The sequence below is a fragment of the Pinus tabuliformis genome, chromosome 9 (assembly GCF_031772625.1).
Source record: "Pinus tabuliformis cultivar Carrire ecotype Pingquan chromosome 9, CPIR1, whole genome shotgun sequence".
NCBI classification, from domain to species: Eukaryota; Viridiplantae; Streptophyta; class Pinopsida; order Pinales; family Pinaceae; genus Pinus; species Pinus tabuliformis.
The window spans coordinates 461,632,750-461,704,838 of NC_142307.1; the positions used below are offsets into that span (position 1 = coordinate 461,632,750).

The 72,089-nt window shown below is 35.7% G+C and overlaps 1 long non-coding RNA gene and 1 pseudogene across 1 annotated transcript; one reads left to right on the top strand and one right to left on the bottom strand.

Annotated features, from left to right (window-relative positions):
* Window positions 1-28,849: 28,849 nt before the first annotated feature.
* On the top strand, window positions 28,850-29,203 carry LOC149149192 (nitrate reductase [NADH] 1 pseudogene; annotated as a pseudogene).
* A 17,163-nt stretch (window positions 29,204-46,366) lies between these two features.
* On the bottom strand, window positions 46,367-47,585 carry LOC149149193 (uncharacterized). The gene is made up of 2 exons (XR_016263675.1): window positions 47,473-47,585; window positions 46,367-47,341 (listed from the first exon to the last, which is right to left on the bottom strand). It is a non-coding gene; the product is annotated as an uncharacterized LOC149149193 (long non-coding RNA).
* Between the last annotated feature and the right edge of the window lie 24,504 nt (window positions 47,586-72,089).

Consider the following 72,089-nt stretch of genomic DNA (forward strand, 5'->3'; position numbering starts at 1 on the left):
GCACTTGATACATGGTTATCAACCATTTTAATAAGTAATGTTAACATTTATTGTAACCACAATATGGGATAAGTGAAGTTTTCTCTTGATATCCTCCAGCATGAGTGCGTGCGCATCTTTATACTTCGATTTGTTTTTAGAAAATTCCATTATTGAAGACATATTAAATTTAACTTCACTTTACATTTACTAGAGAGAAAAATCCTTTTTTTGGGGGGGATTTTAACTTCTCTTTACATTTATTAGAGAGCCAATTTTTTTACTACATTTAATAGTATGTTGTTTGGCATATTGAAGACCGACATTGAGTGCAAGAGAAATAGATTGTTCAGAATTGACAAGTTTTTGGTGTCAATGATGTGTTAAGAGACTATTTCTTCTTTAGATTTGTTAACAATATTGTTAATTTGTTTAGGGGCTCATTTTACTAAACTTAGGGAGCTTGCATTGGATTTTACTTAATCAACAAACCTAAATGGATTATTACTGAAAATGTATGCTCCTCATATTCTTACATATCAGTCCCTCTATATGACACTCTTGGTAACTATCAAAGTTTGTTTTCAACATATTAGTTTGATCTTATGTCATAAGTTCATCTTTGGTGTAGTTAAATGCCATTAGTCTTGATTTTTCTTGCCACTGACTTCTACAGGTCCAGATTTTGTAAAGTACATTACAAATCATGCTAATATATCTGATGTATTTTGTGTTCAAGAGTCGTCAAGAATTGTAAGTAGCTACTTTGATGAATGAGAACCTAAATATTGAAATATTGTTGATCGATTATGCAAAAATTCAATGGAGTTGTTTTTTGGTGGTTTATTTTCACTGACTTCCTGAAACCTTCTAATTTTGTACAATTATATGTTGTTTTTGTTTTATCTATCACAATTTTACATGGGAATCTCTTGTCACTTTACCCTTAAAAGTAACTAAATTCTTCTTTCTAATTGAAACAATAGAGAACCCATTTTTGTGTAATGTAGGAAGGTAATAGATTTTTAGCAAATATTATCTTGATGGATATCTCTCTAACTTTTCAGAGACTATCTTGTTGAACCTCTTAACCAACATCTTCCTTGCCTAATATTTTCATCCTATTATTTACCAAGTTTTGTATTCTAGCTGGGCTTCAAATAACTAGAAAAAATTTATAAGAAAAATGATTTATTGATATGGGCATCCTAGTTGTTTCAAATCTTAGATAGAACATGTTCAAGCATATCCAAATTCTACATATTTTTAAAAATGTTTGTTAAAAACTTGTCAACTGGAAATCAAGACAATGGTAAGTTGTCCTCTGTATTTGAAGTGCTTCTCGGCAGTGTTTTCCATGTTCTGGCATTAGGTTATATTATTTTGTTAGCAAAGAGAATATGAATATGTTGTATCACCACTTTAATCCTAAAGCAATTATGGAAGGGATAAGTGTCGATATATCCTTGATTGTGCTATGTTGATGAAAAGGAAAGATTAACCATGAAATATTGGCATGGACATGTAGTTTCAGAACTCGTCTTGTTGTATTGGTAATGTTATCACACTATTTTCTCTTCATATTATTTTTTGAGCATTTTAAAATTTCATCTAAAATTATGAATAAAATATTGCAGTCGTACATTAATAATTTTAATGCTAATTTGTTTATTTTTGCATAGTTTCTTTTTTTTTTGTAGGTAAGAATCCAAGGGGATTTGAACCAGTGCCTATCGCAACGAGCGCCTTAACAGTGCACCCATTCACTATCAATACAAAGCCTCATGGGCTATTTTTGCATGGTATCATTTTGATAATATTTTATATTTAAATTATATATCTCTTACATGTGAAACTCACTTTTAAATAATTTATTCTAATTTTGTTTTTAGGTTATTAGATAAATATTTTATTCCATAATAAATTAAATAAAAATGAAGTAAATAAATAAATTTGTAAATTTAATTAAATTGTAATTTTTAATTGTTCAATTTGTATTTTAAAATGTATAAATAAATATAAAATTTGAAAAAAAAATATTATAATTATTAAGATTATACAATTTTAACAAATTCATCCCAAATAATATTAATCAATAAATATATTTAAAAATATAAAACTATAAAACAATTAAACAATACTAAAACTTAATCCTTTATTTATTTAATTAATTTAATTTAATTTTTTATTTTTAATTATATTTAAACCTATTACCATATAATTAATGAATAAATAAAAATTAATATCATTTAATTGAAAAAAAACCAACAAGTAATTTCCATTATCTAACTTTTCTTAACTAATTAATGATAACACACCTAATTATTAAATAATGACATATAGTTCTTTAACCTTGTCCACACACTCCACAAGGAACAAAATAAAAATGACACTTTCAGGAAAACCTTACATTCAATTTATTTTGAACCTCAAAAACTTTAACAATGAAAACTCAAAGCACAAATGAGAGACCATAACATCATCTAGATTGATGCAAATAGAATCAAGGTTCCCATGCAAATAAAAGACACAACCTAAAAAAAATTGGTAACAGTATTTCCAGGTCAGATGTGTATCTAATTTGTCAAATATTCTCAAGGATTGTGCAATTTTATGTAGTACTGTCACGTCAGAAGAGTATTTGTTTGAGACTCACTCTATGAGAGTGGTACAGACCATGGTCTATGACTTGGCACTCAACAACTTCACCAGTAAACAAATGACTCATTGGCTCAATCCTCTTTTTAGGGTTTAGTTTATTTTCTTATCAATTTTGATGAACTTGTGCGGTCTAACTTAAAGATAATAATTTAAATTTATTATTTCAAAAAGGCGCAACCTAATTTTTCTATGTTTTGGTTTTTTTGGTGGGAATCTAGTAATAATTTTTTTTATGAAATCTTGTTTTTTTTTTTTTTCTTTTTCTTTGGCTAGTCACATAAGGCTAGACCAATGATCCAAAATGGATCCTAGAAAACCCTCTAGGTCTTCAAATTCTTCTAAAGATCAAAACTATCACAAAATAAGAACTCTTAGAAAACGCAAAAAACACTATCGGGAGTGAAAACACGAAGAAATGACCAAAAATAGAGCTATCGGAGGCTTGGACAGTGATGCATAGGAGCCGTTGGATTTGGAAGATCAATGGTCTAGATCCGATCGGCATATCACAATCGGTGGAGGCTATCAGAGGCTACCACATAAATATTGTGATAGCAATCAACGCGGTCAATGACGACCGTCGATGAAGTGCACAGATAGACGGCTCGGGTTAACTTGTGATATCACGTCGGAGAAACACAAGGGAGTGCTTACCAACGACCTGGGGCTTATGCGATATGCGATTGCGACAAGTCGCATCATAAAATCGCATCGGAGTAATACAAAGGAGTGGGGCCATATCTATAAGCGACTTGCGATAGCCAGACCCGACGGGGTTATGGACCAAATATAATATATTTTGAGATCCAGAAAACAACATTTTTCTATGTATTTTCACGTTTTCATTATATAAAGGAAATGCAAAGGGAATGCGGCAATGCAATGAAACCAGACTCGAAACGGTTTGTAAATGCCACTGCATAATTATTTGAAGTTCGCTATAAAGCCCTTCGTTAGATTTTCAGTTTTTTTAATGTATTTTTACAAATACAAAGGAAACCACGACACATGGGCATTGCAACTTGCGATAGTGATTATAGGGGGACCCGATAGGAGTATAGGGTACAATTAATGATTTTTGAAGTCCTAAAAATAGTAGATTGGTGAATTTTCGCGTGTTTTATAGTTTTTCTCTATGTGAACAAAGAATGCTATTTTTGGGGATTTCAAAGGCTCGATGGTACCTTCCATTGCAAAACAGGTGGCCACCTCCCCTGAATATGTTATGCCATCATTGCTAATGCTCAGAAGGGGATTCGAGCAGACAGAGGCCGGGAGCTAGAGAGCCCGAGAAGGGGAAACAAATAGACAGTGCCGATTGGCTTTAAAGCCACAGACTGACAGAGACACAGGGGAACAATATTGAGACACAGAGAAAACAGAGATAGAGAGTGAAAGAAAGAGTCTGTGTACTCAGAGAGGATTGAGGGATTCAAGAAAAACTCCTGCTGTTTGTATCTATTGTGTTGAGACTCAGTTTGAGCTCACACTTTGTAAAATGCTACTCTTGAAGACATAATAGAGAGGTCACCACTAAACGTTGGACCAGGAGACGTAGCCCAAGAGTGTTGGGTGAACTCCATATTAAACTTGCTGTGTTATGTGTGTTTGTCTATTATGTTTCTCTAACTGCTCAATTGTCTATATTATTCTCAATCTTATCGATCCGTTGCACTAAGTAATATAGGAAAATCCATGCACATGAGTTTATAATAACTTAAAATTAATCTAAGATCTTAATTTTCAGATGAAGTGGTATCAAAGCTTTAGGATTGGTAAGGTTAGACAAGTTGGTGCTAGATTGTTGAATGCTAACTAGGTCAAAGCTCAAATTAGGAGAAGGAGAACTAGTTGAGGCTAATATAGAAATTGGAAGAGTCTATCCTAGGAGGAGAATGGTAGAACAAGTCCCATTGGAATTAGAATCTCAGTTCATGGACAATTTCATGACCATGAGAACAATGGTGGAAGAGATGTATAGAGAGTTCAAGAAAGGTCGAGGTGAAAGTACTTCAACCCCCAAACAAGATATAGGAGTATAGGAGCCTTCTTAGATGCCCCAGAGGGCAAAGGGAAAGGGGAAAAGCTTCCTCCATCATCTCCTCCACCATCACCTCCATCATCCTCATCTCCTAGCCCTGAAAAGAAAAAGAAGAAAACATCTTTGATTAAATTAAATGTAAAGTTTGCTTTGCCAATCTATGATGGAGAATTAAATGCAGAAAAACTAGATAACTGGATTAGATAGATTGATGTCGATTGCAGGGTGAAAAACATCAATTTAGAAAGGAGAAAGATTTAGTTGGCTATCCTTCGCACTGGAGGAATTTCCCTAGTGTAGTGGGAAGGCAGGACACAATTTGATTTGAAGAAGCGTGGTAAAATTATTTCTACCTAGAATGAATTTGTTTCTACCATTAAAAACCAATTCTATCCACTAGCTTATATGCAGCAAGCAATGATGAGTTGAAAAAGTCTTCACCAATTAAAGGGGCAAAGTGTACAAAGCTATACCCAGGAATTTAGAAAAAGAACTTTAATTCTAGGCATTTCTCTAGACTCACCTGAAACTTTATTGAAGTATATAGGTGGTCTGCATAGTTATTTGAGGCACACCATTCTCATGTTTAACCCTACTAGCATAGATGAGGTATCAATTCAGGCTACACATTTAGAGGCTAGAGGCAAGAATGTGAACCCAGAGATTGGGGGATCATCAAAACCCACTGCAAGAAAGAACAAGGAAAAGAAGAAGTAGAAATGGAAAGAGAGGAAGGAAAATGCTATACAGAAAGACAAGCCTTCATGCACTCACTGCAAGAAGGATGGACATGATGATGCACATTGCTGGTCTTTGCATTCAGAGCTGAAACCAAAGAAGTTCGATGGCAAGAAGAAGAAGACTACTACTGTTATTTAGAAAGATTTGGGGCCAGACTCAGGTGATGAAACAACAGTCACAGCCACAGGTATAAAAGGTAAAAATTCTGAAGCATCTACTAGTAATTTTGCACAATCTACTGATAATGAAGAAAATGAGAGGAAAAGACATGAGCTTTTTCATATTAGAGTTATTTCCAAGCATAAAAATATTGATACCTTATTTGATAGTGGTTCAATGTAAACTTGATTTTTGAAGCAATTGTAAAGAAGTTGGGCTTACTAAAAACACCTCACAAGAAGCCATATCCATTAGGTTGGGTATGTGATAAAGTAAATCTACAAGTGACTAGACAATGTAAACTTAGGTTTGCTATTGGGTCAACATTTGTAGATGAGGTTGAGTTAGATATAGTTCCCTTGGATATATGTGGTATTGTTTTAGGAAGTCCTTAATTGTATGATAGAAAAGCCATTTTCTATAGAGTTGAAAATAAGTATCAACTCACCAAAGATGGAATAGAATATATTGTAAGAGCTCATAAACTCAAAAATAATTACACTCTCATAAAATTAGGGCTGATGAAATTTTACTGATGGTTGTAAAGGAAAATAACCCTGATGAAACCAATATCTTTGAAGGCTATGATGCTAAATAGAAAGTTGATTTAGAAAAAGTTGTTTCAGAATATGATATCCTATTTCAAGAACCTAAACGTCTGCAACCCAAAAGGGAAATTGTACATGATATTCATTTGCAGTAAGATGCTCCATTTCCTAACATCAGCATGTACATGTTATCTGCTTTAGAGAATGCAGAGATCAAGAAGTAGGTACAAGAGCTTCTCAAGAAAGTGTTCATAAGACCAAGCACATCACCATGCGGATCTCCAATCATGTTGGTGAGGAAGAAAGATGGTTCGTGGAGGATGTGCATTGATTACAGAGCACTGAATAAAATAATGATTAAGAATCGTTATCCCCTTCCTCGCATTGATGATCTATTAGATCAACTGAAAGAAGCAGTTTACTTTTCCAAGATGGACTTGCGTAGTGGCTATCATTAGGTCAGAGTAGCAGAACAAGATGCATGGAAGACTGCTTTCAAAACAAAGAAAGGGTTGTATGAATGGCTGGTTATGCCTTTTGGCTTAACTAATGCTCCTTCCAATTTCATGAGAGTTATGAATGATGTACTCAGGCCTTTTATTGATGATTTTGTAATTGTATATTTAGATGAAATTCTTGTTTTCAATAAAACATGGGAACAACATTTGAAGCATGTAAAGTAGACTCTAGATGTTTTGAAATGAGAAAATCTCTATGTTAAGTTATCAAAATGTGAATTTGGCGAAACATCTTTAAATTATTTGGGTCATATTGTAGGGGGTGATGAATTGAAGATAAATCCCTCTAAGGTTGAAGTCATTGTGAACTAGCCTAAACCCAATTCTGCTATAGAAGTTAGGAGCTTCCTAGGAGCAGCACAATATTGGAGAAAGTTCATTGCTAACTTTTCCTTGATTGCAACCCCCTTACATGCTTTAATAGGATTGAACAAGGTGTTTCAGTGGGGAGGAAAATAGCAGAAAGCCTTCGACACCTTAAAAGAATAAAATTAGTACAACACTAGTACTAGCATTGCTAGATCTTCAATGACCATTTGAGATTGAAACAGATACCAGTGACTATTCCATGGGAGCAGTGTTGATGCAACATGGTAAACCCATATGCTATCATTATGAGACATTTAATTCTGTAGTAGTTAATTATCCCACATATGATAAAGAATTGTATGCATTAGTACAGAGTGTGAAAAAGTGGAAACATTACTTAATGGGCAAAGAAACAATTATACATACTGATAATCAACGACTTCAATATTTGCACACAAACTAAATTGCAGCAATTAAGACACTATAGGTGGATTGGTTTTCTACAGCAGTTTCATCTAGTCATAAGATATAAGAAGGGCATACACAATAAAGTTGCAAATATGTTGTCCAAACCAATCATAAATGCATCTACTATACTTAAGCATAACTCAATAATGCATGAAAGCTACATTGAACAATATGCTCAAGATATAGATTTTGAAGATGTATATGCAACTTTAAGTCATGGCAAACAAGTAGAAGAATTGGATTATTATGTTAAGGACCAAATCTTGTATCATTTGGGAACGTTATGCATTCCACAAACTAAAAGAGTTAACATAATCCGAGAAGCACATACTTCTCTTATATCAGGTCATTTTGGTGTAAGTAAAACAATTGCACAGCTGCAAAGTTTCTGTTATTGGCCAAGAATGCATGAAACAACTTCTAGATATATTAAAGGGTGTACCATGTGTGCTAAAAGCAAGCCTAGCAATAGAAAATTAGGCTTGAACACTCCACTACCAGTTCCTTCTCGTCCTTGGGAAAGTGTTTCCATGGAATTTGTTGGGGGATTGCCAAAATCTAGAAAAGGTCATGACTATTTATATTTTATTGTGGACATGTTCAGCAAAATGTGTATTTTAATACCTTGCAACAAGAAGATTATAGCTGAACAAACAACGAAGTTGTTCTTTCAGCATGTCTGGGTTCATTTTGGGTTACCCACTTCCATTGTATTTGATCGAGATTCCCGATTTGTAGGGAAGTTTGGTCAAGTATATGGGAATTGATGGAAACCAGACTGAAGAAGAGCACAACGTTTCATCCACAAACAGATGGCCAAACAGAGGTGGTCAACAAGACAGTAATCCAGTTGCTCAGAGACTATTGCGGCAAACATCCCAAGCTTTGGGATGAACATTTGTGTTATGTGCAACATGCTTACAACCATGCTAAACACTCTTCTACACAAAGATCTCCTTTGAGACTTGTTTTGGTTTTACACCAAAGTATCCCTTGGATTTTGTCTTTGGAAAAGATATAACAGTTGATGGACACAATGATGTGGACAAAACAACCAAGTTCATTGAACAGATCCAAGAAATTCACTAGGCAGCGAAGGAATAGTTGGAAAAGAGCCAGGCCAAGTACAAGCAAGGCATGATAAGCATCGAATTGAACATAGCTTCCAATTTGGTGATAAAGTTTGGTTGTACATCAACAAAGACAAAATGCAAGGTGAAGGAAAGAAATTGAAACCAATAAGGTATGGGCCTTTTCAAGATACTTGAGAAAATTGGTGAAAAATCTTTTCGCCTTGATTTGCTAGCTTACATGCATATCTATTCAGTAGTTAATGTAGAGAACTTGAGACTATTTGAACCTTGATTGATTGAATATCCCGAAGAGCAAATTTAGTTGCATTCTATTGATGATTTGTTGCCTGAATATCTCAATGAGTTGCAGGAAGATAGAGTTCTGGACAGGAAGGTGAGAACTATGTGCAGAGGGGATGTTGAGTACCTCAGAATTAGACTCAAAGGTTCAAAACCAAGTAGTGCATGATGAATAGAAGTTGGACAAGTGAGGAAGCCGTATTCTCACTTGATCGATGCTTAAAAACAAACTTTTGGTGGTCCAAAAGCCGTTTCAGTGGGAAGGTGTGATCCAAAATGGATCCTAGAAAACCCTCTAAGTCTTCAATGTCTTCTAAAGATAAAAACTATCACAAAAGAAGAATTCTTAGAAAAGGCAGAAAACACTATCGAGAGTGAAAAACACGAAGAAATGACCAAAAACATAGCTATCGGAGGTTTGGATAGTGATGCACAGGCGCCATCAGATCTGGCCGATCAACGGTCCAGATCCGATCAACATATCACAATTAGTGGAGGCTACCACATAAATATTGCAACAATGATCAGCGCGGTCAACGAGGACTGTCGATCAAGCGCACAGATCAACGACCCAGGTTAAATCGCGATATCACGTCAGAGAAACACAAGGGAGCTCTTATCAATGGCCCGGGGCTTATGCGATATGCGATTGCGACAAGTCGCATCAAAAAATCGCGATGGAGTAATACAAAGGAGCGAGGCCATATGTATAAGCGAATTGTGATAGTCGGACCACACAGGGTTATGGACCAAATATAATATATTTTGAGATCCGAAAAATGACATTTTTCTATGTATTTTCACGTTTTCGTTAAATAAACAAAATGCGAAGGGAATGCGCCAATGCGATGAAACTAGACCCGAAAGGGTTTGTAAATGTCGTTGCATAATTATTTGAAGTCCGCCATAAAGCCCTTCGTCGGATTTTTGGTGTTCTTAATGTATTTTTACAAATAGAAAGGGAACCGCAGCACAGGGGCGTTGCGACTTGCGATAGTGATTACAGGTGGACCCGATAGGAGTATAGGGTAGAATTAATGATTTTTTAAGTCTGAAAAATGGCAGATTAGTGAATTTTCCTGTGTTTTACAGTGTTTGTTTGTGTAAATGGAGAACGTTATTTTTGGGGATTTCAAAGGCCCGATGGTCCCTTCTATTGCAGAACAGGTGGCTACCTCCCATGAAGATGTTATGCCATGATTTCTAACGCTCAGAAGGGGATTCGAGCGGATAGAGGCTAGGAGCCAGAGAGCCCGAGAAGGGGAAACGAACAGAAAACACTGATTAGCTTTAAAGCCATAGATTGATAGAGACATAGGGGAGTAGTACAAAGACAGAGAGTGAAAGAAGGAGTCTGTGTACTCAGAGAGGCTTGAGGGATTCAAGAAAAACTCTTGCTGTTTGTATCTAGAACAGGAGACATAGCCCAAGAATGTTGGGTGAACTCCATATTAAACTTATTGCGTTATGTGTGTTTGTCTATTATGTTTCTCTAACTTCTCAATTGTCTATATTATTCGCAATCTTATCGATCCAATGCACTAAGTAATATAGGAAAATCCATGCACATGAGTCTGTAATACCTTAAAATTAATCTAAGATCTTCATTTTCAGATCAACCAGAAAGAGATTTATTTCAATAAGTTAACTTTCAAGGACTTGTTTAATTTGTACAATGAAAAATAATGGTCAAAGAAATGACCAATTCATAACTATGAATGCTATGCAATGGGAATTTTCAAAATCATTGAGGACATTAATTTGTACATTGAAAACTAATGGTCAAATAAAGGACCAATTAATAAATATGAATGCTATGAAATAGGGATTTTCCTCAAAATTGAGGACCTTCCAAGCTATAGCTTTGTCATAGGAAGCATACATGTCCATGCTAGAAACACGCACTCCAATAGGTATATAGAAAATCCCTATAAAAATTCATATTACCATGATAAGGTAAGATGAAAGGAAAACTAACAAAGAATTGAAGCACTTGTAGTTACAACTATGAAACATTAAGCAGATCATTATTAATTTATTAGGTTCTTCACTGGTTGTGTTCTCTCTACATCTCCATCTACATCTGTCTACACTCTCTAATGCTGATTAGCACATCTCCCTTTTCTAGGGTTAACACACGTGGATCACCCTTTCTTAGGGTATTCCCTCATGTTTTCACTTGTATCCCATAACTTGTAACTTAGGCTTGTTAACATGGTTTTCTAGCCCCTGGCCTCATTCACTTGTTTTCCTTGTGACAAATTTTTCTTTATCAATAACAAAAATAATAGTGTGAGAGTTTCTTACTGGGTCCAAATCCACACACCTTCACCTATCTCTAAAGATATGCCTTTGGTAGTTATCTACCTGGATCTTCTTATGTGAGTCTGCCTTTGTTAATCGTCTACATGGGTCTTCTTATGCAAGTGTGACTTATAATCTAATATTGTTTCATTCCAGTGTGAGGTAGGGAAATTTTCCTTAATATTACATATTTAAATATTTAATAAAGGTAATTCTTAGTTTAATGTTATCACAATAGCTCATTAACTCTTAATTGAGAGGTAAACCATATAGAATACAAAACAATAATAGTAAATGTAGAGAGACATTCGAATAAATAGGCCTCTGTTTTCCAATTTACAGCTCCCAAAATCTGTTGTGACAACTCACATAACCAATGGTAATTTGTGAATTTTCCCCCATAGATTTAAATATGAATGATTGTTCATGAGCGCCCATGCTCATGTCTTAGCATTTGATGCTAAAAGTACACAATGGTGTGTTGGTTATTAACTTCAGAAACAAAGCACACACTTTTCCTAAAACAACAAATCCCACATGAATATATATGAACTGTAGGTATAATATTCCAGTGAATTTATAGGTATGAGATCATTGAAATGATGCCTATAGTAGTAAGTGAACCAACCAAAATATTTTAGTTTTATATTAAATGATTTACAACTATTACTCAGAGGAATTTTCAGGCCAGGAGGTAACTCCTAAAATGAATTGTGTTTCTTTATTTAGATTGTTCATAGTTATATACATGATGGAGTGACTCTTGGGATTCACCTCCGGATGACTCTTCCTTTTCCATTATTTATTATTTACATTATTTACATATGTTCACCAAATCCCCATGATTAGGTTTCAACATTCCCCCCCTTAATCTGAAGGGATGTTGGTGAGTCCAAGCATTGTTCTGAATCTTTCAAGCTTTTCTCTTCCAAGTGCTTTGGTGAAGATGTCTGCAATCTGCTCATTAGTGGAACAATGGCATAGATGGATTGTCTTGACCTCAACATGATGTTGAATCAGATGATATTTTGTATTGATATGCTTCATTTGATCATGAAACTTTGGGTTATTGGCCAACTTTATTGCAGAGGTGTTATCAATGATGAGTGGAGTTGAATGTACTTGTTTTACCTGCAAATCTTCCAAAATTTTCCTGAGACACACAAGTTATTTTGTTTCCTCAATTGCTACCACATATTCTACCTCTGTTGTGGAATCTGGTGGAACTGATTGTTTGCGTGATCTCTAGGAGACATCTCTTGATCAAGGAGTCATAACCTAACTAGAAGTAGATACCCCAGTTTCTTTGTCTCCATCAAAGTCTCAATTAGAGTATTCAATCAAGCTGAAGTCGCCCACCTGTGTATACTTAAGTCCAAATCTTGAGTTCCCTTAAAGTAATTTAGAACTCTTTTTGTAGCAGACCAATGTCCCTCACAAGGCTTTTGCATAAAAATAGAGAGGATTCCAACAACAAACGAAATGTCTGGTCTAGTAATAGTCAGGTAGTTGAGACTTCCTACGAGTTGTCTATACTTTATTACATCCTTGAATTATTTTCCTTCAATGGATCTGAGCTTTAACTTTTGTTCCATTGGGGTAATTAGAGGATTGCACTCAGCCATGCCAAACCTATTGACTTCAGATGTTGAGTTACTTCAATACCAAGACATTAATGAACATAGCCCGAATCAATCATTTAAAAACCTTTCCTCAATTTCTTCTTTATGGATGCAATGTAGCTCTCATTGTTCCTTGTCATCAAAAGACCATATACATATACCACAAGATATACAACTATTTTTCCAACTTTCTTGACAAAAAGGGTTGCATAATCAAGATCATAATGTTTGAAATTGAGTTTTAGAAGATGCTTAGTTAACTTTTCATACGAGGCTCGCAGTGGTTGCTTGAGGCCATACAAGGATTTCACAAGTTTTCATACTTTATGTTCATGTCCTTTCACAGCAAAGCCTTCAAGTTGGGACTTAAAAACATTTTCTTTTAGATCTCCATTCAAGAAAGCAATTTTTACATCCATTTGATGGACTTTCCAACTGTTCTAAGCTGCTAGGGAAAAGAGTGTCCTGATGGTAGCCCATTTTGTTGTGGGGGAAAATGTATACTCATAATCGACCCATTCCTTTTGTACAAAACCTCTTTCCACAATCCTGGATTTGTGCTTTTCAAGTGAGGCATCAACTTTATACTTGTTCTTGTAGACCCACTTGCAGCCAATTGATTTGGTTCCCAATGGAGGATCAACCAGCTTCCAAGTGTCATTCTTTATCAAGGCATCATACTCCTTTTGCATCGCTTCTTTCCATTCATCATGAGAAGTGACTTATTTGAAGGAATTTGGTTCAAAATCAATAGACAAATTCAGTTCACAATCATAAGAAACATCCATATCAAAAGGTGAATAAGAATCATGTACATCACCTCCATTTTTCCTGGTTGAATTTCTTACTCCTATCTTTCCAACTTCATCAGGATAAACACTTTCAAGTGTCTTTTTCAACCACTTTGAGGGACCTTTCTTAGATGGTCCAGGCTACTCAATTTATTGAGTTGGGACTAAATCAAGATTGACTTGCCCAATTCTGTCAATCAAATCACTCAAAGTAACATAAGTGGTTGGAGTTTCATGTGGGGGAGAGAGTGCTTCAGAAGGAGATTCCACAGATTGATCCAGTATAGGAATCCCCCCTTCCAGATGTGGAATCGGATTATCAAATTCTTGAAATGATTTTGAATTTGCAAATCTATCCAAGCAATCAAGTTTCCACTCAACAACGTTGTCGGCTTTGGAAGATTCAAGAAAGATTACATCTCTAGATACAACAAACTTTTTATGAACATCATAGAGATGATATGCTTTGGAGGTGTTTGAATACCCCAAGAAGATACACTTGCGACTCCTTGCACCAAGTTTGTTTCTATGTACCTTTGGTATCAAGGCATAACAAGTGGAACCAAAGACCCTGAGATGATTTACCGAAGGAATGTGGCCATACCACATTTCATAAGGAGTCTTGTTTCTAATAGCATTAGATGGACATCTATTCTTTACATATACAATACATAGAACTACATCAACCCAAAACATCAATTTTACATTCTTGAAAAACATCATGGAACATACCATATTTAAGATTGTCTTATTCATTATTTCAGCTACTCTGTTTTGTTGGGGATTATAAGGCACGATTGTTTAATGTTTGATCCCATGTTGGTGAAGATAGTTTTCAAATTCATTTTAAGTGTATTCTTTTTCATTATTAGTGCGAATATAGCCAATATGAGATTGTGCATCATTTTCAATCCATGTATGAAAGTTCTTGAATGTTTGAAAAACATTAGATTTGTTCTTCAATAAATAAACCCAACACATTCTGGTGTAGTCATTAAGAAATGTCATCATATATTTATTTCCATTTGCAGAAGGAACAGGCATTGGACCACATAAATATGAATGAATGAGTTTAAGTTTTCTATGTGCTCTGGAATGTGAATCATGAAAAGGCTGCTTGCTATGCTTTCCTAGAATGCAAGCATCACATTGCTTAAGTTTCCTAGGAATTGTAGGCAAACCAATAACACCATTGTTCTTCAACAAGTGAAGACTTGTTAGGAATTATATATTACAGAGCAATGGAACACAAAAAATATATTGCAGAAATATAAACACAGAAAACACATAAAAGAAGAGAGACATAGATATATGTGGTTCACCCAATTTGGGCTACGTACACGGAAAAACATCCAGTCCTTTATTTTATTTTATCCAGCAAACTGAAGACATACAACCTACAATAGATCCACTGTAATTCCCTCTTCACTCTCACACAATATCCTCTCTCTTTTTCACTCAAAATACAGATCAACCTAGACGCAATACAATTCCCTCATATCTAGCAAGGGGTTGCCTTCTAGGGAAAAAAACCCTAAATTAAACATAACTTCTACCGTCACATCTCTAACTAATGAACAACCCAGATTGACTACGAAATTACAACATTTTACAAGGAAATTTTACATCTATTTTTAGCTTCGGGGCTGCTTCCCCTAATCCTCTGCCAGTGGGGTTCTCCAAAAGATCACAGCGCCCCCCCTGGACCCCCCTTGCAGTGTACATTTTACGGGAGGCATTTCCGCCACATTACGAACTGGGGTTTAATGTGGCAATACCTCTAAATGAAGAAGATAATAATGCTCCACACCCAACAAGGCTATCATAGTTCAAGTGTCCAAATATAGCATTCCATAATAGACTTGATGGAAATGTACCTTCATCATAATGAGAATTGTATGAAAAATTTTGTGCCTGAGCAGAGGTACCTTGCAGCTTGAGAAACCTTTCTTATTCTTTCCCCATCATGAAAAATGAGTGATATGATGCTTTTCTCACCTTAACCTTTCCATCAAACATATGAATGGAGTGTTCTTGCTAGTGGATGTGGACCAAGGACAACAAGTTTCTCCTCAGCTGTGGGAGATATAAAACATGATGCAAAAGAAACTGTGGAAGACCAAGCAATTTGAGCCTGATTGTGCCAAGCCGTGATGGCTTGAGTTTTGATTTGTCCACAAAGTATACTGATCCATCAACATTTTTAGTAAATTCTTCAAAAAGTTCTCTTCTAAAAGTCATGTGGCAAGTTTCTCCTGAATCAAGCAACCGATAATTTTTCCAAGAAGCAAGTGAAGCATTAAACAAGTCTTTAGTTACTCCAATATTACAATGTTCCACAACCTAGTGAATGGATTCAGGTGCTTTACCTTTCTCTTTTTCAATGGTTTTACCTTTGGGTTGATTTCTTTCTTGCTCAATTTTTTCCCAATGCAACTTGCTTGTGGATGCATCATGTGATCCATCTCTATTGCAACGTATGCAATGAAAATCAGACTTTTCTCCTTGAGAGTGTATGCTCCCTACCTCTGAAATTTCTTCTTCCTCTTCCTCTTTTACCACCACTTCCTTTGGAATAATATTGAGCAAGATTCTTCTTTGTATGTACAAGACAAGCAACTTCTTCAGAAGACTGAGGAGCTGTCTTCTTCCCAAAAGCTTTCTCTCTCTCAACAAATTTATTCACAAGGGAGTCAAAGGTAATTTCTTTGAGGTTTGCATTTTCTTGCAATGACTCAAGATAATTTGAATAAGTAGGATAAATTGCCTTGACAAAAGCTATTAGAGGAATGTCTAGTTCAACATTAGTGACTTTGATATCATGCATAATAGATTTTACTTTTGATGCAAGAGCAAGAGGATCATGAGTTGAACAACTTCAAGGCTAAACAATTTAATCACGAGTTGAACAACTTCAAGTGCAAAATATGAGTCATCATTTTGTAATTCGACAAAATTCATAATCCTATGATGCAATTATGTCATGCTTAAACAAAAAAGGTAGAAAAAATTCCTAGGTTGATTAATTCAAAAGAAAAGCCTATAGGCCTAATTAAACTTCAAGTAAAAAAAATGTTATAAATTCTTGTGTCCATATTGAAATGTTAATCGAATAGCTACAACAGTTTTGTAATGTTCCTAATGGAAATTTTACAATGATAAAAAATACATGCAAAAATAAATGACACAGAAATTTCCATAAATGCATACAAATAAACTAGAAATTTCTGCAAATCCCCAAACTGGTGAAATTTTATTAATAATATCTGTTGTGGTACAAATGCGTTGGAGAAAGTGCACTTGGGCTTGCACAAGGAAATCTACAAGCACCAGATGATGAGTACAATAATTCCTAATGACTGTAATAACCAGCTCCTCTAGAAAACTGTGTTGCTGCTCCAAAACTACACTGTTTCCTGACTTTGCCCCCTGATTTTCCCAGTCTAGAGTGCCCAAAAAAATCTAGGCATTTGGGATTGTGATCCTTGCTCAAAACCCAACAAAAACCTACAAAGAGTTTCCCTTGGATACAACCTTCAAAAATTGACCCTTCATAGCTTGGCCCTCCTACAAATATGAATTCTGATGCTGTGACTAATCCTTTCAATATCTGGACTCCAACTCCAATAATCCTACTAAAAGGGCCCTCCAAATGATCTCCCAGCTCTCCAAATCCAAAATTCCTGAGATAATGTTGCCCCATCAAATCTCACTCCAATGACTGCACAATCATGGAGGAGATGACACAGTCCTATGTGTGATGAAATGAGAGCTACGTATGGGATGGCCCTCTTGTCTGTAGCTTCCCTCTACACTCCTGAAAATGGTGAAAGGATGCTCCTATAGATTCTCTAAACAATTTCCCTACAACCCCACTCTACAAATGACTGGTGAATTCTCCCTCAACACAATGGTGGCTCTTGGACTACGTGATATGCTCCAGAAATGTGTATGACTTGCAAGTAATGCTTCTTCCAGTCTTTGTGGTGAAGGAAATCTATCCTTGGGTGGAATTCAAAGTCCACTAGAGAAATGTTGAGCTTATCTCCTTGGGGAACTCTTGTGCTAAAGAACATAATGTTGGCTCAATTGAATAACTAAGGAAAATTCGATTTTCAAATAGATACACTCTTGAAGATACCACCCAATCCCTGTGGATATAAAGTCTTTCTCACATGAACTTCTCCAGATGTCATCTTGATGATTGACCTACCATGTCAATGAACTCAACCACGCCATAAAATACTCCTTAAATCCCAATGGAAGATCTGAATGATATCTCCTTGTAAAAACCATCTCATCCATAAAGGTTGTTGAGTTGCGAAGTACCGTGATGCTCGAGTTCTTTGTATTGGGTGTGTGTTATATTTTTTGCATGACTACCCCATGCGTGGGGAGTCACAGGGGGGCGGTAGCCCCACTGCATGGGGTCCAGGGCAACGCCTTGGGAAAAAACATTTATACCCTATTTTAGATGGCGAGACCTACCTATGGTTTTGTTCATGCATTTCGCACATGGTTTTGGGCATGACGGTTTTTTGTCCATGGTATTTTGTAGATCCGGTCAATGCAACTACAGTTATGTTCTAATCCACAGTTAATGGATTGGGGCTTATGGATGCATCGACATGTATATATATATATATATATATATATATATATATATATATATATATATATATATATATATATATATATATATATATATATATGTATTATAACATTGAAAGGAATATAATGAAAAATCAATCTGGTAGTCCCAGTATTGGGATTCAAGGAAAAATCTCTGTGTATATCTGTTTTATGTTTTATTCTCTCGCCATTGTTTATTTTTTGTTTTTTAGAATTCATATGTAGGTAATTTTTGTATGGTGTTAAAATCTACACTCTGTTGGTGTCAGAAGGGTGCCACCATGTTGATGTTGTGCCACTCTAATTAGGACATGGTTCCCATCGTGTGCAGGTTGTATCCTCCTCTCCTAGGACCTAATGGTGAAAAATATGTAAAGGCGAAGCTCATCCTTCCCAAGCATATCCAAGATGCCAATACCTACCCATCCACTACCAATATCGGTCCTGAGCAACAATAGGGTAAATCTACCTTGCCATACCACATCGTGAAGAATGTGATCCTACCTCCGAAAAGTGCACCCCGATACCGCCTGCAGTCTAAACATATGCTTATAAACGAGGTCTACCATCGACTACACCTCATGCTCATATAATTCCTCAGACTGTATTGTTGAAAGTTCATCATGAAACTCCCTCGCAATCTGTTGGGTCCCTATAATACTAGTGATTACCCCATTACTATTGTAGTTATACCCCCTATTTATATTTTTGTGCCCCTATTACCCCCATATTGTTATTTCTGTGCCCCATAGAATCCCTCTATTGTTATTTTTGTGGCTTTATATTATTATTGTTAGGTCGGCTGGATTATATTGTGACTCCTTAGACTCCTATATATAGAAAGGAGGTTTTGTCATTTGTATCATCCAAGAATTGTTCATTTATGTAATGTAAAGGAGGTTGCCCCCTCGAAGAGGCTGAATTATAAGGCGTGGATATTCTATCTTTTTGTGAGCTGGTTTCATAACATTTGGTATCAGAGCTTTGGATTCTAGGGTTTCCCTGCTCCAAACAGGTCATCATGGAATGTTTGCTATAACTTTTTTTCTGTGACGTTTCAGAAGTTGCAAAAAAAACCCATTTGAGAAGAAATCGCACTGAACCTTGGGTCCAAATTGCAGAGCGTTTCACGCGATATTTGCGGAGATATGATCTGAGGAAGTTGGTCTTTTTGCAGACTCCTGAATTAGATTAAAAACAGGTGACCTGGGGAAAATCGTCATAACTTGCTCTCTGGGGATCAGATTGAAATTTCGTAAGAAGGTATGAAAAGAGGACGGACAGCAGTTTCTTGTACATGTGTTTCAGATTCAAAGGCTGAAACAGGGACTCGTGGCACGTCGTACAAGTTCGCTCTACTGAACCAGTCTAAAAGCAAGTCACTGTGGGAGATTTCACATAACTCTTCCTTGGAGAATCCAATTTGGCTCAGACTTCTGGCATTGGAAAGAGGACGTAGAAGGATACTACAGGTAGCAATTTCAGAATTGGATGATCCAAAATTACAGAGATACATCAGATTCAATATCAGGCTTCTAGAAAGTGAAAAAAGGTGTGTAGTTTTTTTTTTTAATTTTTGTGTAAGCTTGGTTTAATGGAATTCAAAGGGCATAGTAAAGCATTATTATCGATAACTGATGCCCCGACGAAAGAAAATGCAAACACCTAGTAAGGAACCTGAAATATCTAGCATGACTCATGAAGAAGAGGAAGAAATGCTACATGATATATCAAAATTACAAGAACAAGTGCAACAAATGTCACGCTCACAAAAGCTAACAGAAGCTAAGGTAAATGGCGTGGAATCTAAGATAAAGGGCATGGAAGCTAAGATGGAGGATTCGATGGCAAATTTGAAGATAGATTTGAAGACAGACATGGAAGAATTGAAGAAGTTGCTACAAGAAAGGGTCACTAATGGTGAAAAGGTAGTAAAGGAAACTCATGATGAGAACAAAAGAAATGTTAATCATGATTCCATAGACTCTAATGTTGGATCGAAGACTCACCATGTTCCAAAAATCGATATGAGGAAGTTTGATGGCAAGGATCCCGCCACATGGATATTACAGATGGAGCAATTCTTCGATCTCAATAATGTGCAAAAGACACAAAAGGTACGTATGGCAACTTTATATTTGGAACCAAATCAGTTTGTATGGTATCAATGGCTTTGTTCTCGTAAACAATTTATCACTTGGGAAATTTTTACGGAAGAATTGATAGCACATTATGAGGATACAAAAAGCAACACTTTTTTTAGCCAATTGATAAGTCTCAAACAAAAGGGTTCAATAATGGAGCACATTGAGGAGTTCCAAAAATTGAACATAAGGGTAAAAGATATTCTAGAGGAGCATAGGATTGATGTGTTCATAGGGTCTTTAAAGGATAATATCCAACATGATGTGCATCTTTGGGAACCTGATTCATTAGAGAAGGCATTCAGGTTAGCAAGAAAAATGGAAAGCAAAATTATGGCAAGTAGGAAGCATACCATTCACAACTATAAAGACGGAAGTGTTGTTGCCCATAGTCTTCCACAACCTACAAGGTTGACACCACAACAATTGGAAGAAAAAAGAGCAAAAGGGCTTTGTTACAATTGTGATAGCAAATACACAAAAGGTCATAAGTGTGCTGAGAAGAAATTATTCTACATAAATTGTGAAGAGGAAGAAGAAAAGGAGAAAGAAAGGTCAAAAGAAGAGGATATATTCCAGGAACAAATCCTAGATGAAGAACAAATAAATCCGACCATATCTTGTAATGCATTGGCGGGAATTACCACTCCTCAAACCATCAAGATAGAAGGACAAATCAAGAAGAAAAAGGTAATAGTGTTGATTGATTCAGGAAGCACCCACAATTTTATTCATTGTAGGGTAGCAAAAGAATTGAATTGCTTCCTATATCCAGCACCAGAGTGTCAAGTGATGATTGCAAATGGAGGAACAATAAATTGTTCTGGAAAGTGCCATAATATCAAGATATCCATGGGAGAATATGTATTGACTAGCCCAATGCTTTCCATTCCAATGGGAGGTGTTGATGTTGTACTAGGAGTCCAATGGCTACAATCCCTGGGTACAATAGCTTTTAATTTTCAAGAACTTTTCATGAAATTTTCTGTGGAAGGAAAGGAAGTTGAATTAAGGGGTATTGCAGGGAAACCAGGAAAGATAATCAGCTCTAATGGCATGACAAAGCTTCTAAAAAAGGAGCAAAGAGGTGTAATTGCACAATTATGTTCGCTAGATGTTTCCACATTGGAATCATCTATTTCTCTAGATCTCCAAAAAGTTCTGGACAATCATTCCAAGGTATTTGAGACTCCCAAAGGTCTCCCACCTATGCGTGATCATGATCATGCTATTCATCTGATTCCAGGAAGTGTTCCTCCAAACATCAGGCCGTACAGATATCCATATGTCCAAAAAAGTGAAATTGAACGTATGGTTGCAGAAATGCTAGAGGCTGGTATAATTCAACCGAGTCAAAGTTCTTTCTCAGCTCCAGTAGTATTGGTGCACAAGAAGGATGGATCATGGCGCATGTGTCTAGATTATAGGGAGCTCAACAAGCTCACTATTAAAGATAAGTTCCCCATTCCTGTTATTGATGAATTACTGGATGAATTGCATGGATCAATTTACTTCACCAAGTTGGATCTTCGTTCGGGATATCATCAAACTAGAATGAAGATTGAAGACATTCCGAAAACGGCATTTAGAACTCATGAGGGTCATTATGAATTTTTGGTCATGCCTTTTGGCCTTACCAATGCACCTTCAACATTCAAGGTTTGATGAATTCAATTTTCAAACCATTCCTTAGAAAATTTGTGTTAGTATTTTTTGATGATATACTAATCTACAACAAGTCTTGGAAGGATCATGTTGAACATGTTGACAGGGTGTTACAACTATTGGAGGAGAAACAATTATATGCAAAAAGATCCAAATGTTTCTTTGGAGTCCAGGAGGTGGAATATTTGGGTCATATTGTATCTCATGAAGGAGTTAAGGTAGACCCTAGCAAAATTAAAGCCATTAAGGAATGGAAAATCCCCACATCCATAAAGCATCTGCGAGGATTTCTTGGGTTGACAGGGTATTATCGCAAGTTTGTTAAGAATTATGGGAGAATAGCAACACCTCTAACAACATTATTGAAGAAAGATTCATTTTCATGGACTTCGGAAGCAACAAAGGCCTTTGAAAATCTTAAAGAGGCAATGTGCCAAGCACCGGTCTTAGCTACGCCGGACTTCACAAAAACCTTTATTGTGGAATGTGATGCTTCAGGAAATGGAATTGGTGCTGTTCTAATGCAAGATGAAAGACCCATTGCTTTTGAAAGTCGTCCAATCAAGGGAAAGTTTTTAAGCAAAGCTATTTATGAGAAGGAAATGTTGGCAATACTCCATGCACTTAAGAAATGGCGACCCTACCTAATGGGAAGACACTTCAAGGTAAAAACGGATCATGATAGCCTTAAATACTTTTTAGAACAAAGATTATCCTCTGAAGAGCAACAAAAGTGGGTCACAAAGATGTTGGGTTATGACTTTGAAATCATCTACAAAAAAGGGAAGCAAAATGTGGTGGCAGATGCACTCTCAAGAAAGGATGAGGATGTGGAAGCATTGTTGTGTGCCATTTCTATTATCCAACCAGATTGGATAAACGAAGCAAGGGAGGAATGGAAGAATGACGAAGAAGTGTGGGCACTTATTCAAAAGCTACAACAAGATTCCAGTACTTCTGATACATTTAGCTGGAAAAATGATTCGTTATGGTACAAAGATCGCTTATACCTCTGTAAGAATTCCCAGCTAAAACAAAAGATTCTTATGGAATTGCACACTTCTCCCTTAGGAGGGCACTCAGGATTTTTAAAAACTTACCACAGGGTTAAGAAGGAATTTTTTTGGGATGGCCTTAAATCAGATATTCAAAAGTTTGTGGCGGAATGTTTGGTTTGCCAGCAAAATAAAGTTGAAACAATTAAGACACCAGGTCTATTACAACCTTTATCCATTCCAAGCCAACGTTGGGAGGAGGTTTCAATGGATTTTATCACAGGTTTACCCAAGTCTGAGGGAAAGAGTGTCATCATGGTGGTAGTTGACAGACTTACCAAGTATGCACACTTTTGTGCATTATCACATCCATTTAAAGCCAGTACAGTTTCTACTGCATTTATGGAAATAGTTCAAAAGCTACATGGAAACCCAAAGATTATTGTAAGTGACAGAGATCCCATTTTCACTGGAAATTTTTGGACAAAATTATTTTCTTGTCTTGGGACTCAGTTAGCTCATAGCTCATCTTATCATCCTCAATCTGATGGGCAAACTGAGATAGTAAACAAATGTTTGGAAGGATATCTTCGTTGCTTTGTATCTGATAAACAGACACAATGGGTCAAATGGTTGCCTCTGGCTGAATGGTGGTATAACACTTCCTTCCATACAGCAACAAAAATGACCCCATTTATGGCACTTTATGGGTATCAACCACCATCCATCACATCATATTTAAGAGAAAATTCTAAGGTTCAGGGAGTGGAACATCACATCGAACATCAACAACAAGTCCTCCAACTCTTAAAGGATAACCTCCTGTTGGCACAAAATAGAATGAAACAACAGGCAGATCAACATCGCAGTGAAAGAAGTTTTGATGTAGGTGATTGGGTATTCCTACGGCTACAACCATATAAGCAAATGTCCCTAAAGCAAGCTAAGAAGGATAATAAATTATCACCAAAGTATTATGGTCCGTACAAGGTGTTGGAAAATATTAGTACTATGGCATACAAATTGGAGCTTCCTGCAGCTTCTCGATTGCACCCAGTTTTCCATGTTTCATGTTTAAAGAAGGTTATAGGTGACAAGCTCCCAATTCAAACAATATTTCTAGAACTTGATGAGGAAGGAAAAATTATATTGGAACCGGAAGCAATCACAGAAACAAGAACTCGACAACTACGAAATCGATCAATTTCAGAGTATCTTATCAAGTGGAAGAACTTATCCACTGAAGATTCCACATGGGATGATGAGAATTTTATGCAGAAGTATCCAGAACTACTGAAGCGTTGAGGACAACACTTTTTTTTAAGGAGAGGGGCATTTTGGGTCCCTATAATACTAGTGATTACCCCATTACTATTGTAGTTATACCCCCTATTTATATTGTTGTGCCCCTATTACCCCCATATTGTTATTTCTGTGCCCCATAGAATCCCTCTATTGTTATTTTTGTGGCTTTATATTATTATTGTTAGGTCGGCTGGATTATATTGTGACTCTTTAGACTCCTATATATAGAAAGGAGGTTTTGTCATTTGTATCATCCAAGAATTGTTCATTTATGTAATGTAAAGGAGGTTTCCCCCTCGAAGAGGCTGAATTATAAGGCGTGGATCTCTCTTTTCTATCTTTTTGTGAGTTGGTTTCATAACACAATCACCTCCCCAAGTGTGAGCCCAAGGGTGGAACATATGCTACCTCAGTAGTAAACCACACCATACCTAAGCTTGTATATGTCATCCCGTGCCCCCACCAAATGTCTCAACTGGATAGTCTCCCTCCTACCAATGACACACGATGTCTCATCCAACTACCTAGGGTGAGCCTCCCATGTCCTATTTCCTATAATGAGAGTATCAACGGGAAACAACCAAACACTTTGTCGCTGTAAGAAATACTAGAGAGTGATGGGTGGGTAGGTCCCCAAGGCTATGATCAAGAATTTGTCGAGGAATTGAAGAGTAATCCTATGGACATCCCTCTCTCCACCTCATATCTGTCGATAACCCAATTGAATACTTGTCTTTACTGAGCATGTCATCCCCAGATGCTCAACAATTTCCTCCTCCATCCAAGGTGAGCTGCTCCTGATGGTACATCTAATGCTCCTGCCCATAAGTATCCTTGGAGGCAATGCTCCAAGAACCCACAATGCCACAATAGATGCCACTGCATACCACCAAGTATCTCCATACCCAATGTGATGCGAGTCACTCCTCCTACTCCATAGCGCAATCCAACACACTACGACACATGAAAATGGACCTCCATGTCCACTTTCCAACCATTGCTCAATGCTAGATGCTCCTACACATCCTTAGACATCATGGCCTAAAGCTATGACAATGAGCTTTGACCCGCATCTAACTGACATCATCACGTCCACTGTCACATCACTATGTCCTCTGGTGAATGGATCTCCATAACCTCATGTAAGTGGACCTCCCCTCCTAATCCTCCTTGAGAGATATAACACGTGAATCTCCCTAAGTACCTATGGGGATGTCCCTAAGGTGCTACTCCTCAGTGACCGTTGTACCCCACACATCCATGGGAAATCCTCCTCTCCATACAAGTGAATTATATGGTGGCCTGTAGATGCCACCTCCTCTGACAACCTCCTCCCAAGGTACACCAATCATCCTATGCCCCCACACATGACTAACATTCCAATAAAACTCATGGAGGTTTCTTTCTCCTTGGTCAGCTTGACCTATCATGGGTGTTGTCCAAAACTCTAGTGAGAATATGAAAATGGGGGTGAGTCTAATCACTGGATCCACCATCCTGCTACTCCCCTAACTGAACCAATCCATGGAGTGGTGGGGAGTCCTACTTGGATCCCAATGATGATCTAACCCTCAAGCCCCTATGGAAAACCATGACTCTTGCCAAGCTATGCTCCCAACCATGGATGTATCCAAAAACCTAGTCATCCCTATTAGGTACCAACTCAATACCTCATGACACCCAACCCCATGAGAGGGATCAAATGCAAGTCCCCAAGTATGTAGCAAGTCCATCATGCGAGTTTTTCACCCTATGTAGCTCATGCCACCTCGTCTCACTAGCCTGGTCATCATATACAACTTGACTGGGTAATCCAACCAATCTCCCTCCAACGTGTAGAGGTAACCTAGCAATACTGCAAGCCCCATCTACATAAGCCTGAAGAGGGCTAGTGACTGGAAGTACTGCAGCTCTGTTGGCTACTTGGGCATCTATCTTCTCCCCATCGATGACAAGTCCGACAAATGATTGCCCATCCTCCTCTACCATGGGCATAACAAGAGTCCCGAGTTGTCCCTCAATAAGTAGCTCATCGAGCATAACATCCTCATCTAGCTCATGGTCCTCAAGGTGCTCTCCATGTTGATGTAGGTAGTTGTCGTCTGAGAATTCTATCAAGACTCTGGGTACTTCTGTCCCTATCATCAACTCACTAATGGATGTGTCTCCCTGCACCTACCTAATCTTCTATAGATTTACCTCACTGAAAATTTGAACATGGTCCTGGACACCTCATCAATGGATACCTCAGTAACGGATGGCACCTCATCAACGACAGACACTACATCATTAGATGGCTCTATAGGTGTATGATCCACTCTCTTCGTTAAGATGTCAATTGGTGCTATCAGAGAGGTCTACAATAATGGTGACTCCTATTCCATATTGGGTACATCAATGTGCCCCTCATCATCCTTCGTGTCCTCCTGATCAACCTCCTCCTCGGGATTTTGATATCTAAAGCCTGGTCTCCACCAGCAGAAATGCCTCATGGACTCATCTTCTAACTGTCCTTGTCCTGTGTGTTCCTTTTGAAAATATTTGGTGTCCTTTTGATCAAATTTCTCCAAGCGTCTCTGTGTGAACTTTGTGTAGGATGTGATATGTGCATGATCCAAAGGGATCAACCCTCTGTAACACCACTCCATAGCTCCTCCATCCAAGTGCAAAGTGGCATGTCTAATAACATCTGTCTCCCTCATCGAGTTTAGCTAGGAATATGTGTCCAGTTCTTGTACCCAATTTCTGACATAACTCCTAGCAAAGCCATCAAAGTGGGTAAGGGCCATTTTTTCCTCAATGTTACTCACTCTCCCTTGACCCATGGGTTTTTCTATGGTTCGCCCATCACAGTGCATACACAACCAAATCTCCCATGATTTTATTGGCTTCCTTGCAACTGGCCAAGATCATACTCTGATACCACTGTAATGTTCGTAATAAAACTTTACAATGATAATAAAGACATGCAAAAATAAATAACACAGAAAAATTCAGAAATGCATACACATAAACGAGAAATTTCTGCAAATCTCCAAACTGGCCAAATTTTATTAATAATATTTGTTGTGGTATAAATGTGTTGGAGAAAGTTCACTTTGGCTTGCATAAGGCAAGCTACAAGAACCACGTGATGAGTACAAGAAAGCCCAATCACTGCAATAACCAATTGCTCCAGAAAACTGCGTTGTTGAACCAAAATTGCACTATTGCTTGACTTCGCCCCCTGATTTTCCCACTCTAGACTGCCCAGAAAATTCTAGGAATTTGGCATTGTGATTCTTGCCCAAAACCAAGAAAAACCTAAAAAGGGTTTCCATTGGCTCCAACCTTAAAAAATTGTCCCTCCAAAGCTTGGCCCTCCAAATTCTATTGCTATCACTGATCTTGTCAATCTCTACACTCCCAATTCCAACAATCCTGCTCAAAGGGCCCTCCAAATCTCATTTCCCCAACTCTAAAATTCTCACGATAATGCTGCCCCAAAAAATCTCACTCCAATTACTGCGCAATCATAGAGGAGATGACGCAATCCTACATGTGATAAAATGAGAGCTGCATATGGGATGACCCTCTTGTCTGTAGCTACCCTCTACAGTCCTGAAAATGGTGAAAGGATTGTCAAGTAAACTTGACTTAGGATAGAGTCAAAGTTGACCAGGTTAAACAATGATGGTTTTGGGGCACATGGTACTGTGCACCCATGGTATTCTGCCCGTGGTATTATATGTAATGAAGCCTATAAAAGGCTGAAAGGACTTCATTGTAATGCAAGGGCCTGGAGGTGAGCGGTGAAAGCTCACTTGGCCAGATTGGCCAGGGTTTTGGCCAAGGATAATGAAATTTCATTATGATTGGGTTTTTCCCCGGATTTGGGGTTTTCCCAGATAAACATTTCTGTTTGTGTTTATGGTTGTTGTTGTGTTCTGTTCCTCTGATAACTCTCCGAGATTAATTTACGATTTGCAGTAAATTTTCTCAACAATTGGTATTAGAGCCATGGTTGAGGATTTGATGCTCGCGTATTTGCAGAACGGCGAATTTCTGCAACCGGATCATGGGTTTCCGGTGAGAATGATAATTCCAGGATTTATCGGAGCCCGAATGGTGAAATGGCTGAAGCGCATCCTGGTGTGGTCGAGCGTTCTGAGGAAGAAGGAGATCTGCGTTTTTGGAGATCCAGTACGTTTAATCGCGAACATGGTGATTTGAATCCGAATCGTTGTGGAGGATCCGAATCCATGTGGAGATTCCACCGAGCCACCTGAGCTGAGAGCAGATCTGCCTGAATGCCATAGCTCGACCGTGTATTGGAGGAGGAGTCTGCGCTGAAGAGGAGGAGTCGAAATTCTCCGAATTGTTTTGTGAAATCGCTGCTCCAGGATCACTGCACCAGGATCGCTGATCCATGATCATTGATCCCTGATTGACCGCGTGAGGAAGCTGCTCAGAGATCGTGGCATCGGTTGCGGATCGTAGGAGACCGGACTTGCCCGGAGGCCGCAAGGAGAGGCCGAGGAGGCCGGATCATCATGATCTGGCATAAAGAACTCGATGAACTAGTTCAGATTGTCAGCGATCCAATAGGGACCAGATGAAAGACGATCAAGTCGGAAATACAGATCCCCGGGACATTGGAACTGCCGATGAATGGATTAAGAGGAATGCCCAGTTGATTCGTCTCACCGGAAAACATCCCTTCAATTCCGAGCCACCGCTCTGCCAGCTGATGAAGGCCGGGTTCGTTACCCCTGCGTCTCTGCATTATGTGCGCAATCATGGCTACGTCCCACGCGGGAATTTCGAAGACTGGACTGTAGAAGTCTCTGGGTTTGTAAAGAGACCCATGAAATTTACCATGCGTCAGCTCTTGGATGAGTTCAAACCCCGTGAGCTTCCCGTCACGCTCGTCTGCGGGGGGAATAGAAGAAAGGAGCAGCAAGAATAAAAAAAATTTAATGAAGTCAAACTTATTGCATGTAAATGGGCATACTACTGTAAGACCTAGTAAAGGCATGTGTACCCCTTGGTAATCACTGGTAAAGTCTGAGTTAGACCTAGGTGATAGGGGGGATGTCGGGTTAACAATACCCCGGATAAAAACTCTGAAGGGGGGTAAGGGCTAGAGTGAGTGGGATTGTCTCACTTAGCAAGTTTGGCTGGAGTTAGTCAAGGAACCCCAAGTCAAGTTTAAGGGGGGAATTGTTAAGTAAACTTCACTCAGGATAGAGTCAAAGTTGACCAGGTTAAACAGTGATGGTTTTGGGGCACATGGTACTGTGCACCCATGGTATTCTGCCCATGGTATTATATGTAATGAAGCCTATAAAAGGCTGAAAGGACTTCATTGTAATGCAAGGGCCTGGAGCTGAGCGGTGAAAGCTCACTTGGCCAGATTGGCCAGGGTTTTGGCCAAGGATAATGAAATTTCATTATGATTGGGTTTTTCCCCGGATTTGGGGTTTTCCCAGATAAACATTTCTGTTTGTGTTTATGGTTGTTGCTATTAATTGACGATTTGCAGTAAATTTTCTCAACAAGGATGCTCCTGTAGCTTCTCCGGACAATTTCGCTACAACCATGCTCTACAAATGACCAGTGAATTCTCCCTCTACGCAGTGGTGGCTCCTAGATCGCTTGTTATACTCCAGAAATGTGTATGGCCTACAACTAATGCTTTTTCCGGTCTGTGTGGTGAAGCAAAGTCTTCCTTGGGTGACACTCAAAGTCCACCGAAGAAAGGTTGATCTTCTCTCTTTGGGACGCTGTTGTGGGAATGTTGGCTCCACTAAACAACTAAGGGAAATTCGATTTTCAAATAGACAAAAGACCCCTTTGCTCCCTCATTCCTTCTTTTTATAATTGTTGGCCATACATCCTTGTGGATCCCTCAACCAATTTGATTTTCTTCGAGGAATTCGAATTCATTCTTTCATATGGACCGCATATTCCACTCGACGGCAATTTTTACTTTTTCCTTCTAAATCCCAATGCCCGAATTGAATCATTTCCGAAGACACATCTCTAATGCTGAAAATCAAAATTGAGGATACTACAAGTTTTTGGGATATAGTAAATTGTTTTAGTAAAATTGAAAATAGAACAACATAGGAGTTAAAACACAAGGCAGAATATTAGGGCAGATGCAGTCCACCACAAAGACGAGAGGATCCAACAGAGGTTGGATAATGATAAGCATCTATCTCAGAAATTTAATTTAACGCCATAGTTATTAACACAAGCAATATTCACGTATCATAATTATACCTCCAGGAGCCATGGTAAATCAATCGCTATCGTTCCGGCTACCAGCATTTCCTATAATCACAAGAAACAATTACCAGCACGGGGCAGAATTTATGCATTTAAACCTCGGTGGATCGTTGGAATCAAATTTGTTGAGAATTACCTGTTGTTCTAACGGTTCTAATTAGAATCACTCACCACGTTGGGCAGAATAGATGGATTTAAATCCCAGTGAGTAAATTCACATTTTTTCAAAAGTAGAAACCTCTTCCACTTCGGAAGTTTCTGTAATTCACAGGAGCCGAACGTTATCGCGACTTATTTTCTATATAAATTATTTAATAAAAAATATTAAATAATCGCACAATTAAATTTTTGTGAACGTTTTTCGAATCCACTAATGTAATTCATTGTGGTAAAATAAATTATTTTTAAATTAAATTTTTAAATTGAAATCCATGACGGACAAAACTTTTTAAATAAAAATATGTATGAAACTAATAATATTTTTTTAAATAAAAAATGATAGAGCAGGAAAAAATTATTCTCTTTAAATCTCGCTATCGTAGCACGATATGCTGATTTACAAAATATGTGTCAATTTTCTTGCAGTCGACCTTTTGGAAGAGGACGCATGGATGGAGTGGTTTCCATTCAGAAAGAACATGTATCTCGCTGTATTCCAAGCAGCGAGCCATATTTTTCATGTGACTGAAAAATAGAGAAAACTAGTAGTATCCGCGAAATGAGAGTACATATATTTCAACGCAATCGATGGCATATGAAATTATTTCAGTGAGTGACAAGAAATTCCCCAGGTTCTTTCTTATCATAAATGTATAAATTTTCAAATGTTTTCTATTTTTTAATAGATTTATTTAATTATAAGATTAAATTTAGTTATATGTGAATTTTTTTTAAAGTATAAAATATAATTTTTTATTTTTTATTGTTTAAATTGTATTTTTAATATTAAATACAATACATATAAGATCAATTAAATTTTTCAACTATAAAAATTTAATATTTTTTTATGATATATAAATAAATTAATTTCAAAAGATATATAATATATATTTAATTTTTTTTAATTATGAATTTACCATGAGCGGATTAAATTTCAACACATGTAAATTTCTTTTTTAGAGTGCAAAATCCAATAGATTATTTTTCATTATTTAAATTGTATTTTTAAATGCTAAATAGAATACATATAAGACCAATTAAAATTTTCAAGCATAAAATCTTAATTGTTTTATGATATATACATAATTTTTTTAAAATGATATTTAATATATATAAATTTTTTCGAATTAATCACTTCATTAAGATTTGGTCCACGTTTCCAACAAACTAATGTGGTTCATCCTCACAACAAGGTGATGAACCACATTAGTTGGTTCGAAACATCCACCAAATCCTAATGATGTGATTAATGCTAAAAACAAATATTTATAATATGAATAACAAAAATCTTAGATTTAACATATAATATATACTTAACTTTCTTAATTACAAATCTAACACGAGTTGAGAGTAATCAGATTTCGTAACATACAAATACAATGTATTAATTTTCATTGTTTAAATTGTATTTTTGAATACTAAATAAAATACATATAGGACCAAATAAAATTTTTAACCATAAAACTTAACTTTTTATGATATATACATATTTTTTAAATGATATATTATATATATTTAATTTACATTATTTTTTTTACTTCATAAATATATAAAGACATTTTAGCATATAAAATAAAATAACTTTTATTATTTATATATTTTTAATTATATATCAATATTAATTTTTATTAATTTAAAATATTTTATTAATAATTCACATTATTTTTTTTTATATACAATATTAAAATATCTTATCTTAACAAAAAAAATTCATATATAAAACAATATTGTTATTTATAACATAAATCTTCATCCATTTTTAACTTTTTAAAACAAAAATTATATAACAATATCTAAAAGCGTTCATATCATAGTAAAATCTAAATTTCATATCATTAATAGTAACATGATTAATTGCTTTCGGAAATGCTGCAGAAAAGATTAGAATGCTAAATAGCTTTCGAAAATGTCGGAAGAGCAGATTAGCCACATTAATTTCTCACTAAAAGATTTATCATTAATTTATGGAAACGTCTGCAACATACAAACATCCAAGTTAGGGTTGTATAGTGATGCTTTTGTTGAGAACGGTCAAAACATATTTATATGATGTGGAGATTAGAAAGGTACCTTTTTTAAACCAGCGGTCGCCCTTCCCTGAAAGAAGGCAATGTTTTCAGCCATTCATTTATCTGTCTCTGTCATCTAGGATTTCCTTTTATTAGAGGAAGCCTGCGGTATGAGCATGAATCATAACTCACTAATATTTCTATATCTATCTATCTCACTCTCTCTCTCTCTTTCACCTCCTTATCTCTCTCTTCCCCTTTGCTCTCTCTGAAATTTCTCTCTCCATATCTATATCTCTTCCTCCCTCCCTATCTTTGTCTCTCTCTTCTTCCCTCTCCCATGCCTCCCATCTATATCTCTATCTCCCCTTGTCTCTCCTTCTCACCCCCAAAACATACAAACTCTCTCTCAGTGTAACCACAACCTCGCCCCTGCCCGCCACCATAGTTGCACATATTTATATAAATGAGGTTAGTAAGATATCATTTCTATGTGATTATGGTTACAATAAATAAATAATTGATATTATTATAAGTGGGGCAGACATGGTATAATAGGCATGGTATAATTTACTTAATTTTTTATTCAGTATAATTTTTGATAAAAAATTAGTGGCATTTATTTATATTTTCAATTTGAAATGATTTATTATTATATTAAAACATATTTTAATAAATTTAATGGGAGATGTTCTCACTTAAAGTTACATTAAAAAAATTAAAAAATTATATATACATATCACTAATATATGTATATGCAAGAGATGGTACTTGAGGGAGATGTTCTCACTTAACATTACATTAAAAAAAATAAAAAATTATATATATGTGTCACTAATATATGTATATGCAAAATATTTTGTGCTTAACGTTATTTTAATATATGTATATACAAGAGATGTCGTGTGTAACATTACTTTAATATATGTATATGCAAGGGATGTTGTGCCTAAAGATGTTTTAAAAAAATTAATATGTTAATTTAAAATCAATGTTAGTCATTTTTAAATACTTGAATTTTCACTTTCATTTCACATCAAACTTTACATAATGAGATAAAGTAATTTAATAAAAAATAAAAAATTACTTGTTAATATGAGGGATAAATGTAATTTCTTCATCGAGCCAAGATCTAATTTCTATAGTATGCTACTAGAGAGGTTGAACTAATATACCTATACATCTAAGCTAATTAGAAAGGTAAGGGAATGATTAACTAGGTCAAAATAGAATTAAAATATTGTAGATATGTGTAGCTTAATGTAATGTAAACTTTGTAACTTGGTGAAAATAAAATTAAAATAACAAAAAAAACTGACCCTATAAAAATTAAATAATAAAAAAAATGAAATTGACTCATGGTGTTGACTAATGGTTTTAAACATCCATGGTATTGACTAATGGTTTTAAACATCCATGGTATTGACTCATGGAATTTCTTTGGAATATACTCTATTTAAGGGGGGATTAAACTAGCCTAGATTCATGTTAGTTTGATGTTATATTTAGATACATAATTAGTTGTAGAAAATCGTGGTGTTGAAGCCTTGTAGCATATAAAGGTAAAACATTATTGTAAAGGTAATTATTTTTATGGATATGTTGGCATTGGGCATTTGTGTGAGGTGGGGAAATATTGGGAAAAATATAGTTATTACATTTTATCTGATATATTTGCATACCTCCATCAATTTTGTATTATTTTATATTGGATAAAATATAATACTATAATATTACATTTTAATCAATATTTCCCCTTAATGGTCCACTTCTTATTGTAATTTTTCTTTATATTTATAATTTAAAAATAAACAAACTCAACTATAAAATTTGTAGGAGTGAGGGAAAATACTAAGTAGAATGTAATATTTAGGGTGGAGTGTGATGTGAAATTCACTTTTTGGGCCAAGAGTTAGTATACAACACAATATAGGGCACATGCGTAGATGTAATGTAAAAAATGTAATACAAGTAAACATTTGTAATGCCGACACAATTGTAATCAATATATTTGTAATAATTAATATAGATGTGTTCAATCTATAAATTTAATTAATAAGTGTATAAAAACTTAATATTTACAATATGACAAGATTTTTAATCATGAATATTTACCATGGATATTATTAACTTCTTAGTAGGTTCTTTTACAATACCATGGACCGATACCCATAAGAGAGAGATTGAGTGGGAGAGGAGGGAAGAAAATTATAATACAATGGGCTACTACTATGGCTTATCAACACCATGAGCCATCTAGACTTTTGATTATTATGTTATGGATCTAAGCTTTTAATTATTATGTTATAATACCATGGGCCAATACCATGGTTTATCAATACCACATGCCCAAAAACCATAACTTATTTCAAAATCAAATATTTTACAAATACTTTATTTTAATTTAATCTTATAACATTTTTTAATTAAATCTAAGAGCAAAAAGAATATAATTACTTTTGAGGTATATCTAAACCCTCCATTCTCACTCACTACTAATAATATTCCCATATAGATTAAATGGAGGTTTTAATAAATTAAAAATGAGAATACTTTTATATATACATATGTGAAATTTATATATAATATAAATAATATTATAAAGAACCATGATAGATGCATCTTAACCAAGGATCCAAGCTAAGTGAGAAAGAAAAGTGATTAACAATGATAGAGGAAAGATAGTGGATGATTAGTTTAAGTTTTTTATTATTGTAGTTTCTTTAACATGTTTGATCCAAAATATAGGTTTAATATTTTACAACCAATTATGTTTGTTTTTTTTGTTTTTTGTTTTTTGTTTTTGTTTTTGTTTTTTTTTTTAATTTAGATACTTTCTTAATTTAAGAAAGAGAGTGAGATGGAAGGGGGAATAGAGTGGGGGAGAGAGACATAGAGGTTGGAGAGACAGTGAGAGAGAGAAAGGGAGAGAGAGTAGGCGGGAGAGGGAGGGAGAGAGATGGATTTGGAGGGGGAAAGAGAGGGAGTGAAGAAAAATACATTGAGAGATAGAGGTGGAGAGAGAGGGAGTGAGAAGGGAGAGATGAAGATGGAATGAGAGAGAGAGGAGAAAAGGGAAGAGAGAGAAAAGGAGAGGATACAAATAGGGAAAGAAGGGGATGAGAGAGACATGGAGACATATATATGGTGGGGGGAGAGAGGGGGAGAGAGCGAAGGAGAGAGGGAGGGTGGAGAGAGAGAGTGTGTATGATGGGGGGACAAACCGGGAGGTGGGAGAGAAGGGGAGAGAGAGGAGGGACTTGAGAGAGAGGAGAGAGAGGGGAGGAGACAGAGATGGAGTTGGAAGGGGAAGAAAGGAATAGAGAGAGAAAGGTGAAGAGGGAGTGACAAGGGAGAGATGAAGATTCACTGGGGGAGAGAGAGAGAGAGAGCGAGAGAGATATCAATATGGAGAGAGATTGTGTATGTTTTGGGGGTGAGAAGGAGAGACAAGGGGAGAAAAGGATATAGATGGGGTGGGGGAGACGGTATAAGAGAGAGGCAAAGAGAGGGAGTGATGAAGAGAGATAGATGGGAGATAGAAATATAGATGGAGGGGGAAGAGATAGAGAGAGACAAATAAGGAGAGATGGAGCGAGGTATAGATATAGATGGTAGGGGGAGAGAGAGAAGAATAGAAAGATAGAGAAAGGGAGGGAGAGGCAGACAGAGAGACGGGGGAGAGAAGGAGGGGAAGAGAGAGAAGGAGAGGGGGAGGGATATAGACACAAAATGGAAGGTAGAGAGAGAGGGAAGAAGAAAGAGACACACAAAGACAAATACAGACATAGAAGTTAGATATAGAAAGCAAATAAAGACATAGAAGTTAGATATAGAAAGTCATGAATAGTTTGAATTTTCACTTAAATAGATGTACTGATTTCAATGTAGTTTTTTATTTCTAATCCTAGATCACATGCAATATATTCATCGATTTCAGTCTAGATGTCGATTTATAATCCTATTTAATACCTTACATTAGATGCATTGATTGCAGTGTCTATGTTGATTTCTACTCCTATTTGATTGCTTACACAGGATGCATTGGTTTCAGTGTAGATATTGTTTTTTAATCCGATTTGATCACTTGCACTGGATGCATTGATTTCAGTTTAAATGTCAATTTCGAATCCTATTTAATACCTTACACTATATGTATTGATTTTAGTGTAGATGTTGATTTCTACTCATATTTGATTGCTTGCATTAGATGCTTTGGTTTCAGTGTAGATATTGATTTCTATTCCTATTTGATTGCTTGCACTAGATGCATTGATTTCACTAGAGATGTTGATTTCTAATCATATTTTATTGTTTGCACTAGATGCAATCATTTTAGAGTAGATGTTGATTTCTGATTTGATGCAACTAGATGTATGATGTACATTAATTGAAAAGTAATTAGATTAATATTGTGCATTGATTTTAGTGTAAGAACATCTCCGCCTCCTCCATCTATATCTCTATCTCCCACTATCTCTCCCCATCTATCTCTTTATCTCAACCCCTAAACATAAACACTCTATCTCCATATCTATCTATCTCACTCTCCCTCTCTCCCTTTCCCCTCCCTTTCTCTCTCTTCCCATTCTCTCTCTCTCTCTCTCTTCCCATTCTCTCTCTCTCTCTCTCTAAAATTTCTCTCTCCATATCTATATCTCTTCCTCCCTCCCTATCTTTGCCTCTCTCTTCTTCCCTCTCCCCTGCCCCCCATCTATATCACTATCTCCCCTCGTCTCTCCTTCTCACCCCCAAAACATACACACTCTCTCTCAGTGTAAGCACATAAAAATTATTCATGATGTGCATTGACTTATGTGTTACAGTTATTCAACCATAAATACAATACTTAAATTAAAATCCTAAATAAAATGTTTGTTTACCCGAAATGTTTGCTTCTTGAAATTACTATTTATATTTGAATACATTCTTATTATTCCCATTTTCCATCGTTCAACATTGTTAATTACTTTGCATTCAAATGCGGTAATATCAAATAACTACCATAAAAATTTTCTTTGGGTTTAACACTCCATAAGTCACAATGATTGACTTTGGAGAAAACTACTATTAATATTAGAGAGCAACAGAGACAAGGTATGTTGTTTACTACAATAGCTCAAGTTAAATATTTTAATGGTCTATGATTACATCTACTCTTCCATATGATCGATATGAGAAAATGGAAAAACTAATAGGTGTGAAAATAAGAACAATAGAAGACAAAAGTTTTAGATTGATTGAAATGAAGATTGTTTGTAATTGATTATATTCTTATTAATCACATTTTCTATCAATCAAAATTGTTACATTGACACTTTGCACGCGGAATTTGTATTCATCATTTTTCATCATTCAAGTTACAAACATCTCTTTTATCTCAACAAACTGAGGTAACTAAGCAAAGTTTAAATTAAATTGACCAAATTAAACTTAGACACATTTGACATATTTAAAATGATCAAAATAATTAGATGTTCAACAAATTTTGTATGAGCATACACAACTGAAACCAACCTAGATCCATCTTAATGCTGGATCTATCAAGCGCTGAGAGGGATCAAATCTCTCGAGGTGCAAACCCTTCCTCAAGCTTTTCACTCAAAAAATAGGTTTTCACCTCAAGACATTTGATCATTCTTAACACTTGATAAATCCAGTGTTAAGATGTATCTAGGCTGGTTATAAACAATTTTATATATTAATGAAAAACACACACACATACATGTATGTTAATATAATCAAGATTAATTTATCATATTTTTTAATTTTTTGTGGTGGCATTTAACAATACAATATTTTGTTTGTTATTTTATTTTTGTGATGAAATTTTTGTCTTTTTTATTTTTTTATTTAATTAAGCTTTATTTAAGCTAAGCGGCACGTACTAGCTACTATGTAGCCCTTGTTTTAAATTAGAGATTTTATAATTTTAATTTAATTATCAAATAATTAATAAATGAATGATAAATATTTGATTTCTATTGAATATTTTTAGTAGTAGCTAGAATAGAAAGTTGAGATTGTTCTCAAAGATGGTTGTGTTTTTTTGGTTATTTAATTTAACTAATACAACTATATAAATCAAATGATTGATAAACTCATAAATCCATGATAAATATAAAAATAACCACTTTATGATACATCATACATTGTTAAAATTAAAAAAAATCATAAAATTAACTAAATTATAATTTATTTTAAATTATTATTTTTATTAATTATAAAAAAAAATATTTTTTTTGTTGTTGTTGAAAGTTTGACATTTCATTAATCAGAGGAAGAATTAAAAAGAAGAATTTTTTGTTCTATTGGTATGCCCGATGGGAAACCAGACCAATAACACAAGTTTATGATTTTAAGGTTGTTAAGACCTCGCTTTACTAGTTTATGAGAAAAAAAAAGATATTTACAAAAAGTGCATATTGTGTTGAATGACCATAAACATAGATGTCTATAGAAGCCCACACAATAAAGCAGAGAGAAATCATGGACCATGAAAAGGGAGGGAACTTTCACTGAAGTGAACTTAACTGAGGGATGCACCATCGGGTGGACTAGTGGAACATAGCCCTCATGTGGAAGTGAATTGTCGTGTGATGTGGCACTAAAATGCATGACACAAAATACATCCTTCCCCGAGCCACGAACTTTGAATCCACTCCCCATTGACCCATTGACCGTGTAACCGAAATTAATCCGAAACTTGGTTTTGAAGCCACAGAGAACTATATAAGGCATGCTCATGCATATTTATACTCCAAGTTTGAAGAAATGATTGAGCAAGAACCTTTGCAAACCTGCAATTGAAATCTCCACCATACCCCAATTGGAGACTTCACCCACAAGCGATGGAATACTTTTGTGTCTTCAACAAGCAAAAGTGGGCATAATTCCATGAAATGGGTTATGGTATTTGGTAGAACGAAAGAATATAGAGTACACTTGGAGAAACCGAACCATAAAGGTGAGCCTTACCAGTTAACTTTACCCCCATAGTAACTAAGAAAACGTAGGAGGATGATGGGGATGAAGTAGGAGGTGGATAAATACATAGAATCACCACCTTTGAGAAAACCATATTGCACCCAAAGACGGACTAGCTGAAGTATTTATGGCAATGATGAGGATGATTGGCATGGTGAAAAAAGGGAGGCATCACTAGAGACTCAAAGGGGTAGGCAATATTTTTCAAAGGAAAAAAAAACTTATCTAAAGATGGGAGTCACATTACAATGACATTGTCCTCTCCCATTGGTTCAAGGAGCCCACCCAAATAATAATTGAATGCCATCGTTTTCCTACAGCATGAGGTAGAGCAAGCGTACCTCCACACCATATTTATAAATACGATCTTCAGGTGGGAATTTATCAGGTTGTACACGTACTCTAGAGGAGGCACTTGAAAGGTCAAGTGGCTAGCTAAACTATACCAACACATTATAGTCATCATGTTTGGTTTGTATGAGCACCGACCATGGGGATTATATATATATATATATATATATATATATATATATATATATATATATATATATATATATAAGATTCTTAACTATGGATATTCACCCCACTTTCCCATGAAGATTCTTAACATGTAAATAAATACGCTTTGTCGTAATACTATGAGCCAATGTCGTAACTTATTAATACCACATGCCCAAAACATGATAAATCATTGCATTTCATTTCATATGACACTTGTTATCATTTTATAGTTTTTTAATTAATTTAATTAAAAGAGAAGAAAGGGCATAGCTAATTTTATATAATTTTCAAGCTTTGATTCATGACTACTATTGAAAATATTCTAGAATATTTTATGTATGTTAAATCTCTACCATCCACCTAATAATTATTGATAATTATATTAAAATTTTAAAATTCCTATTCTAAATTAGATAAATCTATAATTAAAAATTGTTATAAAATACTATTTTCTTTGTCAATCAACAAAATTTCACTAATTCCTAAAAAAAGTATTACATTCAATATGTGGATTCGTCTTCGCTCTCCCAACTTCACTACAACTGGATTTGTTAGCTAGGAGAGTGATGTGGAACCTTAAAATGCACTGATAATAGCTACAAGGCTTACATATACAAAAAGAAAATACCGCCAAGAACACTAGCAAAACCAAAAAACAACTTGCAGAGAGCATTTACAAAGTAGGATGTGGTGCATCAATCGAACCTTGGTCCACAAGGTGGCTTGGGCCTTAATGAACATGCAAATAAATGTGAGCCAACCGCAATTAAATTTTGTCTAGCCCTTCACTGGTTTGATGCTAGCTCCGATGCACAGAGGCAAGATGTAAAGGATTTCTCCTTGGTTGAACTGAATATCATTAATGTAGGCAACAATCTCATTTTGGTCTTTGTATCTCTACTCCTACAGGACATCTATTATGTCTGCAATAATCCACGGTAGTTCTACAATTCTGACAAGCAAGGGCAGTTGCACCACCATCCCAGAAGATGTAGGATTGTGACCTTTTCCTCCTCTTTGGTGTTGTTCACTGACTCATCCCACCATAATGCTAGATTAGATCACTCACCCTGTATGCCTTTCAGGATAACTCCCTGCCGGGAACAACCCCATTATTGATTCAATTTATTGCAATAACGCATCATTGAAGAGACTTATGACACTTAAAATCCTCCACCAAGGTGCACAACCAACAAACTACTTTTCAACTTCTACATAGAGGCGTAACCACCCACTCTTTTGCCAACTGCCCAACTGACCCATCCTGCCTCCTAAGAGGACCACAAAAAAACCCCGAAGTGACACTCTTATGTAGAGAGACCTCACCACAGAGAACTACACCACCAAGCTCCCTATCAAAAGAAACAAGTGACACCCCCTTTTTTCCTACAATGGAACACAATGTTGTGACCCTTTGCTTGGAAGACCCAAATTTCGCCCCTTTCTGAAAATGTATGACCAGGACTGGAAGAGGATTCCATATTGTTCAAGACAAATCCAACCCTTTGCACAGTTTCCTAGGCCATAAGCAACCCCTGTGCCAAGCACATGGATCCCACATCGTCCAACTCTTCACCGCAACCACTGGTGACTTGAACTCATACTCCCTTTCGTCATACCATAGCATAGTCACACCATGAAGACCATAATAGATGTACATGGAAGGATCTTGTGCACACTTCACTGAGGTAACTTAGTTTACCTACCCTCCCATACTACAATGCCAAATGACGCAGAGAACACCAGCCTTCCAAATTTTATAAACTGCCTTAACCTTCTTGATTGTTCTATCTTGCTTCCTCTACCTCGCTTGGCCACCACTGAAGCCCTTGTCACATTCTTTATTAATTTTAAACTTCATTCCTTCTAACACCCACTACTGCCAAGGTTGTCAGATCAGTCAACCCCCTTGAGGTATGTCATAAAATACTATTAAAATAAAAAATATATAAAAAATATTTTGACTATAATTGAGTTATGTTATTTTGGGCATGTGGTATTGATAATCCATGGTAATGGTTCATGGTGTTATAAAAAAACTTATTTACAAATAAAAAATACCTTCATAGTACAATATTAAAAATATCCTCTTGGGGAATAAGGATAATATTAAAAACATAATTACTTCCAAATTTAAGGATACATTGTGGAGTGATAAGGAGTTAGAGGGGGAAAGAAAGTTAAGATAAGATAAGGAGGTAATCAACCCAATTCTTGCTAACAAGAATTACCTTTCAGTATTAACCAACGCTAAGAATCGAATGAACATTGCGAGGATTAGAACTAATTCCCATGAGCTCTGGAGTGAACTATGCGTTAGTCTATTCCCAAGATTCCTTGGGATGAAATAATATGATTCCTTTGAGATACTAAGAGAGTCGGAGATGAAAATAACTTTCTCTTGGATTGTCCGACCCTTACTCACATCCATTCTAATTTCCATAACATTTTCCCCACTACCAACCTCCTTGACTTGTTCACTCAGGATAAGTTAGGATAACTAGAGTGACCTCAGAATGCTTCATTTCATCATTTTTTATCACATAAATAAAATCTTAAATAATCTCAATTAATCACTTTTTTCTTAAGGTCAAATAAACTATAGTTGCCTTAGTAAACGTTAATCATAATTATTAATAAAATGAATCCCATAATTAGAAATCTTATTAAATGTGTTAGTATTATTTTTTATTTTTATTGTTTTTAAAGAACTTGATAAATACCCATATTGATAAAATGGAGTTTAATTATTTTGATAAGAATTATTTACATGATTTCTTAAATTTTGGTTTAATAAATGAGATGGAATATCGTTATAACCATCAAGTTCAAATTTTAATTAAAAGACAAATACTAAAATTGTTTTATGGCTAAGGTTTTATATTTATGTAAAATGATATTATTTTTATGAATTAAGTTTCAGTGAGTGTTATATATTGATATTTCCAATGATCAGCGATCTATTTGGAGTAGTGTATTAGTGATTCATGTAACCCTTCTTATGGGCCACAAGAAGAGGCTCATGTAAAGAATTATTTGGTTTTTTTTTTCTTTAATATAATTTATGGTTATTATTTCGTATTTTTTTGTATCGTATTATAAATTACTAATTGTTTCAAAAGGTATAAAAATATGTTGATAAGATTTTTAAATAGAAAAAAAATGTAAATTGATTTCCATAATCAAGAAAATAATATTTGATATATTAAATTTATGTTTTTGAGTGTAAATTTTGGATCTCAAGAGATTTGATCTTTCTTGAGGATTGTTAGATTGAGACTTAAGATACTTGATATATCAAAATTAAAAATGGATCTTTATAAATATCGTGTATATATTCAAAATAATATTTTCTGTTATTATTGGTTAGTAAAAAAGTGTAATTAAATTTATTGAGTTATTTGTATATTATAAATAATTTTTTTTCTTATTTTTATTGTTGAAACTTTTTTTCAGTTAAGTTGATCTTCAATCATAAAAACTGAATTTTTACCAACCTTATTGCCACAATGGTCCTTATTTGCATTTATGTCCTAAGCTTATAAAAATTCAACAACCATTCATATATATATACTCTTGGTGTATATCAAGTTAAAGCTAAGTACATTTTCTCTCTTCTATGAAGTTAAAATTTTCATCATAAAAGAAGACGATGGTATTAATGAAACATGACACTAGAGGTAATCAACCATAAATCCATACCCATTATAGGGATATCCCATTAACATAATATCAATAACCATCACAAACCAAAGGTGGTTTATCCTATGAAGTTAAAATTTTCATCATAAATGAAGAAAATGATGGTATTAATGAAATATGGAACTAGATGTAATCAACCATAAATCCTTACCCATTATAGGGATATCCCATTAACATCGTATCAATAAACACAAAAAGCTAAAGGTGGTTTAAAATGTGTGGAAAAAATACTTAAATATAAATAAAAGGTTCATGTGTTATCACTGTGACCAGACTAAAGAGTCAACTTGCTAATGCTATCTCCATGTCCAACATTGGCATTTAATAGTTGAAGATAGAACGTTGATGCACGATAGCCTAAGTAAAAAGTGACTAAGAGTCCTTATGTTATCTTCAAGGAATATTTCAATGTTAAGATAGAAAATTGATGCATGGTAGCCTAACTAACAAGCAACTAAGAGTCATTATGTTATCTTCAAGGAATCTTTCAATGTTTAGTTAAAACCCTCGAACCAACTAATATATTCATTGAATGTGTGAATAATGAGTGAAGACCTCTTAATAACTTGAATGCTCTAACAAAGAAGAAACCATCTTAGGATACTTGTAAATTATTTGTTGTGTTTTCTTGAACAATTGGAATGCCTCCAAACATTCTTCTACTACAAATACTTTATTATTATTGATTATACTACAACAACCCATTGAGTCATTATCCATGATTAAATTCTTTACAATATTTAGATCACTTATATGAAGGATTTTTCTAATAGATCTCTACTGCCTATTTTTCCAATAGAGCTATTACCATTTTTTTTTGCGTTTTGTGTTACGAAAAAGCCAATTAGATGCTAGAAAAAATTAACAACGCTGACTAGATAGTCACTAAGTGCCATAAGAAAGTAATCTCCATACACTAAATAGTGAACAACTCACATTTAGTAATGATGAACAATATTACAATCGTGAATATAAAATAATGGTGGATAGATCACAACAGTGAATAAAACACCACATTTAAAAAACGAATGCTAGTGAAAAAACTATCGCGTTTTGTGTTATAAAAAGGCTGATTAGATGCTAATATGGAGGCGTCTAAATTAATTCTATTAACATGGAATTTGCATACAGTCATATCCTTGTGAATATTTTCCATGGGATAAAGGTAAAGAAGGAACTCTTGAATCTCAAGTTCAAGGAAAAATACATGAGCCCAGTAATGTAATGTAATGTATCTATTTCTTTTTGTCAGCAAACCAGAGTAGGGAAGCTTTCTCTTAAGTTGTGAGAATTATTAGATGATTTTACACATCGACAATTAGATTCTCTAAATATAGTGAGTTATGAATACTTAAATTATGTAATATCCCCTGTGAAAAGTAATGTTGGTAAATGATAAAAGTAATTATGGAACAAGAGACTTTATTTGAAATTATATATATATTCTGGTTATTAAATTTGTGTTAATGAAAAATAATTGTGTTGACATTATTGGAACTGAGTTATGATTAATCTTGGTTAAGTAACTGATGAGTCAGTTATGCTGGAACCCTAACTACCTTGAGGTAGTTGAGACCCCAGAGGAAAAAGGGGAATTGCCAAGTCTGGTTAGGATCAGATGGCAAGGAGGGAAAAAGAAAAACATTTTTTCTTTTGGATGCTATGTCTGGTTAGGATCAGATGGCATAAGAGGAAAAGAATTTCCTGTGCACGCTAAGTCTGGTTAGGATCAGATAGCGTTTACTGGCGAGTCCAGTGTTATTGCGGTCGAGTAGGACCTGCAAGTGCTTGGGGGTGGAAGATCAAAGAGAAGTCTTCCTACGGTCGGGAGGTTTGGCAAGCAATTACAAGTAGGTTGCGGAAGAGCAGGTATGGCTCACAATGCATACATCTACTAGAAATACTTCTGTTATTATTCTGTGTTGAAGGAAAACCACTGATAATAACTGCTATTTTCTTGAAAATATATGATAAGAAGAGTAATATCTATGACTCGGACAGAGACGGTTATTAGCTGTTCTTTCTTGAGTATAGAAGGTAAAGAATGTTAATTTCTTTAACTCGGACAGAGACTAATATTAGCTGTTCTTTTCTTGAGGATAAATGATAAAGAAGGATAAATTCTATAACTCGGACAGAGACTAGTATTAGCTGTTCCTTTCCTGAGAATAAATAAAAAAAAGAGAGTAACTCTATAACTTAAACAGAGACCGATACTAGCTACTCTTTTATAACTGAGAATAAGGAAAAACATTACCATTGTATTATAACAGCCTTTGGTATTATAACAGAGAATGCAGGGATAGGTCTGCGATAAGGAAACGCATTTCATACCAAATGATTTGCAACTATTAGCAATAAGAACCTAAACCAAACGTACAGGCCTCATCATTAAACGAAAGTATACAGCACTGTAAAGATTGCTGGAAAACCCTAAGACGCGTTCAAGAACCGAACCAAGAAACATTTATATAGCAACATTTACAGATATAATGGACAAATATGTTCCGCATTGAAAAGGAACTGTAATCTATCTGTATATTAAAGCATATACATTTACATACATAGCAATGTCGAACTGGAGTTCTCCTCCGCACTGTAATACATTATACGCACAAATAAATAAAGGTGTTAAATATAGAAACCCTAGCGCAAGGCCGTGAGGGGAACCTCAGCGGGGGTATTTAAATCGGAATGCATTGCAACGACTTCATATTACTTTAATCATACTATGTAAACGCTGAAATAAAACATGCACCATTCCTGTATAACATAAGCATGGACGCCGAGGACAGAGCAGGGTAACCAGGGTTACAAGCTCTCTCAGGCGGATTATAGCCGGTGAAACCCTGACCTGGTAACCATTGCAGCGGGAGCTTACGCTCAGCCAGTGGAGGTAACCAGGCCGGAGTCGAATGGCCGTAGGTTCATTCATCTGAACTGTGGTAAAAACTCAAACATTCAATAAAAGACCTGGAAATAAATATATTGATCATTGTAAAGCAAATTGCACGGTCTATTGAAACCAAATGACCAGACGGTCGTAAAGTCACTTTGTCTATAAACAACAACGATTAATCAACCATTCGAGCCGAAGCCGAGCTCAAGAAATAATAACAGACTGTGTTTCAGAAAGAATAAAATGCCAGTACTTGGTCTGAGACAGAACTGTAAATCATTCATGAGCCACAGTAATACAACCCTCGGAATTCCTAGCGAAGGGTTTTAATACTCAAAAAGCTAACACTACATGCCTTCAGGAGACCCTGAGCTTGTGCAGGGAACAGATTCGGGACTCATTGTCAGAACCCCTGTCAAGCGGACGAACACAACTTAGACCCTGACCACATAGAACCTGTATGTATAGCTGCGGAAAGTGGGGTTGAAGTTTACCTGTCGGTGAGAAAGACGACCGGAAGAGGAACCCTTGTTCTTTAGGGTGGAAGGTTTCATACCTGCACAAAAACTGCAACGATGTTAGCATCATATAAACCTGGTATCAAACTGTAAATGAATCCAGAGCAGAGAAATAAAAACAATAACCATATCCGAGCTGCACCTGGGTTCTGTGACACGGATACCTTACCTTCAAACAGCCATGAGGATGAATAGTGGCCAGTTCTGCATGCCTGAGACAAAAGACCGATGCGGCGGAGCACCATGAGGATACAGAGCTGGAGCGAAGCGGAGGAAATGGAATAAACATTATGGCAACCCGGAAGTGTAGACAAGTTATAAACCCTCCAGATGATTACCGGTTCGTGGCTTATTATGAACCCTTGATCTGCAGAAAGATTTGTCAACCGTTCGATTGCCGGTTTACCATGGAGGTTCTCTGGCGCGAAAAGCAACAAGGCCGAGGAGTCAGGGCCATGTACAGGGCGCACATGGCAAGTTTGCCATCTGCCTCTCATCTTTCCAAATGGACGATGGAGGATGCTTACACCTGGTCCGAGAATACGATGGCCGGACAGATGATCAATCCCGATCTCTCGGGATATGTAATAAACATTCCATTATCAACATTTGCATACAACCATACATTTGCGGGGTCAACGAATAATCTATTTCCATAGCCTGTGGGTTATGTCCTTTTCATTTACATATGATTAAGGTATAATGTAAACTGAATCATTGAAGTCGTGATCACGAGGAAGGTAAGTAGGTATATGTGAATGCGACTATAAAAACATATATCAAGCCATGAATATAACAAATTAGCAATTCTTATGTATTTGTAAGGTTTGAATGCATCAAACAATGTGTAAGTCAAAGTAATAATGCTTAGGTAGGAAAGTTAACATTGCTGTGTTATAAAAGATAATTTTTTTTTTTTTTTTTTGTGGAAGCGTGACAAATTGGTATCAGAGCCCAAGGTTTACAACTCTGTGACCTTTGGGAAAATTTTAAGATTACAGCAACATGAATATAAACAGTATTATGGTAACAGTTCAGCAATACACCAAGATAAATTAAATCTGTTTAATGAGATGTTCTGAAGCAGGTAGTAGCAGAATGAGAAGAGCAAACAGTGCTCCTTATGGGAATCCGGAACCTCCGGATAACATGGAACAACCTCAACAGAATTCTGAGTTCTGGGTACAGCTAGGAGCAGCAGGTCGCACTACTGACTCAACGCTATTGAGGACTTTGCAGGAGCTAAAGGATGAAATGGCTCAGTTGCGTGCGGATAACGCAAGATTGAATGTTGAACAGGAGAGGATCCTGAAAAGCTTATCTGATAAACAGCATCAGCAGCAGTCACATCCGAGGCCGGAGCAAGCACAAATAACAGATGAACAGAGCTATCATACTGAACAGGAGGAAGCAGAGGACAGAGGAGAGACGAGAGGAGAGAAGTCTGTTAACGCTTCTGAATATCAGACTTCCAAAAGACCCCGGATGGAATTGCACGGAGAATTCAGGAAGATTAAACCACCTCATTTTGACGGAGAATCTGAAGAAGCTGCAGAGGCATGGCTGATTAATATGAATAAGTATTTTCAGGTATACGAATACGATCATCATCTGAAGGCAAGGCTGGCTATATTCCAATTGCAAGCCAAAGCCACGCTATGGTGGGAAGAGGTCAAGATGGTGCGGGGAATAAGTGAACAGGATGTGACATGGGAGAAGTTTCAAGGATATTTTAAAGAGAAGTACCTGACAGAACGTTTTTATGATGAAAAGGCACGTGAATTTCACGATCTGCGGCTGGGACAGCAGACCATTGATGAGTTTGTAACCAAGTTCACATCCCTGCTTCGCTATGTACCCTATATTCGTGAAGAGAAGGCTAAAGTACAAAGATTTGTTAGTAGCCTACCTCTGACAATGCGAGAAAGGATAGAGTTCGATAATCCGAAAACCATGGATGAAGCAATACGAAAAGCAAGACTGTGTTATCAGCAGAACAAATCAAAAGGAGAAAATCCCGGAAAGCGTTGGACAGATAAGCGAAGCAGTAAAATGCCCATGGGTAGTAAGGGAGCACGCAGCAGTTTTCAGAAAGGATTTTCGAAAGGAGCCAGCACTAAAAATCCAGCAAAAACTCAGAGTAGATTCAAACCTCCTGCAGAACCCAAATACAGTGAACAGCAAGTTAGATTGGACAATGAAAGCACAGCTCGGCCACCTGTTCAGTGTTGGGGTTGTGGCGGACCCCATTATATCAGGAACTGCCCTCATCGGAAGGACAGCGATCAGTTGTCCCAGATCTACGAAGCTTCAACAGTAGGAGATGTGGCTCGATCCATGCCCAGAATAAACGCAGCACTGGAGGATCGGCAAGCTGATTACCAGCCAACGATGATAGAGTTCGAAGGTAAGATTTTTGATTGCGCTGTTTCTGTTTTAGTAGACCCAGGAGCTACTTTGAGCTATATAAGTCCTAAAGTGGTAGAAAGCTGTGGTTTGCAAACTACTAAATTTAAAAGCCCATGGTTAGTACAGCTGGCCACTGGGACCAAAAGAAGAGTATTAACCAAAGTCAGCAATTGTCCATTAAGGTTAGCTGGCCAAACCATAACAACTGAGTTAAATGTACTCCCTCTTGGTTCCTATGACGTGCTGATAGGAATGGACTGGTTGGAACGACGGTGGTCTGTAATTAATTGTAAAACAAAAACAGTTTCTTACAGAGATGAGCTGGGTGTGGGAAAAGAAATTCAAGGCATTCAGAAACCAGTGCAGATTCGGCCGATCACAGCCTCTCAGCTGGTTAAGTGTGTCCGGAATAAATGCCAGATTTATGCAGTGCAAGTGGGGTTTGCAGATTCTGGGGATAAGATTGCAACTGTTAAAGATATACCAGTAGTGCAAGAATTTGCAGATGTATTTCCTGAAGAGATTCCAGGGCTGCCACCCAGAAGGGATCTGGACTTCACCATTGAGCTGGTACCCGGAGCAGCCCCAGTATCCCGAGCACCTTATCGGATGAGTGTGCCGGAGTTAACTGAGTTAAAAATGCAGCTGCAAGAGCTGCTGGAAAAGAAGTACATCCGCCCCAGCGTCTCTCCTTGGGGAGCTCCTGTACTGTTTGTGCGGAAGAAGGATGGGACTCTGCGAATGTGCATTGACTATAGACAGTTGAATAAGTTAACAGTTAAAAACAAATATCCACTACCCCGCATTGACGAGCTGTTTGATCAGGTGAAGGGGGCGACCATCTTCTCTAAGATCGACTTGAGATCAGGATACCACCAGATTAGAATAAAAGATGAAGACATAGCCAAGACCGCTTTTCGTACTCGTTATGGACATTACGAGTTTGTGGTACTGCCTTTTGGGTTAACTAATGCGCCTGCAACGTTTATGTGTTTAATGAATAGTGTATTTCATCAATACTTAGACAAATTTGTATTGATCTTTATTGATGATATACTTATCTACTCCCGGAATAGGAAAGAGCATGAGGAACATCTAAGGATAGTGTTACAGACTTTGCGGGAGCATCAGTTATATGGAAAATTCAGCAAATGTGATTTCTATAAAGAACAGATCCAGTATTTGGGTCACATTATTACAAAGGAAGGTATAGCCGTAGACCCTGAAAAGATTAAAACCATAATGGATTGGCCTACACCCAAGGATGTAGCAGACATTCGATCTTTCATGGGGCTGGCTGGATATTATCGACGGTTTGTAGAAGGTTTTTCTAGAGTTGCCTTCCCCATTACCTCCTTGCAAAAGAAGGGAAAAGTGTTTAAGTGGACAGCGGAGTGTCAGCGGAGCTTCGAACAGCTCAAGCATTTACTTACCACAGCACCTGTGCTGTGTGTGGCAGATCCCGAAAAGGAATATGTAGTCTGCACAGATGCCAGTAAGGAGGGCGTGGGCGGAGTATTAATGCAGGAAGGCAAAGTGATTGCCTATGAATCCAGGAAGTTGAAGGAGCATGAGCAGAAATATTCTGCCTATGACCTGGAATTAACTGCTGTGATCCATGCTCTGAAAATGTGGCGCCATTATTTAGTAGGGAGAAAGTTTCTGTTAATGACGGATCACCACAGTTTGACTAGTTACTTTAGTCAACCCACTTTAAATGCAAGACAAGCAAGATGGGTGGACTTTTTGGGAAATTTCGATTTCGAAATTAAGCACCTAAGGGAAAGGAGAACAGAGTAGCTGATGCACTAAGTCGAAAAGTGCATTGCATTTACGAGATTGGTATCAGTCAAGGATGGTCCACTCTTGACCAAGAGATTGAGGTGGCGTTGGCGCAAGATCAGAGTTATTTGCAAAAGAAACATTTGGTGCAGAATTCAGATGCCCGTTCCATACAACAAGGTTATACCTTGAATGCAGCCGACTTGTTGTGTTTTCAAAAGAAGATTTATGTACCCAATCAGAGCAGTATTAAAGAAAAGATTTTGGATGAGAAGCATAGAAGTCCTTATGCAGGACATCCTGGTTACCAGAAATTAATCACCTCACTAAGGAAGGAGTATTATTGGCCAGGCATGAAGAAGGATGTTGTAGAATACCTGGCGCGCTGTTTGGAGTGTCAGCAAGTGAAAGCTGAACATCAGCATCCTGCAGGACTGCTACAGCCAATACCCATACCAGAATGGAAATGGGAGACCATAACCATGGACTTTATTACCGGTTTGCCGAAATCCAAAAAGAATAATGATTCGATAATGGTAGTAGTGGATAAACTCAGTAAGGCAGCTCACTTTATACCGGTTCAATCCACTTATCGTGCAGCTCAAATCGCAAACATTTTTATGCAAAATATATTTAAACTACATGGGTTGCCGAAAGTAATAATATCTGATCGTGATGTTAAGTTCACCTCAGCTTTTTGGAGGACCTTATTTGAAGGTCTAGGAACTCAGTTGAGTTTCAGCACCGCCTATCATCCGCAAACTGACGGACAGACTGAGCGAGTGAATCAAGTGTTGGAGGACATGTTGAGAACTTATGTGATGCAGCAGCCTACACGATGGGAGGAGTATCTACACCTAGTGGAATTCGCCTATAATAATGGCTATCACTCGTCCTTGAAGATGAGCCCATTTGAGGTACTTTACGGCCGGAAGTGCCGCACACCCTCCAGTTGGGGTGGACCGGAGGACAAATTCTTGTTAGGACCTGAAATGTTGGAAGAGATGGAAGTCATGGTGAAAAAGGTTCGAGCTAATTTAAAGATGGCACAAGATAGGCAGAAGAATTTTGCAGACCGGAAGAGAACCTTTAAAGAGTATCAAGTGGGTGAACATGTATACATCAGAGTTCGACCCAGGAAGAGTACCCTCCAATGGAATGCCTGTGCCAAATTGGCACCACGTTTTTGTGGACCGTTCCAAATTCTGGCACGAGTGGGGCCTGTAGCCTATCAGCTCGCCCTACCCAGCCATATTCGGGTTCATAATGTCTTCCATGTATCAGTTTTAAAGAGATATGTGTATGACCCTAGACATGTAATAAGTTGGCAGGACATTCAGGTGAGGAAAGACTGTCATAAAGCTGTAAACTGAAATAAATACTAGTAAACAACTGATTTAATTGTTATGTGTTTCAGGTGGAACCGGAAGGAGAGTTCCTGGTCGAACCAGTGAACATATTAGATCAGAGAAGAGTCGAGCTGCGGAAAAAGGTCATCATCCAGGTTAAGGTGCAGTGGCAGCACTTTGGGCCTGAAGAGGCCACCTGGGAAGATGAACAAATGATGCGGGATGCTTATCCCAGACTGTTTTTGGGTAAACAGCAACATCGGGACGATGTAGACTTTCAGGAGGGGGAGATGTAATATCCCCTGTGAAAAGTAATGTTGGTAAATGATAAAAGTAATTATGGAACAAGAGACTTTATTTGAAATTATATATATATTCTGGTTATTAAATTTGTGTTAATGAAAAATAATTGTGTTGACATTATTGGAACTGAGTTATGATTAATCTTGGTTAAGTAACTGATGAGTCAGTTATGCTGGAACCCTAACTACCTTGAGGTAGTTGAGACCCCAGAGGAAAAAGGGGAATTGCCAAGTCTGGTTAGGATCGGATGGCAAGGAGGGAAAAAGAAAAACATTTTTTCTTTTGGATGCTACGTCTGGTTAGGATAAGATGGCATAAGAGGAAAAGAATTTCCTGTGCACGCTAAGTCTGGTTAGGATCAGATAGCGTTTACTGGCGAGTCCAGTGTTATTGCGGTCGAGTAGGACCTGCAAGTGCTTGGGGGTGGAAGATCAAAGAGAATTCTTCCTACGGTCGGGAGGTTTGGCAAGCAATTACAAGTAGGTTGCGGAAGAGAAGGTATGGCTCACAATGCATACATCTACTAGAAATACTTCTGTTATTATTCTGTGTTGAAGGAAAACCACTGATAATAACTGCTATTTTCTTGAAAATATATGATAAGAAGAGTAATATCTATGACTCGGACAAAGACGGTTATTAGTTGTTCTTTCTTGAGTATAGAAGGTAAAGAATGTTAATTTCTTTAACTCGGACAGAGACTAATATTAGCTGTTCTTTTCTTGAGGATAAATGATAAAGAAGGATAAATTCTATAACTCGGACAGAGACTAGTATTAGCTGTCGCTTTCCTGAGAATAAATAAAAAAAAGAGAGTAACTCTATAACTTAAACAGAGACCGATACTAGCTACTCTTTTATAACTGAGAATAAAGAAAAACATTACCATTGTATTATAACAACCTTTGGTATTATAACAGAGAATGCAGGGATAGGTCTGCGATAAGGAAACACATTTCATACCAAATGATTTGCAACTATTAGCAATAAGAACCTAAACCAAACATACAGGCCTCATCATTAAACGAAAGTATACAGCACTGTAAAGATGGCTGGAAAACCCTAAGACGCATTCGAGAACTGAACCAAGAAACATTTATATAGTAACATTTACAGATATAATGGACAAATATGTTCCACGCTGAAAAGGAACTGTAATCTATCTGTATATTAAAGCATATACATTTACATACATAGCAATGTCGAACTAGAGTTCTCCTCCGCACTGTAATACATTATACGCACAAATAAATAAAGGTGTTAAATATAGAAACCCTAGCGCAAGGCCGTGAGGGGAACCTCAGCGGGGGTATTTAAATCGGAATGCATTGCAACGACTTCATATTACTTTAATCATACTATCTAAACGCTGAAATAAAACATGCACCATTCCTGTATAACATAAGCATGGACGCCGAGGACAGAGCAGGGTAACCAGGGTTACAAGCTCTCTCAGGCGGATTATAGCCGGTGAAACCCTGACCTGGTAACCATTGCAGCGGGAGCTTACGCTCAGCCAGTGGAGGTAACCAGGCCGGAGTCGAATGGCCGTAGGTTCATTCATCTGAACTGTGGTAAAAACTCAAACATTCAATAAAAGACCTGGAAATAAATATATTGATCATTGTAAAGCAAATTGCACGGTCTATTGAAACCAAATGACTAGACGGTCGTAAAGTCACTTTGTCTATAAACAACAACGATTAATCAACCATTCGAGCCGAAGCTGAGCTCAAGAAATAATAACAGACTGTGTTTCAGAAGGAATAAAATGCCAGTACTTGGTCTGAGACAGAACTGTAAATCATTCATGAGCCACAGTAATACAACCCTCAGAATTCCTAGTGAAGGGTTTTAATACTCAAAAAGCTAACACTACATGCCTTCAGGAGACCCTGAGCTTGTGCAGGGAACAGATTCGGGACTCATTGTCAGAACCCCTGTCAAGCGGATGAACACAACTTAGACCCTGACCACATAGAACCTGTATGTATAGTTGCGGAAAGTGGGGTTGAAGTTTACCTGTCGGTGAGAAAGACGAACGGAAGAGGAACCCTTGTTCTTTAGGGTGGAAGGTTTCATACCTACACAAAAACTGCAACGATGTTAGCATCATATAAACCTGGTATCAAACTGTAAATGAATCCAGAGCAGAGAAATAAAAACAATAACCATATCCGAGCTGCACCTGGGTTCTGTGACACGGATACCTTACCTTCAAACAGCCATGAGGATGAATAGTGGCCAGTTCTGCATGCCTGAGACAAAAGACCGATGCGGCGGAGCACCATGAGGATACAGAGCTGGAACGAAGCGGAGGAAATGGAATAAACATTATGGCAACCCGGAAGTGTAGACAAGTTATAAACCCTCCAGATGATTACCGGTTCGTGGCTTATTATGAACCCTTGATCTGCAGAAAGATTTGTCAACCGTTCGATTTCCGGTTTACCATGGAGGTTCTCTGGCGCGAAAAGCAACAAGGTCGAGGAGTCAGGGCCAGGTACAGGGCGCACATGGAAAGTTTGCCATTTGCCTCTCATCTTTCCAAATGGACGATGGAGGATGCTTACACCTGGTCCGAGAATACGATGGCCGGACAGATGATCAATCCCGATCTCTCGGGATATGTAATAAACATTCCATTATCAACATTTGCATACAACCATACATTTGCGGGGTCAACGAATAATCTATTTCCATAGCCTGTGGGTTATGTCCTTTTCATTTACATATGATTAAGGTATAATGTAAACTGAATCATTGAAGTCGTGATCACGAGGAAGGTAAGTAGGTATATGTGAATGCGACTATAAAAACATATATCAAGCCATGAATATAACAAATTAGCAATGCTTATGTATTTGTAAGGTTTGAATGCATCAAACAATGTGTAAGTCAAAGTAATAATGCTTAGGTAGGAAAGTTAACATTGTTGTGTTATAAAAGATAATTTTTTTTTTTTTTTGTGGAAGCGTGACAAATTATTTATAACATATTCAAGACTTATTGGCAAAGGACCAATAGGCATGTATGTTTTTATACCATTATGAATTCCCATCTGCAGCAATAGTTTCACATATTTGGGCGAATTTTAGGTCAATATATCCTTTAGCAAATCTTGCATCTTTGGAATGTGATATGAATGTTTCTCTTTCCTAGAAGGAAGTGCGAAAGAATCCAAGATAAAGACTATTTTCTCTGCCCTGGAACTAAACAGTCAAAAAAAGCTCAAGTCAGAAAATGAAAAACTAAAATAAACTAAAATATCGTGGAGCTTCCAAGCTGCAATATGTTTAGTAAATAAATCGAGTGGAATACCACTTTTTGTTTCTACCAATAGTAAATATGATAAAATACTTGAAAAATTTCTTGCAACATTAATATATTGTACCAGTTCAAAGGCAATAAGTTATTGTATGGTTTTTTCAATCAGTGTCATGTCCACTTGGTCACACAAATAAATATATTAGAGATAGTCAATCTTAAGATTGGGTTAACTTTTTTAAGAATGGACTAAAAAATTGATTGGACAGTAAAAGGAATATGTGGAATTGCAAGCCTAGTTCATATAAGGGAACTTGTGCCCTTGCAAGCCATAAAGGACTTATACATCATGACACTTTAGTCAAAGTGTCATGACTAAAGGCTCTAAGATCATCCCAATTACACCATTCTAAAAACATTTTCATTTGAATTACTTGGCTAGGGTTTGATTCCAACATGTAAAGACTTAGATTTTACCATAAAAACATATAATACTAAAAGAAAATGTGTAGAAAAATTATAAATATCAACTAGAACTTAAAAAGAAAGTTTTCTATGAAAAATGCATATATTGGTAAAATTTTTCATGAAAAATGCATATATTGGTAAGGAAAAACTCCCTGCCATTATACAAGTGTTGGAATACTCATTTTTAAGGCATTAATAACATCCATTTAAATAAGTGGATAACTATGTTGATGTTTTTCAAAGATGAGGCATTTGCCGTGAGACAAGTATGTGATCAAATCACCTGAAACTCTCTTAAGAAAAGTAGTAAGTTGGAAACATAATTATGTTTGTGGTGTCTTAATAACCAATCAAACTCCGTTAAGAAAAGTAGTAAGTTGGAAACATAATCATGTCTGTGGTGTCTTAATAACAAATCAATATAGTTTTATTTTTCACGCTGCCCAGATGATTTTAATTATGCATATAAAAACAATGGAGTACAAAATGGAGTATTAATTGCACCTTGAATTAAAAGCAATGCTATTGAGTTTGGTTGCCAAAAAATTTATGCTTATACAGTGGAGCATTCACATTCTCTTTTTGATTTAAAAAAAACTTCAAAAATAAAAGCATTACTAGTGAAATGAGATACTCCACTCCATCTTTGATGGTATCATCAAATGCTGCCAATATGTCTGGATCATAAAATCCAAATTCCTAGCATGTTTTTTATACTGCAATTCGAGCTAGTGGAGCTCCCATTGGCATCTCCAACTCCTAAACCATTGTAATTCATATTACTTAGATATCTTCCAGCTGCAATAGAAGTAATATGGTTGCCATGATCTATGTTATCTCTTGCAGATATATATTCTTTGTTAGCACCCAAAGTCAAAATTTTCAAAGTTTCTCCTTTCTCAGCCTGCATTCCATTCAAACAATACCTGTCATCAATAAGTGAGCTAGTGAGCTTGCAATGAGACAGATATATTTAATTTTATTTTTTAACTGAGGAAATATCTGGGTATATCCATCTGAAGGGACCACATCATGCTGATTTATTACCAAAGCCTAACCCCCACGATGTCGAGGATAATTGACCCATGACCTCCAATTAATGTGGTGTTTTAGCTACAAAAACTTGACCAATTGAGCTAACCCTCTAAACTAGTATAATAAAATTTTGTTATTTATGTGCAATTCATTATTTGTTTTTGCTAACAAATTTACAGTGTACACCATGTTCTTTCCTTATGATACCCTTGTTTTTGCTCTATTATTATAATTATCAACTTCCATTTTCTGCCCAACTTGTATTGCACAATTTATTCTTCTTTACTTGTGTCATAACCCTGTTTTTGCCTCATGATGAACTATATGGATTTAAAGCTTTTCTAACCTGGTAGCGGGCTTTGGGTGAAAGTCCCTAGGTTAAAGTAATGGAATATTTCTTCTCTTCAGTAGTAATAACACCTAATGATTTTGATTGTTGAGTGGATCAATTTAGTGTAGTGGTTAGTTTAATTGTATGATGGAGTGTTTATGTAGCATCAAATATCACTGTTGTGTGTCCCCTTTAGAATGTAATGTTACTAAATGAATATCAATCCTTTTTCAAATATGTATATTTTTCCCATTCTAAAATAAATTGTGTTTTTCCTTTTCTTACTAACATATATTATGTATCTAATTCAAATTACCAACATGCTTGCTAACATACAATTTTTTTAAATAGATAATTGTTGGAATTGGAAGGAAGGAGATAGTTAGAAAGTTAGGCAACCGCATGGAAGACATTGGAATCATCACCACAAAAGCGGAATTAGAAATGAAATTATATTTCATGGAAAAACTATATACATAATGGAGAAAATTGTTGAGGAAGTGTCACTGCTTTTACAATTTGCTTCTTTGAAATGCAAGATTTAGTGAATGCCCGAGAAATGTAATTGTGGAGAATGATTGTTGAATTAATAGAGATCCCAATCCCTTGCCCTTGCCGTGGATGTTTTCTTGACACCTTATCAAGGTTTTACCACATAAATCTTGTGTTTTTATTTGTGTGTTTGGTTTGAGTTTCCAACTCATTCACTCTCTTACCAGAGTTGGTTTGAGTTTTCTAATTATTTATGAATTTTTTTAGTTAATGTATAACTGAATGATTATTTTTTTCCCTCATTTTTCCTATTTGAACAACAGAGAGAAGTAGGTACTAAACAATTTCTTTTTGCCTCCAGCCCGGCTTATTTCACGTACACATATGCAATATTAACTCCAAATGATGTTAGAATAATTATGGAAAGTAATGAGGATTTCATATTTGTGACTAAAACCATACATATTTTGAGTCCATTTTCTCGCGTATAACAAAATTTGAGTTTCTTTAGCTAGAAAAATTTATCCACAAACTACAATGCAGAGGATGGTTATAAATTTTGTAGTTATGGATCTGCTTTTGATACTATATTTTCCAAAGTAAGTATTGAGTACTCTGATTCAGAGGTTGAGCGAACTGGTTTGGGAGCACATGTAAGTAATAAGGAGGAGAAAGCCATGATTGTCTTGACTTGGTCTCTATTATACTATTGTGTTGGATCTAGTAATTTTTTTTTTTTTTTAAGTAAAATTGAAAATAGAACGAACGTATGAGTTAAAACACAAGACAGAATATTAGGGCAGATGCAGTCCACCACAAAGACGAAAGGATCCAACAGAGGTTGGATAATGATAAGCATCTACCTCAGAAATTTAATTTAACGCCATAGTTATTAACACAAGCAATATTCACGTATCATAATTATACCTCCAGGAGCCATGGTAAATTGGACTTGCAGTGCAGTGTCCAGATTTAGAACTTTGAGAAGCCATGGCTGGTGATCAATCGCTATAGTTCCGGCTAACTGTATTTCTTATAATCACAAGAAACAATTATCAATACGGGCAAAATATAATGTATTATTTTTCATTGTTTAAATTGTATTTTTGAATGCTAAATATAATACATATAGGATGAATTAAAATTTGCAATAATAAAAACTTAAATTTTTTATGATAAACACATAATTTTTTTAAATGATATATACTATATATAAATGTCTTTCGGATTAATCACCTCATTAGGATTTGGTCTAAGTTTCTAACCAATTAATGTGGTTCATCCTTATGACAAGGGGATGAACCACATTAGTTGGTTCAAAACATCCACCAAATCCTAATGATGTGATTAATGCGAAAGACATTTATTTACAATATGGATGACAAAAATCTTAGATCTAACTATAATATATACTTAACTTTCTTAATTACAAATCTAACATGAGCTAAGAGGGATTAAATTTCATCACATGCAAAATATAATGTATTATTTTTAATTGTTTAAATAAGTTAATTACAAATCTAACATGAACTAAGAGGGATCAAATTTCGTCACATGCAAAATACAATGTATTATTTTTAATTGTTTAAATTATATTTTTGAATGATAAATAAAATAAGTATAGGACTAATTACACTTTTCACCCATAAAAACTTAATTTTTTTAATGATATATACATATATTTTTTAAATAATATATTATATATATTTAATTTACATTAAAATCTTTTACATCATATGTAAATTCAAACATTTTATCACATAAAAGAAAATAGTTTTATTATTATTAATATGTTTTTAATTATATATCAATATTAATTCTTATTAAAATATTTTATTGATAATTCATATTAATTTTTTTTATATATAACATTAAAATGTTTTATTTTAACAATTTTTTTTCTATATATAAATATATATAAAACTAATATCATTATAAATTAATTAATATAAATCTTCATAAATTTTTTAATCTCTTTATAACTTAAAAAAACTAAATTTTATATAGCAATATATAAAAGCGTTGTATCATAGCAAAATCTAAATTTCATGACATTAATAGTGGCATGATTAATTGCTTTCGAAAATGCTGCAGAACAGAGTGGAATGCTAAATAGCTTTCGAAAATGTCGGAAGAGCAGATTAGCCACATTAATTTCTCACTAAAAGATTTATCATTAATTTATAGAAAAGTGCATATACTCACTGCTGTGTAAGCTTATGCAACATACAAACATTCAAGTTAGGGTTGTATAGTCATGCTTTTGTTGAGAACGGTCAAAACGTATTTATATGATGTGGAGATTAGAAAGGTACCAGCGGTCGCCCTTCTCTAAAAGAAGGCAATGTTTTCAGCCCTTCATTTATCTGTCTCTGTCATCCAGGGTTTCCTTTTACTAGAGGAAGCCTGCGGTATCAGCCTGAATCACAACCTCGCCACTGAACGCCGCTATAGTCGCACATATTTATATAATTGAGGTTAGTAAGTTATTTCTGTGTAATTATGGTTACAATAAAAAAATGATTGGTATTATAGTTGGGGGTAGGTATTGTATAATGTATTTAGTTTTCTGATTGGGTATTAACGTTTTTTGGTGAATCACAACCTCGCCACTGAACGCCGCTATAGTCGCACATATTTATATAATTGAGGTTAGTAAGTTATTTCTGTGTAATTACGCCGTAAGGCGTTCCCTCTGAGAAAGACATCCCTAAGATGTGACGTGTGCGATCCTCAGCCATTGATTCTATGTGTTAGATGATTGGAGTGTTTTCTGCCGTTCCTTTTATCTGTTTTTCATAAAAAAAAATGGTTTTTCCATGGTAATGGCCTGGCCTGCTGGCGATGAGACTCTTCTGCTGGCGATGAGACTCTTCCCAGAGACTGCCTGCTGGCAATGAGACTCTTCTGCTGGCGATGAGACTCTTCATGTCTTTCTTCCCTACTCTTTGTACCTATATTGTTAATGTTGTGGCTGCGTTATGTTTTGTATTTGAAGGCTATGTGGAAAATCTGATGCATTGTTTTTTCTTATTCCCACCTGCCTCGCGAATCGCAAGCTCCTTCGGCCTGTGCGCAAGGAAAAAACACAGAAAATAGCACGCATTTGTAAGGCGAAAGAAAGTTTGGGGTCGGCCGGCCTTCACATTTTTCGGTTCGTTCCTCTGCCTATTCTTAACTCCTCTCTGGTTTCCTTGCTACACAAACCCCTTTCATTGCAGATCTTCTTTTTCCAGGTTTTTTATTCGGGACCTTCCTCTGGCCTGACCAGATTTGAATAAAGGTTTGACGGTATATACATCCTGGGCTTGACTGATTGATTGATTCTGGGCAAAGTTTTAAAATAAATTTGAAAGGTCTGGAAGGCTTATATCTTATGGATGCCTTGTTAGTATATGAGTTCATTGCCAGAATCTCTTTTCAGTCCGAATTGTGTTAAGAGGGGATGTATATAACTGGGTTGGGTTTGCGGCTTTTGCATCTTAAGCTATTTTTGGTTTAGGTTTTGTTTACAGAGTTCTTTATTCAACAGGTTTTGATTACATGCTATTCTTCATTATTGGAGGTGTAGGGCTGTGCCTTCAGAAAAGTTCTGTTTATAGAAAATTCTTTATTCAATAGGTTTTTATTACAGGTAAAGCTTCATTATTAGAGGTGTAGGGCTGTGACTTCACAAAAGTTTTGTTTACAGAAAATTCTTTATTCAATAGGTTTTGATTACAGGTAATTCTTCATTATTGGAGTTGTAGGGCTGTGCCTTCACAATCTTATAGACGACACACGACATTAGTAAAGGGAATTTCTCCGATTGGATTTCTTCTTCATCGATTTTCTCATAGCCTATTCAAGTTCCCTTCAGCTTGGTCTATTCTATTGCTTGGGTCAATTTATTGTGCATTGGAGGATGCAAATGCAACTTTGTATATTTGTAACCATCCCATTCAATTGATTATGCGGTTCATATCATCAATATAATTTGAGGCCCGATGCCCAAGGAATCAGCCTAATCAGACCCATAGCCTTTCATTATAAATTATATCACGACTGTTATTAAATTCAGTGGAACAGTAATATAATTTGAGGCTCGCTGCAAAATTCCAGGTTTTTTATTCGGCAAAATGTTTGTTCTTTTAGAGTAGATATATCATTATACTAAGAGGAATTTAGTCTTAGAAGAATTGTTTAGAGTTTAGCTTCAATAACAAAGTTCGAAGTCATTAGAATAGAGCTCATCACATCACTTAAAATAAATTGAACTTGGATGAGTCCTTTGCATGTTGTTGGTTATAAGAGCCCTATGCACATTGATGATGTACCCCAAGTTGCAGATGTGGAGAGGGCAGGTCAGATATACCATAAATTGACGGTATATACATCTTGGGCTTGACTGATTTTGGGCAAAGTTTTAAAATAAATTTGAAAGGTCTGGAAGGCTTATATCTTATGGATGCCTTGTTAGTATATGAGTTCATTGCCAGAATCTCTTTTCAGTTCGAATTGTGCTAAGAGGGGATGTATATAACTGGGTTGGGTTTGCGGCTTTTGCATCTTAAGCTATTTTTGGTTTAGGTTTTGTTTACAGAGTTAAATAATGGATGTATGTTCACCAACCTCACTGAGGCTTCAAAGACCAGACCAGAAGGCGAGTCCACAGATTAAATTGTAGGACGGATTATAGCTTATTTTTTCAAGCTTTAAGTATACCATTGAATAGAATTAAAGAAATCATTTTCAGATTTAAAAGAAAAGAAATCATTGCAAACTACACAAACCAGATTCATTGCAACGCTACTGTTCAGTTATAATACACTTATCAGAAAAATAGCATTCTTAAATCAGCTATTTAAACAACTACTTCTGTCCTCCATTCAAGGGCTAATGCGCATCATACCATTTCGACTGATTCTAGCAGTTTGAATCATGTGGTGGTACAAACGATTTAACATCTGGGAAAAAGCATATAAAAAGGTGTGCGCCTCTTGAAATGCAATAACCCTCCAACAGATTCCTACCAAAATTTTCCTCTGCAATCAGATGCTCCACATAAGCATCCTTTGCTCTTTCCAGCACCTTTGTTCACCCCATGTCCACAATAATCATATGTCAGCTCTGTCAGAGGGGGAATATTTTCAACGGAAAAAAACATAATATGTGGGAATTGGGTATCATGATGATCATAGAGAATAGGTTGCCAGAAAAGATTTGGAGAGCAACTATGATTGAAAAATCGAGAAACATTGCCCGTTTTGCTAGCATCTATAGGAATGTTGAAATGAGGTTTAGTGTAAGTCCCTTGATTTGAGCAATGGTACATAACACAGGCAATACCTAACTTCACAAATAGTGTGATTTTATTCCTTCCTGTCGACTTGACATTTCGTGTTAGGAATATTCAACATTATTCAGAAATATTTTCTAACCAAAAAGAAAATGTTATGCTTATTCAAAAAGCTTCAAATTCTGTTCAAGAGGTTGATACATAATGTCTTTAGAAGCTGCTCCAAAGCTCTTCAAGGGTTGCTGAGAGTCATTCCAAGTACATCACTCGACATCGCTGGTTTGAGATCATAACATAATCTGAAGGCTTTAAAAAGAATGAGATAGGGAACTTTCCTTCTTGTCATTTACCACCACCATTTTCATCAGCTGCAGATATACTGTCAGATTTTAGATTTTCCAATTCTTCATTTGCCACTGCTGTGATGCATTCGAAGATTGCAAGCACCCTCTCCAGGTCAGATTTCAGTTCAGATATACCATAAATTCACTTCAGTTTTTATGTATCATTTGTTTCTTTATTTTGGAAGAATAACATTAACCACCTTGAGCACAAACCCCTTTCATTTCAGATCTTCTTTTCCCAGGTTTTTTATTCGGCAAATTGTTTGTTTTTTTAAAGTAGAAATATCATTATACTAAGAGGAATTTAGTCTTTCATTATAAATTATATCACCACTGTTATTAAATTCAGTGGAACAGTAATATAATTTGAGGCTCGCTGCCCAAGGAATCAGCCTATTAAATTTAGTGGAACAATAAAACAAAAGTAGATTGCTTCATTGTTGTTGGATGAATGAATGGATGGTTTAGTGTAATTAATAGATGATATAGATTCATAACCACCCATAGAACTGTAAACATATTTTGATGGGAACTTTTGGCCATAGTAGGTGGGTATTTATTTTAATATTTTAGGTATATATGTGTTTAAAAATGCAGTTTGTTTCACTATGGAAGGATAGCAAAGGCCAGTCTTTATTTCAAGGTTTTAGGTATATATGTGTTTAAGAATGCAGTTTTTTTCATGGTGGAAGGAGAGCAATGTTTTGAGATCCTAACATAATCCGAAGGATTTAAAAAGAATGGGGTAGGGAACCTGTCCTTCTTGTCATTCACCACCACCATTTTCATCAGCTGCAGATATATTGTCAGCTTGTAGATTTTCCAATTGTTCATTTGCCACTGCTGTGATGCATTGGAAGATTGCAAGCAGCCTCTCCAGAGGGAAACTCCCTTGACTTTTAAGGAACTTTTCTTGCACCTCATGTTCCTTTCTCTCTGTGGAATTTACACTTGTATTCACAAACCAACAAAAGAGAGTATACAATAATTACTCCCAAAGTGATGATTGGGATTGCATAAATATATGGAGGACTGCCATGAAATGGGAAAGAGGGCATAGTATTCAGATGAGCTGGAACTTCTAGATAAAAGAAATCAGATCCTTCCTTCTCTTGATAACATTAACCACCTTGAGCACAAACCCCTTTCATTTCAGATCTTCTTTTCCCAGGTTTTTTAACTAGCCCTTTCCATATCAATATGGCTTCCCAGTTGTTGTTCGCATATTAACTTAATTTCCCATTTGAATATTGATGCATATTTATGGCTACTTACATTACATTTCAATGGTTTTTGGCATGTCTACCTTGAATTAAGACTCGAAATCATCGACCCTTGCTTTCGAAAAAGCCCGCAAAAGCCTTTTCACATTTCAATATTCTTCCACACGCTATGCCTTATGGCGTCTTCTTTGCAACATTGGATGCAAATGCTAGTTATGGTTACAATAAAAAAAATGATTGGTATTATAGTTGGGGGTAGGTATTGTATAATGTATTTAGTTTTCTAATTGGGTATTAATTTGTTTTGACCATTTTATATGTTATTTTAAAATGATTTATTATTATATTAAAAATATATTTTAATAAATTTAATTATGTCCAGAAGCTCTTTACAACTAAGTACATTAAAAAAATTACAAAATTATATATATATATATATATATATATATATATATATATATATATGTCCATTAATATATGTATATGTGAGAGATGTTGTGGTTAACACTACTTTAATATATGTATATGTAAGAGATGTTGTCCGTAACGTTGCTTTAAGAAAAAATTAATAATGTTACTTAAAATTAATGTAGTCATTTTTAAATACTTGAATTTTTACTTTTATTTTACATCAAACTTTATATAATGAGATAAAGTAATTTAAAAAAAAATACTTTTTAGTACGAGGGATAAATGTAATTTCTTCATCGAGCTCAGATCTAATGTCTTTAGTATGCTAGAAATGTGTAACCCTAAAGTAATATAATGTTAACATTTTGACTAGGTTAAAATAAAATTAAATATGGTAGAGATGTGTAACTTAATGTAAGGTAAACATTCTAACTTCGTGCAAATAAAATTAAAATAATAACAAAAAAAACCAACCCTATAAAAATTAAATAATAAAAAAAATGAAAATGGCTCATGGTATTGATGCATGGTTTTAAAAATCCATTGTATTGACTCCTGGAATTCCTCTCGAATATAATCTATATAAGGGGGGATTAATCCAGCCTAGATTCATGTTAGTTTGATGTTATATTTAGATACATAATTAGTTGTTGGAAATGATGATGTTGAATCCATGTCTCATATAAAGGTAAAACTTTCTTGTAAAGGTAAACAAATTTTCTGGATATGTTGGCACTAGGCATTTGTTTGCAGAGGTGGGAAACTATTAAGAAAAATGTAATTATTAAATTTTATCTAATATTTTTGCCTACCTCCATCCATTTTTTATTAAGTTATATTGGATAAAATATAATACTATAATATTACATTTTACCCAATATTTCCCATCAACGGGTTCACTTCTTATTGTAAATTTTCTTTATATATATAATTTAAGAGTAAACAAACTCAACTATAAAATTAGTAGGAGTGAGGGGAATATTGAGTACAATGTAATATTTATGGTGGGGTACGACATGAAATTCACTTCATGTGTAGATGTAATGTAAGTAAACATTTGTAATGACAACTCAATTATAATCAATATATTTGTAATAATTAATATAGATGTGTTCCATCTATAAATTTAATGAAGAAGCAGATAAAAACTTAATATTTACAATACGACAAGATTTTTAATCATGAATATTTACCATGGATATTATTGACTTCTAAGTATGTTTTTTTACAATAGCATGGGCCAATACCATGGCTTATCAATACCACATGCCCAAAAACCATAACTTGTTTCAAAATCAAATTTTTTTACAAATTCTTTATTTTAATTTAATTTTATAACATTTTTTTAATTAAATCTATGAAAAAAAAGGTTATAATTACTTTTGAGGTATATCTAAACCCTCCATCCTTATTGACTACTAACAATATTCCCGTAGATTAAATAGAGGTTTTAATAAATTAAAAATGAGAATACTTCTATATATACATATGTGAAATTTATATAATTTAAATAATATTATAAAGAACCAGGATAGATGCATCTTAACCAAGGATCCAAGTGAAGTGAGAAAGCAAAGTGATTAACAATGATAGAGGAAAGATATTGCATGAATCTTTTAAGTTTTTTATTATTGTATTTTCTTTTACATAATTGATCCACAATATAGGTTTAATATTTTACAACCAATTATGTTTGCTTTTTTGTTTGTTTGTTTGTTTTTTTTTTTTTTTTAATAATTTAGATATTTTCTTAAACACAATACAATTGGATCATATTTAAGAAAAAGAGTGAGATGGGAGGGGGAATAGAGTGGGTTAGAGAGACATAGAGGTGGGAGAGACACTGAGAGAGAGAAAGGAAGAGAGAGAGGAGGGGGAGAGAGGGAGGGAGAGAGATGGATTTGCAGGGGGAAAGAGTTGGAGTGAAGAACAAAGACATTGAGAGATAGAGGTGGAGAAAGGGAGGGAGTGACAAGGGAGAGATGGATATGGAATGAGGGAGAGAGAAGATGAGGGAAGAGAGAGAAAAGGAGAGGATAAAGATAGGGAAAGAAGGGGAAGAGAGAGATATGGAGACATAGATATGGAGCGGGGGGGGGGAGGGGGATAGAGAGAAGGAGATAGTGACAGGAGGGTGGAGAGAGAGATCGTGTATGATGGGGGGAGAGATGGAGGGAGGTTGGAGATAATAGGAAAGAGGGGAAGGACTTGAAAGAGAGGAGAGAGTTAGAGGGGGAGAGAGAGATGGAGTTGGAAGGGGAAGAAAGACATAGAGATAGAAATGTGGAGAGGGAGTGACAATGGAAAGATGGAGAGTCACTAGGGGGGGAGAGAGTATGTTTTGGGGGTGAGAAGGAGAGACGAGGGGAGATAGAGAATAGATGGGGTGGGGGAGAGGGTAGAAGAGAGAGGCAAAGAGAGGGAGGGAGGAAGAGAGATAGATGAGAGATAGAGATATAGATGGAGGGGGCAGAGAGAGAGATCATGACATGTGTTTAGGGGGCTAAGATAGAGAGACAAATATAGAGAGATGGAGGGAGGTATAGATATATATGGTAGGGGGAAAGAGGGAAGCAGAGAAAGATAGGGAAAGGGAGGGAGAGGCAGATAGAGATAGATGTGGGAAAGAAGGAGGGGAAGATAGATAATTAGAGGGGGAGCGAGATAAATAGAGAATGGAAGGTGGAGAGAGAGGGAAGAAGCAAGAGACACCTCCTAACATTTATCTCTCTCTCTCTCTAACATTTCTCTCTCCATATCTATATCTCTTCCTCCCTCCCTATCTTTGCCTCTCTCTTCTTCCCTCTTCCCCCCCCATCTATATCATTATATCTCTTCCTCCCTCCCTATCTTTGCCTCTCTCTTCTTCCCTCTCCCCCCCCATCTATATCATTATCTCCCCTTGTCTCTCTTTCTCACCCCAAAAACATACACACATACTCTCAGTGTAACCACATAAAAATGATTCATGATGTACCTCAACTTATGTGTTACAGTAATTCAACCATAAATACATATTTACTTGAATTTTCATCATAAATAAAATGTTTGCTTCTTGAAACTATAAACTATTTATAATTGACTACATTCTTATAATTCACATTTTCCATCATTCAAAATTGTTAATTACTTTGCATTCAAACGCAGTAATAGAAAATAACTACCACTGAAAATTATTTTGGGTTTAACACTCCATAAGTCAAAATGATTGACTTTGGAGAAAACTACTATTAATATTGGAGAGCAACAGAGACAAGGTATGTTGTTTACTACAGTAGCTCATGTTAAATTTTTGAATGGTATATGATTCCAACTACTCTTTCATATGATCGATATGAGAAAATGGAGAAACTAATAGGTGTGACAATAGGAATAGTAGAAGATTGTTTACTACAGTAGCTCAAGTTAAATGTTTGAATGGTATATGATTCCAACTACTCTTTCATATGATCGATATGAGAAAATGGAAAAATCAATAGGTGTGACAATAGGAATAGTAGAAGAAAATAGTTTCAGATTCATCGTAATGAAGATTGTTTGTAATTTATTATATCCTTATTATTCACATTTTCTATCAATCAAAATTGTTACATTGGTACTTCGCACTCAAAATTTTTATTTCATCAATTTTGTTCATTCAAGTTACAAACAATCTCTCTCATCTCAACAAACTGAGGTAACTAAGCAAATTTTAAATTAAATTGACCAAATTAATCTTAGACATATTTAGCATATTTAAAATGATCAAAATAATTAGATGATCAACAAATTTTGTATGAGTGCACACGACTGAAACTAGCATCGATCCATATTAACACTAGATCTATGAAGCATTGAGAGGGATCAAATATCTCGAGGTGCAAACCCTTCCTCAAGTTTTGCACTCAAAAAATATGTTTGCACCTCGAGAGATTTGATCCTTCTCGGCGCTTGATAGATCCGGTGTTAAGATGGATCTAGGATGATTATAAACAATTATATATATTAATAAAAACACATGCACATATATGTATTTTAATATAAAAAACATTAATTAATCATATTTCTTAATTTTTGGTGGTGGCATTTAACAATACAATATTTTATTAGTTGTTTTTTTGTGATGAATTTTTTGTCTTTGTTATTTATTTATTTAATTAAGCTTTATTTAAGCTTAGCGGCAAGTACTAGCCACTATGTAGCCCTTGTTTTAAATTAGTGATTTTATAATTTTAATTTAATTATCAAATAATTAATAAATGAATGATAAATATTTAATTTCTATTGAATATTTTTAGTAGTAGTTAGAATAGAAAGTTAAGATTGATCTCAAAGATGGTTATGTTTTTTTGTTTTTTTAATTTATCTAATACAACTATACAAATCAAATGATTGATAAACTCATATCAAAACAACCACTTTATGATACATCATACATTGTTAAAATTAAAAAAATCATAAAATTAACTAAATTATAATTTATTTTAAATTATTATAGAAAAAAATTTGTTGTTGTTAAAAGTTTTAAATCTCATTAATTGGAGGAAGCATTACAAAGAAGAGTTCTTTGTTCTATTGGTATGCCCAATGGGAAACTAGACCAATAGCACAAGTTTATGATTTTAAGGTGACTAAGACCTCACTTTACCAGTTTATCAGACAAAAAATAGAGATTTACAACTGATAAAAAAAAGAGATTTACAAAAAGTGCTTATTGTGTTGAATGACCATAAACATAGATTTCTATAGAATCCCACACACTAAAGAAGAGAGCAATCATGGACCATTAAAATGGAGGGAGCTTTCTATGAACTGAGCTTAACTGAGAGATGTGTCATCGGGTGGACTAGAGGAACATAGCTCTCATGTGGAAGTGAATTGTCGTGTGATAGCGCACTGAAATGCTTGACACGAAACCCATCCTTCACCGATCCACAAAGTTTGAAGCCACTCCCCATCGACCCATTGACCTGTAACTGCAGTTAATCCGAAACTTTGTTTTGAAGCCACGAAGAACTATATAATGCATGCTCATGCCTATTACTACTCTGAGCCTGAAGGAACGATTAAGCAAGAATGATTAAGTAAGAACCTCTGCAAACCTGCACTTGAAATTTCCACCATACCCCAATTGGAGACTTCCACCCACAAGCGATGGAATACTTCTGTGTCTTCAACAAGCAGAATTGGGCATAATTACATGAAATGGGTTATTTCATTTGGTAGAACGAAAGAAAATAGAGCACACTTGGAGAAACCGAACCATAAAGGTGAGCATTACTAGTCAACTTGAGCCTCATAGTAATTAGAAAAACATAGGAGGATGATGAGGCTGAAGCAAGAGGTGGAGAAATACATAGAATCACCACTTTTGAAAAAACTATATTGCGCCCAAAGATGGACTAGCTGAAGTATGCATGGTGACGACAAGGGTGATTGTCATGGTGACAAAAGGGACGTATTACTAGAGACTCAAAGGGGTAGGAAATATTGTTCAAAGGAAACACAAACATAGCTAAATATGGGAGCTGCCTTACAATGACATTATCCTCTCCCATTGGTTCAAGGAGACCACCCAAATAATAATTGAATGTCATCATTTTCTTGCAGCATGAGGTAGAGTGAGCATACCACCACACCATATTTATAAATATTACCTTCACGTGGGAATTTATTAGGTTGTATGCATACTCGGGAGGAGGCACTCGAAAGCCAATGTCATAACTTATCAATACCACATGCCAAAAACATGCTAAATTATTGTATTTCATTACACTTGTTATCATTTGATAGTTTTTTTAATTAATTTAATTAGAAGAGAAGAAAGGGCATAACTATTTTTATATAAAGTTCAAGCTTTGATTTGTGACTACTATTGAAAATATCCTAGAATATTCTATGTATGTTAAATCTCTACCATCCACCTAATAATTATTGATAATTAAATTAAAATTTTAAAAGCCCTATTCTAAAATAGATAAATCTATAATTAAAAAAAATGTTATAAAATACTATTTTTTTGTCAATCAACAAAATTTCATTAATTCCTCAAAAAAGTATTATATTCAACATGTTGATTCGTCTTCACCTCCCAACTTCACTCTGACTAGATTTG